General features: G+C 44.3%; 4 protein-coding genes across 9 annotated transcripts; all 4 read right to left on the reverse strand.

Annotated features, from left to right (window-relative positions):
- Nucleotides 1-5,909: 5,909 nt before the first annotated feature.
- On the reverse strand, nt 5,910-10,506 carry CCL16 (C-C motif chemokine ligand 16). Its single transcript, XM_033219940.1, has 3 exons — nt 9,866-10,506; nt 6,625-6,745; nt 5,910-6,214 (listed from the first exon to the last, which is right to left on the reverse strand). Exons 1-3 carry the CDS (start codon nt 9,939-9,941, stop codon nt 6,073-6,075), a joined length of 339 nt encoding a protein of 112 aa, XP_033075831.1. The 5' UTR covers nt 9,942-10,506; the 3' UTR covers nt 5,910-6,072.
- An 892-nt stretch (nt 10,507-11,398) lies between these two features.
- On the reverse strand, nt 11,399-14,401 carry CCL14 (C-C motif chemokine ligand 14). The gene is made up of 3 exons (XM_033220404.1): nt 14,319-14,401; nt 12,084-12,197; nt 11,399-11,632 (listed from the first exon to the last, which is right to left on the reverse strand). Exons 1-3 carry the CDS (start codon nt 14,399-14,401, stop codon nt 11,545-11,547), a joined length of 285 nt encoding a protein of 94 aa, XP_033076295.1. The 3' UTR covers nt 11,399-11,544.
- CCL15 (C-C motif chemokine ligand 15) lies at nt 11,399-30,528 on the reverse strand. 6 transcript variants are annotated; one of them, XR_004439503.1, is made up of 6 exons: nt 29,880-30,528; nt 27,355-27,411; nt 26,767-26,878; nt 26,208-26,347; nt 12,084-12,197; nt 11,399-11,632 (listed from the first exon to the last, which is right to left on the reverse strand). XR_004439503.1 is itself a non-coding variant. In XM_033220077.1 (4 exons), exons 1-4 carry the CDS (start codon nt 29,953-29,955, stop codon nt 26,263-26,265), a joined length of 330 nt encoding a protein of 109 aa, XP_033075968.1. In that variant the 5' UTR covers nt 29,956-30,528; the 3' UTR covers nt 26,114-26,262. The 6 variants fall into 6 exon arrangements, 1 of the variants encoding a protein (XP_033075968.1); XR_004439530.1 differs by lacking the exon at nt 12,084-12,197 and adding an exon at nt 14,323-14,456; XR_004439516.1 differs by lacking the exon at nt 12,084-12,197.
- A 9,697-nt stretch (nt 30,529-40,225) lies between these two features.
- LOC117089073 (C-C motif chemokine 23) lies at nt 40,226-45,217 on the reverse strand. The gene is made up of 4 exons (XM_033219945.1): nt 45,063-45,217; nt 41,501-41,560; nt 40,911-41,025; nt 40,226-40,478 (listed from the first exon to the last, which is right to left on the reverse strand). The coding sequence occupies exons 1-4, from the start codon at nt 45,136-45,138 to the stop codon at nt 40,367-40,369; spliced, it is 363 nt and encodes a 120-aa protein (XP_033075836.1). The 5' UTR covers nt 45,139-45,217; the 3' UTR covers nt 40,226-40,366.
- Between the last annotated feature and the right edge of the window lie 24,834 nt (nt 45,218-70,051).

Raw genomic sequence — 70,051 nt, forward strand, 5'->3', positions numbered from 1 at the left:
TAAGGTATTAATACTGTTTTCCATTTTATTATGATGTTTGTTCCAGAACCTGTACCAGAAGCTGGCAGTTGTCACAGCAGCGCTGTAAGGTATCAGCTCCATTTTGCAGAAGAGGAAACTGGGCTCAGAAAGGTTAAGGCTATTGCTCATAAATGCCAGGCCCTGGAGAGATTTGAGGTCCCTTTCTGCATTTGCCCATTCCTTCTTCAAAGTCTCCTTGGCGGGAATCAAAGACACCTGAATGGAGGCCAGGCTCTCCAGGGAGACCAGGTCATGCAAAATGAGGTCTCAGGCTTTGACCTATTGCTTTAGTCAGATGACCCCAATCTTTCACATATTCACAACAGCCTCAGGCTTGTGTCGATCAGAGGTTTCTTCTTTTTAAAGTATAGCCTCCAGTTCCAGTGCCAGATCTGCTGGTGATTTGTAGTGTGACCTTCGCTACATCGCTTTCCGTCTCTGGGCTTTAATTCCCTTATCTTCACAATGACAGAAAGCTCCTTACTACCTTATGTTCTGTGGTCCTAGAGAAAAGTCAGATACTGGAACAATAAGGCCTATTGAGCACGTATCTGCTAAGCACTCTCTCACACTGCCTTTTCATCCTTTCAACACTGGGGGGTAGGTGTTATAATTGGTCTATTTTACAGATGAGTAAACTAAGGCTTAGGAGGATTAGTAGTTACCCACGACCTCACGGTGAGTGAGAGAGTTGGGACTCAAACACAGATGGTCTGTCAGAGTTTGAGTTTGGAGATAATACTTTTTTTTTTTTTAAATACAAGATATGGGGTCGTGCTATGTCACCCAGGCTGGAGTGCAGTGGCTATTCACAGGCACAGTCATGGCACACGACAGCCTCGAACTCCTGGGCTCAAGTGATCCTCCTGCCTCAGCCTCCTGAGTTAAGGGGACTATAGGTATGAACCCCCGCACCTGGCTTGGAGACAGTGCTTTCAAACCATTGCATCAACTGTGTCCCCAAGTGCCAGCTCAGGCTGCTGCTGACTCTCAATAGTTGCTCTTACACGTGCAAGCGCATGTATGCTCTCATGGGAAGAAAATATGTGTTCCCATGGCCCATCCGATAAGGCCTAATAACATTTCAAACAGGCCTGCTGAAACCAGCCGCAGGACATCTGGTCATCTGCTTCAAGGCCTCATGGTGTCTAAGACGGCTGTGTAGAAAGAGGACACGTGAGCCATCCTCTGTGACTCCCAGTAAAATGCTCTTTGTACTACCCAGAGTTGTTCCCTCATTTTCTTCCCTTCCTGTTCCAGTTGATTCCCCCATGTACTGAGCCAACTGTATTCTACAAGGCAAATGGTCAGTCATATAAGTTGTTTGAGAATAGGTTTATTCGCTTTAGGATGACCACGGCTGGAAAACTCTGTATATCAGAATGACCGAAGTCCTTTCTGTGTGTGTGTAAGGTCAGCCATCTATCTGCCTACCTTGAAAAGACGAGAAACATCCTTCTTGAAAAGCAACTGAATGCACATGAGAAAAGCTCTTCCAGTTCTGAACCATCAGGAGTTTCTGGCAAGCTTTTTATTACGTGCTAGGGTGGGGATTTGACTTTGTGTATATAGATTCCCAGTTAGTCAGGTTTTCAGACTGACACCTCAATCCTCCTGAATTTAAAAACAAAACAAAACACAAAACAACGACATTCTGTTCCAGCTTGCCAGAACCCCAGCCCTGAGCTTCCTGTTTTCAACCTTGTCCTGTTTTTTAGGCCTTTGAACTCTGACTCCCTGGCTTTGACCCTGGTGCTGGCTAAGGACTTTGAAACTTCTTGCCTCATCTGATGCTGTTCTGACTTCTGTCAGCCTAGGCCCTGCCACCCCCACTCCCACCCCCATGTCTGCTTTGGCCTCTGCAAGCAAAGGTCTGGGCCTGACTACGTTGTATGTTAGTGATTCTGTCATCCCCAGGCTGGGAGCTCCTGGAGGAAGGAGTTTGATCATATTTAGCTGTAACCCCTGATAGCAAGGAGGGTGGAGAGAAATTCCTGGATTAAGGAGCAGGGACTCACAGTCCAGGGAGGGTCCAAAGCAAGCAGCACTGGCCCCTGCAGAGGAGCAAGAGCAGCAAGCACATGGGGCTTCTCTGAGTCACTGCCCGGGTGATTGATGAGTTGCTGTCCAAGTTCAGGTGCTTTTGGCGCAAGTAACAGAAACCAAGATCTGCAAACTCTGACTAGCAAGAAAAGGGAGATACCCACACGTCCATCAGCAGATAGCTGGATAAACAAAACGTGGCAGACACCTACAATGGAATGTTAGCCTAATGACTAACAGGAATGACGTTCTGAAGCATGCCGCAACTTGGATGAACCTTGATGACACTACGCTGGTGAAATAAGTCAGTCACAAAAGGACAAATACTACGTGATTCCACTCACATGTAATACCTAGAGCTGTCAAATTCATAGCGTCAGAAAGAATAGTGGTTACCAGAGGCTGGCGGGGGAGAGAATGGTGAGTTAGCATTTAATGGGTACAGAGACTCAGGTTGGGACCATGAAAAAAGTCTGGAGATGGATAGTGGTGATGTTCACCTAACAAAGTGAATGTACTGCATTGTACACTTAAAAATGTTTAAAATGGTAAATTTTATATGTGTGTGTGTGTGTGTATGTGTGTGTATTTCTGTTAGGCAGTCTTGCTCTGTCATCCAGCCTGGAGTGCAGTGGTGATATTATAGCCCACTGCAGTGCAGCCTCAACCTCCTGGGCTCAAGCAATCCTCCCACCTCAGGCTCCTGAACACCTGTGACCACAGGCACACACCACCATGCCCGGCTAATTGTTTAATTTTTTGTAGAGATAAAACATAAGCTCTCACCATACTGCCCAGGCTGATCTCAAACTCCTGGACTCAAATGATCCTCCTGCTTCAGCCTCCCAAAGTGCTGGGTTTACAAGCATGAGCCACTGTGCGTGGCCCTGTTATGTGTGTATACGTACGTGCATGCGTGCGCGCGCACACACACACAGACACACACATACACATGTTTTTTGAGACAGGGTCTCACTCTGTCACTCAGGCTGGAGTGCAGTGGCGCGATCTCAGCTGACTCCCCAGCTCAAGCGATCCTCCTGCCTCAGCCTCCTGAGCAGCTGGGACCATAGGTGCAGGCCACTATGCCCAGCTAATTTTTTTTTTTTTTTTTTTTTTGGTATTTTTGGTAGAAATGGGGTTTCGCCGTGTTTTCCAAGCTGGTCTGGAACTCCTGGCCTCAAGTGATCTGCCCACCTCAGACTCTGGAAGTGTTGGGATTACAGGCGTTAGCCACCTTGCCCAGCCTGTGTTATGTCTATTTTAACACACATACATCCCCCATCCCCCACCAAGAACTGACCTAAACCAATAAGTTATTCCTGAGGTGCTAAACTGCCAACATGGCCCTTTAGGATTTTTTTTTTTTTTAATTGAGATGGAGTCTCACTCTATTGCCTAGGCTGGAGTGTAGTGATGTGATCTCAGCTCACTGCAACCTCTGCCTTCTGGGTTCAAGCGATTCTCGTGCCTCAGCCATCTGAGTGGTTGGGATTACAGGCATGCATCACCATGCTAAGTTTTGTATTTTTAGTAGAGACGGGCCATGTTGTCCTGGCTGGTCTCAAACTCCTGGCCTCAAGTGATCCGCCTGCCTTGGCCTCCCAAAGGGCTGGGATTGCAAGCATGAGCCACTGCGCCTGGCCTAGACATTTTTTTTAAAGGAAGGATGCTGGGACATCTCATGGAACTGAAAGACCAGCTGAAGCCCCCAGCCTGGAGCTGGGGCAGAAAGTGAGGCAGTTCCAGGGACCTCGGGACAGAAGTTCGTAGACCTCTTTCCTTGGGACACTGCCAGAAACTCACTTCTGCTCTAGCAGCAACCAGACTGAGTTTCTCAGGTCCAAATTTCAAATCTCTCCAAGAGTCTGATTGGCCTGCTAGATGAGATGGCCAACCTGGGTAGATGAGCTTGGGCTGAAGAGGCGGCTGTTTTTTTTTTTTTTTTGAGATGGCATCTCCCTCTGTCACCCAGGCTGGAGTGCAGTGGCATGATCTCGGCTGACTGCAAGCTCTGCCTCCTGGGTTCATGCCATTCTCCTGCCTCAGCCTCCAGAGTAGCTGGGACTACAGGCGCCCGCCACCACGCCCAGCTAATTTTTTTGTATTTTTAGCAGAGACTGGGTTTCAACGTGTTAGCCAGGATGGTCTCGATCTCCTGACCTCGTGATCCGCCCGCCTCAGCCTCCCAAAGTGTTGGGATTACAGGCGTGAGCCACCGCGCCCGGCCAAGGGAGGCTGCTCGGGTTTTAACAACATGGCCACTTGGGGGCAGCCATGAGTCAGTTTACCAGAATCCAATTCGTTGGCCCGTTTTCAGCTTGATACTTACACTGTATTTATTTGTTTCGCTTAACCATCCGGTCTTCATTTCCTGGCTTTTGTTTTGTCTTCACAACAGCATTTTGGGAGAATGTTGAATGCAAAGGAGCTGAGTCAGCTGTCTGCTGTTGAGCTGGAGACAGAAGGGGAGATTGATTATAAATGGCCCCCAACCTTGACAAAAGTCTCAAGAAATGTGGAGAAGCCCCTGAAAAAAACTGAGATTAAGCTTCTTTCACCCTAGCAGAAAAAAAGCAGGAAGTTAGGAATCAAGCTGTCAAATAAGGAAGTTGTATTTATTGCATGCTTGGGTTTTGGACTAAGAGTTTACCCCTAGCCGTGTCTCATACCCTTTCTTTCCCTGTCCTGCAAAGCTTAACATGGGAGGTAGATATTTGTGTCTCTTCTTCTTCTCTCTCACTCTTTTTTTTTTTTTTTCTTCCCAATCAGGCACTCTCTGTACCCATGCCACCCTGAGGAAGACAAAATATGAGAGGATCTAGCAAAGCCTCTGCAAAAATGATTAATGTGAATATTCCCATCCTGACTTGCTATGAAAAGTTGTATTATAAAAGAAAAGAATAATTGAAGAAAATACAGATCCATAAAAATCCATAAAGATGGACAGGAAAAATTAAGAGTTTTTTTTTTTTTTTTTTTTTTGAGACGGAGTCTCGCCTGGTCGCCCAGGCTGGAGTACAGTGGCGCTATCTCGGCTCACTGCAAGCTCCGCCTCCCGGTTTACGCCATTCTCCTGCCTCAGCCTCCCGAGTAACTGGGACTACAGGCGCCCGCCACATTGCTGGGCTAGTTTTTTTGTATTTTTTTTAGTAGAGACGGAGTTTCACCGTGTTAGCCAGGATGGTCTCGATCTCCTGACCTCGTGATCCGCCCGTCTCGGCCTCCCAAAGTGCTGGGATTACAGGCTTGAGCCACCGTGCCCGGCCGAAAAATTAAGAGTTCTATGGGGCTCTTAATAGGTCAAGACCCAGAGGGCAGAGATCATCTGGCAGGCTGGAAACTGGCTAAGTATTTAGAATGGCTTGTGTACTGGTGTGGTGAGAAATTGAAGCAGAGCAGGAGAAGGATGTGAAAGATATTTTTCTATGTATTAAGAGTGCACCGGCCAGATGTGGTGGCTCAGGCCTGTAATCCCAACATTTTTGGGAGGCTGAGGCAGGTGGATTGCTTGGGTACAGGAGTTTGAGACCAGCCTGGGCAACATGGTAGAATCCCGTCTCTACCAAAAATACAAAAATTAGCCAGGTGTGATGGCGCAAGCCTGTAGTCCCAGCTACTCGGGAGGCTGGGGTGGGAGGATCACTTGAGCCTGGGAGGTGGAGGTTACAGTGAGCCAAAATCAAATGAGCCAAGATCACACCACTGCACTGCAGCCCAGGTGACAGAGTAAGACCCTATCTCAAAAAAAAAAAAGTAAAATAAAATAAAAATATAAAAATAAAAGAGTGTATCTCTGCCCACATCCCTTAACTCTGGTATTTCCTCCTGAGATTGAGAAAATATTCGAAATACTCCTTTATTTTGATCATTGTTCTGTTTCTCTCAATGTGACTGGCTAGTTTCAGCCTAATAAGGCTTCTCTTGTTTTCACAGGTTTACCCCTCTCTTCCGTAAACAAGGGCTTCCACTAAAGCCCGGTCATCACTGGGAGTTGAGGAGCTGGGCTTAGTCATTCTTTGCTGTAATAATTTTAACCGTGGCCAAGTTCCTGGAGGGCAGCAAAGGTAGGTTGGGATTCTTGATGTACTCTTGGACCCAGTTGTCACTGGGGTTGGTGCAGACTTCTCGGTTCCTTTTGGTGATGAAGCTGCAGAGGCAGAATTAGACCGTCATGGGCTGCAGACTCAGGCAGGGGTCCAGCGCACACCCCCACCTCTGGTTCACGTGGAGCTCACCTTATGTTCTTGAAAGCTTCCCTGGGCCTCTCCTGGCTGGGTTCCCTCAGACAGCCTCCCTCTCTGGCTTCAGAACCTTACCGTCCCTTCTCTCAGTCCCTTCTCCTCTCAGCCTAGACCCTCAGGCTTGGGTTTCACAATGGACCACGTAGCTAAAAGTGGCAAAATTAGGAATTAATCCCAGGCCCGTGAGAGCCAAAGGCCAAACCCGTAGCCACTACTCCACTGCTTCTAGCATAGAGACCTCTTGGTCCCATGTATCTCCTTCCTGCCCCTGGGCTCCCTGTCCCCTCCACAGAAATATCTACAAGGATGTGCTTACATGATTGCTGGCAGGTCACAGTTGAGGGCCTTCCTGTATCCCACCACCAGTCTCCTTGGCAACACTTTCTCATAAAACTTCAGGCAGCAGGTGGATGGGGTGTTCACCCACTCAGGAACTTCTGAAGGAATCACATTGCAAGCTGAGCCAGGGAAGCAGAGGGGAGACCACCACTGCCCACCTCTGTCTCCTATCATTTGTGTTTCACTGCTCTGATAGCAAAGCCGTCTGTTAGAGGAGACCAATGATAGCTTGACAGGTGATGGAGAAAGGGCAAAAGATGAATCCCTCTGGGGGACATACATTTAGAACCCTCAGCCTCTGAGCTGAGTGTCAACTAGAAATGACTTGGCTATTCACACTTGCCAAGGAACCGGGAGGAAGCTGGCTCACTCTTTTGTTTATTGGTGACTTGATCTGGCAAACATGGGTTGAGCTAGTATTATATGCCGGGCTCCATGGGGGTAAAAACATGAGGAGGATACAGTCACTACCCTTAAGTAACTTACAGAGTAGTCAGGGTTGAAAGGGAAATTGAAAAGTTAAACAAACACTACCATAGAACGTGGTCCAGGATAGAACAGACTTTGGCATAAGGTGCTAAGGGAACAGAATGAGGGGCCCCTAACCCATCCTCGGTGGTTGAGGAAGAAGTCTGAAAGCAAGTGAGGCCTGTATGGATTCGTAAAGGATGAGCAGGATTTAGATACACAGCTGGGTGCTGTGGCTCAGGCCTGTAATCCCAGCACTTTGGGAGGCCGAGGCGGGCGAATCATCTGAGGTCAGAAGTTTGAGACCAGCCTGGCCAACATAGTGAAACCCTGTCTCTACTAACAAAAATTAGCCAGGCGTGGTGGTGCATGCCTGTAATCCTAGCTACTCGGGAGGCTGAGGCAGGAGAATCACTTAAACCCAGGAGTGAGAGGTTGTGGTGAGCCAAGATGGCGCCACTGCACTCCATCCTGGAGGAAGGAGTGACTCCATCTCAAAAGGAAAGAAAAAGGATTTAGACACACAAAGGACTTGTAGAATCTGGAAGAAAGAAATACAGGAAAGCTTGAAGGTAGGGGAAGCTCAGTGTGTCTTGGGAGTGCTGGGCAGTTTGAGTGGCTGGCATGTAAGGTGGGAAGGAATGAATGGGCAGAGATGAAACTGGAGAGACAGGAGGGTCTGTTCACACACCTGCTGAACTACTGAGTAATTTGGCCTCTATCTTAGGGCATTGAAGAGGCGGAGGTTAGGGGGAAGGGTGAGAGAGTAGAGCCGTTAGAGACAGAAGTTAGAGCAGAAGGAAAAGGTATATGATTTAGGCTTTGGTGTCAGACAGCTTGGGCTGGAATTTTGACTTGACTTGAATTTTGACTTGAATCATGGGCAAATTTCCTAATCTCCTTAGGTTTCAGTTTCCTCATCCACTAAGTGGGGGTAAATGATACTTGCTTGTATCCTAGGATCATGGTTAGAATTCGGTGAGAAAATGATTGGAAAGCCCTTAACTCAGAGTCTGGCACACAGAAAGGCTCAATCAGTGCTTATTATAATTAATAGCCAATGGTAGTAATGACCGCTCTTCTCGCCTTGGAAATGGCTCTTTCCTCCCGTCTCTTTGATGCACACAGGCTACTGGACTTGATTGGTTATTGTCGCTGTGTTTTCTCTGAGCTGTCCTGACTACCCATCAATTGGGGATACTACACAAGAGGTCAGTCCAGAGATCTCTCCCAGCCCCCAAACCTTCAGAGTGCAAATCTTTTTGTAGCTTGACCCCTTTGCCTCTAGAGAGTGGCAAAGCTTGGGACATCTTGAGAGCACCATCTTGCTGATCCATGCTTTGGGTGGGCCATTCTGTCTTCCTTGAAGCCTGAACCCACTGTGCTGGCCTGATTGACTCTCCCAAAGAGCATCGTCTCCCCCTCCCACACACTCCCTCCGTAAGTGATGCTCATATCACTGGTTCTCAAAGCAGAGTTTACGAAGTCCAGGGTCATCCTGAGAGTATGTGGGCAGATTACATGGTGCACCTGACCCTTGCTCCTTTGTGTTTATACAGGCAGAGTCAGGCCGGACTACATGCCAGGGTGACCTTAAGAGAGAAAAGAGGCCAGGCGTGGTGGCTCACGCCTGTAATCCTAGCACTTTGGGAGGCCGAGGTGGGCGGATCACGAGGTCAGGAGTTCGAGACCAGCCTGACCAACATGGTGAAACCCCGTCTCTGCTAAAAATACAAAAGTTAGCTGGGTGTGGTGGTGCATGCCTGTAATCCCAGCTACTCAGGAGGCTGAGGCAGGAGAATCACTTGAACCCGGGAGGCGGAGATTGTGGTGAACCAAGATCACGCCACTGCATTCCAGCCTGGGCAACAAGAGTGAAACTCCATCACAAACAAAACAAAACAAAATAAAACAAGCAAGAAACAAAAACAAAACAAAACAACAACAACAGCAACAACAACAACAAAAAAACAAGAGAGAAAAGAATGGCTGGGGCAGCCTAGGGCAGGTGGTACACATCTTTGTCCCCCCCAACCCCCGTCACCACGTCCTCATAAGCGATGATAGAGGGAGGAGATATGGAGGGACAAAACAAACCCCATCCTCCATAGGCCGCAATTCTCCTTCTCCCCACAGCTCAAAAACCTTTCAACCCCTTTCCTCTTTTCTGCAGATGTTATTTAGTCATAGGCTGGGGGATGGAGAAGGGGACCATAGATTCCCAGACAGCCATTCCTCTGGGACTCATTTTGGTTGTCTGATAGTCCTAGCAACCTGTGCCAGCCACTTTGAGGAAGTGGGGTCTCGGTTCAGACTCCCAATTCCTGGGCTTAGACCCACATGATTGTTTGAACCTTCCTTCCTCTCGCAACTCGTTCTTCCAGGGCACCTACCGCTTTTCTTTCGCATCTGCGTGCTTCCCCCTCCCTTTCATTGCATGCAATTCTTGTTGCATTTTCTGCAGCTTTCTTGGCCTCTCCTCCTGAGTGATCATTCCTGCTCACCACGATTGGGACTCCTGAGGAAATGGTGACCCAGTTTCCTGGAACTACTTACCCCAGAAAGATCCGGACCAACCCCAGCTCTACTTACAAAGGGGAGAATTGGAGGTCAGGAGCTAGGCATGAAGGTGGAGAGAGCCCACAGGGGCTTATAAGGCCAGAGACCCAACAGCACCCTTGGCACCACCTCCCTGCCAGCTGCTCCATCCCCTTTTCTTGTTCCTGCCCTACAGAGACAAGTGGACTCACTTGGCTGGCTGCAAGAAGCAGAAGTAATGATAAGGATGAGGATGAGAAGAGACAGGGGAGCCTCAGAGACCTTCATCCTTTCAGTGGGGCCGTATGGCTTCGGGGAGAGCTGAGTGAAGATGTTGTCTGCTGCTAGTGGTCCGCTTGCCAACTGCTCAGCTCTCTGGACCTTGACCACATCAGAGCGGGTAGAGGAGGAGAAACAACAGGCCTCAGTCTTTGCTGAAACAGAGGGCAGTGGAGGATGGGACTTGGTGCAGAGGTGAATTCAGTAGAATTTGAATTCACATGGAGGAATGTGTGTCAGCTACCTTACATGCCCTATCTGATATAATCCTTAAAATAGTGAAGTAGCGATGATGACTTCCCTGGGACTACTGAGGCTTAGAGACTAAATAAATTGTCCAAGTCCACCTGGGTGGACAGGCAGGATGAAAAACCAGATCTATTTGATTTCACCATGTTACCTGCCGCCATCTGTATGTTGGGGAAGGGGCAGGCAGGGTTGAACCACCCCAGCTTCCCCCAGGTGATCAGTCTTGGGGAGAATGAGCACAAAGCAGGATTACAGAGCCCAGACTGAGGCAAGGGTAGGGCTTAGTTGCCTCTGAGAAGGATATGCCCCCTCTCAGTCCAAGGCCACATGATTGACCTCACACTCTTTCATGTCACAGCTTATGCTAATACTCCAAAAAAAAAAAACCCCAATGTGCCTGATCCTTGGGTCCCCATTTGTTGCTGGGCCGTTTGACTTATTTGTCAGTGTTTTTATTTATCTCTTTGGACCTTGGACTGTGGACCGAGTTTTAGGTGTAGCCAGCCTGCTGATCCCTCCTGGGTGCCCCCGTGGCCAACCATGACCAGCAGGGGATGCTCACCTCTGTGTACCTGACAACCTGCAACTGTGCTCTAGGGCTCCAGCTTCAGCCCCTCTGGCCTGGGCTCTGGCTGGACCTGCCCCACAGCCTCCTCTCTCTTCAGGTGCCTCCGGACCCTTTTCCACCTTGAAGGCTGTTAGTAAAACAATATAGTATAATCTGGTGTATGTAAGCGAAGGGGAGAGATTAGGTAAAATGTCTTCATGAATCATTTCTATTCCAGACAGCAGTGAAAAAAGACCTTGGAAACAGCACAGAAAAAAGGACTATGGAGTTTGACTGCTATAGAGAGCCCTTTATGAAGTGTTACCTATAAAATCAAATGATGATTCTTAGCTTTTACACTTGTCATGAAGCTTAAATAAGATAATGCATACAGACTGCCTAGCAGAGTGCTTGCAGTATAGAAAGCATTAAGAAAACGGGGTCTGGTATTGTTGTTGTTGAGGAGGAGACAGTCTTTACACTGCTTTTCTTTCTCACTTTCTGCTTCTCACTACCTGCATTGCAGGCTTGACCTATTTTTTTGTACCAGGCTCCAGCAAAACTTCTGCAGAGCGAGGCTTGATGCCGAGGGTGCCACACCCGGCTGGACTCCCTGGTATCCTCAGTGTGTGACCAATGAGTAAATCCAGTAGAAAGGAATGAGGCCAGGGAAGGGCATAAGTGGTCTTTAATTCAAGGCAGGGAAGCTCCCAGAGGGTGGCTGGGGCTGAGAGTTAGGAGTGGGTGGAGGAAGGGGGCTTTGGCATCTTCTGTTTAGGTCTCTGAGCTGTGCCTTCTCCACCCTCTCTGGGTCACTCAGTTCTCCTCCATGTGCTTGATATAGTCCTGGACCCACTTGTCCCTGGGGTTGGTGCAGATGGAATGGCCCCTTTTGGTGATGAAGCTGTGGAGCAAGAGGGAGAAGGATCACAAACCGAGGGGCCCAGTGGCCGGAAGAGAGAGCCCATCCTCCCTGCCTCCTAAATTCCCCACCTGACCTAGACTGCTTCTCCTTTCTTCGGTAGAGGCCGCTTAGAGCCTGTCTCCTCTCTAAGACATGCTCTTCGGTCCCTAGGACCCCTAGACCCATCTAGTCTCTGTGTCCCCCCGAGGAAGTGCCCTCTTGCCTTCTTCTCCCTTTTCCGTCACCTTCCCCCATCCATAGGGTCAGCTTCCCCATGGCTCCTGCAGGCTCCAGCCAGAAAGCACCCAGGTTGCCCCTCAGCTGTGTCTCCCCGTGCAGTCACACCTGGGAGGTACACTGGGGGTCCCCATTCCATGACCACTCCCTGCCTCCCTCGAGGAGGCCCTGCTGGCTTCCTCTCCTCACAGTGTGATGTGTGTGTGCCACCTACACAATTCCGGGCTTGGAACACTGGCTGTTGGTCTCATAATAATCCATAATCCGCTGACGTGGGATCTTGTGGGTAGTGTAGGTAAGGCAGCACTCTGACGGTGGTGAGGTCCCCCTGAGGAGACAGCATCGGATGCTGAGGAGGGGTCCTTTGTTAAAGGCCATACCATTGGCTGATCCTACAAGCCTAGGGCATGGAGGAGGGAAGGAAGGAGGAGACAGCCCGGCAGAACTTGGAGGGGGGAGTAGGCTTTCCTCATCTTCTCTTCTCCTTCTCCGTAGTACTCCCGGGCTCCTCTTTTCCTCCTCCCTCATCAGTAATCACCCTCCCTCCTTTTCTTCAATCCCTCTTGGAAAGACTGGCAGATGACTTTCAACTCCAGGATTGAAGAGCAGCACAGCACACTCAGATCTTCTCACACCATCTCTGGGGGCCGACTGGCAGAGAAGGCTAGGGACTTGGCCAATATCGTGCAGCCTTCATGCCTTGTTTGGGAAAGGTGCTCCAATAGGAGGAATATTTGGAAGAAATCCCAATATGGATTTGGAGACATGTCATTTGGGAATTCAGACCCACCCCTCCTAATGCTCCACCCTGCCCATGTCTCCACTCAACCAACAACCTGCAGAGAGAGCAGGATGCCCACAGCAAGCCCCAAGGACAATGGCCACAGAGTTAGGACACCCAAATCCTAACCTAACCTTGCCTGTGCTTCCTTTGTACTGTGGCCATTTTACTTTTCCCCGTTCCCTCCTCTGTAAATGAGGCCCTTGGAATGGATCAGTGGTTTTTACACTGAGCTCCCTGGAGCTCTGGAGGCCTCAGGGACTATTGTGGAGGTCCCGGTGCATTTAAGAGTGGTGTCTTGTGCCCTACTCAACCCATTTTTTTGTTTGTTTGTTTGTTTTACATATTGGGCCTCTGTGGAAGATTTTGCTTGAAGAAAAGGTTTTGTGGTCTAAAAAGTTTTAAAAATCACCGGATTAGGTGATTTTTCATCTATTTTCTGATTGAGAAGTTTCATGGCTCTTATAGTAGAAGCAAGGAGGTGACAGCAGTCACCCCAAGCTTGAATTATAGAGGTAGCAGGAAGGACATTGCAGGCCAAGAGCCCTGTACAAACAGGCGCATGTTGTGGTTATGGAGTGGAGAAATCAGGTGTGTGCATGTTATGTGACCCTGCTGAATGGAAACTTGGGTGTGCATCGCAATGGCCTCAGAGGTCACTGAGGGTGGCCAGATGCCTGGGTGGAAAGGGCTGGTCCTGTTTTCCAGCTCCATTCCAGGCAGCATCCTCACTATCCAAAGAACGGCCTAAGGGGCCCCTGTTTCCTGAGACCCACTCAGAGCTCCTATACTCTCCCACCTTGTTCCTCTGAGCTGAAAAATGACATCGGAGCGGGCAAGTCACACTGTGCACATACCCACCAACTTTAGCTGTATTTTAACAACCTTCTGTTTCCCCCCAGTTTCTGAAAAGAAGAGTAGGTAAAATGGAAGAGTGATAAATAGTTTTGGTTGTCTCTAAAGGCAGCTTATTCTAAGAAATCAGCTGAGAAAAGGGGGCCTAGGAGGGACCCCGCACTGTCGTGTTTCCCCCCAGCCCATACCCAAGCAATGCTGCACTCACTGGGCATAGGTGACGCTGGAAGCAGCTGGGCCCAAACCTCAGGAGGCCAATAGAAAAATGCCCTTGAGAGGCTCAAGACACTGCTCCTAATCTCCCTGAGGAAATATCCCCCACATGGGGTGGGCCACTCTTGCTTAGTGGCAAAGACAGAGAAATTGAGGGAGAGGCAGGCTGGCCTCATTCCATGTCCTTGAGGGCAAGGGGGGACTGGTCCTGGGGGGCAGTGATAAGAGATCAAGGCCACATGAGGCCTGGAGATTCAGGATCTGTTTATCTGGAGACTAGAGGGCATTTGGGGTAGTGGAATGAGGCCTGGAGTCTCCCAAGTCGGGTCTCATTGGTCAAGGCTGGGAGATCCTAACTTAAACTCTTAAGCAGAACCTACAGTCCTAAGTCTCATCTCCATCCTGCTCACCACACCATGGAGTGAAGTACTGTGGTACTCAGTAGATAATTCATTTATATAATGGTTGCTATACACACAATTTCAAGAAGATACCAGCCCTCCTTTTCGAGTCTCTTTTCCTGGTCTCCCCCTGAGCCCAACCTCACTCCTGCTTATTTCCTTGCAGGGACTAGGTTGGAAGGAAGACAAGGCATTGCACTCACGAGAGGAGGATTCAGTCTTGGTCCCTAGGGCGATGGTGATGAGCAGGAAGAAGGAAATGGCAACCAAGGAGACCTTCATGCTGTGGGAAGCTGTTGCAGGAGGAGAGCTGGCTTGGTGGGGGCTTCTGAGGCTCCTGCAGTGAGGAATTGTTGAGAAATGATCATTGAGGCCAAATAGTTTTTAAAGTAAGGGAGCTGAGATTTGGAAGGGAAGTAGGAAAGCAGTGATGCCTCAGAGGTGTCATATCCTGTATATTTGTTGACAGTGGTGTGAAGGAAGCAGGGAGAGCCCAGGTTTAAGGGAGGAAATGGTCTTCTATCCCCAGTGGGAAGAAGTTCAACTCTTTTGATGTAAGCCTTTCCCTAGGCATGAACATGAGCACAGGGCTGGGGGCACTGTCTCCAACTTAGCAAAAGATCTCTAGGCTGGATGTGTCCCATATCTAATTGCATCTCAGGCCTTAGAACAGGCCACGTGGGACCTGGAGACTCAGGATCTGTTCATCTAGAGACTAGAGGGTGTTTAGGGGTAGTGGAATGAGTCCTGGACTCCTCCGAGTCCGGTCTCATTGGTCAAGACTGGGAAATCCTAACTTAAACTCATAAGCAGAACCTGCAGTTCTTAGTCTCATCTCCACCCTGGTCACCACACCATGGGATGCGGAAGTGCTGTGGTGCTCGGTAGATAATTCATTTACGTAACAGTTGCTATACACACAAGCCACTGTCCCAGACGCTTTATGAATATTCGCCTATTTAACCTTTAGAATAGCAGTTGAGGAAACCGGTTCAGAATCAAAGCCCAAGCTTTTGACAATTGGTAAATGGAACTGGGGTTCAGACTCAGGTGGTTTGGCTTCCAAGTCTGTATTTTTATCCATTATGCCATAAAGAAACATGAGACTCCCAACGGAGCTCTGCAAAAGTTTATGGGTTCTCTATAAAGCCTTTAGTCTTAGTCCTTTCTGAGATCAGATAGTGGATCTCTTTGGGACCTTCTCCTGGTTTCTCTGACTTTCGCTACAGAGAAGCTTGGTGGGAACCTTAGGAAATGTCTAATTCAGGGATAGCTAGTAGATTTCGTTGATTAGTGGGGGAATGGCACTGGAGCTCTGTGCTGGAAATGATTCTGAGGCCATGTCCAGGCACATTGGGAAGATTGCTGTGACCGACGTGCAGTTTCTGTTGCAGTGCAGCTTGCATGCTCTATATTTGCCATTTGATTCGTCTAAACTGGACTTTTACTGAATGGAAGGTGGGAATCAAAAAGGGCCAGTGACTTGCTCATGTTCACACAGCGATTTGGATGCAGGACAAATCTCATCTCTGCAGGCTTTCAACTTAGTGCCCTCACCATGCTGTTCTTGGGGGCACATCCCCCATTCTGCTTGTTGATGTGGTTAGATGGCTATTTAATCTCCTCTCCTTATCTGAATCATCAGGGTGGAGAATATCTATTGTTTACCTTTGCCCATTCACACAGAATCTAGTGTATACCAGGTGCTTTATGAATATATATTTTAAAAGAAGGATGAATAAACAAATTAAGCCAGGTCTACGTATGTGCATCTTATAGGAAATGGCTGAAATCTCATGGTTAGTTGTGGAGACAGTCATTGATTAGATATTTTCTATATATATTTTTTTTTTTTTTTGAGACGGAGTCTCGCTCTGTCGCCCAGGCTGGAGTGCAGTGGCCGGATCTCAGCTCACTGCAAGCTCCGCCTCCCAGGTTTACGCCATTCTCCTGCCTCAGCCTCCCGAGTAGCTGGGACTACAGGCGCCCGCCACCTCGCCCGGCTAGATTTTTGATTTTTTTTAGTAGAGACGGGGTTTCACCGTCTTAGCCAGGATGGTCTCGATCTCCTGACCTCGTGATCCACCCGTCTCAGCCTCCCAAAGTGCGGGGATTACAGGCTTGAGCCACCGCACCTGGCCAGAAATTTTCTATATTTCTTATCATCAATAACAACATTATGTAAACCCTTCAAGTTAAATGATAACAGTTGTTATTAGGAACAATCTCAGGAAGCAAGTTGTTTATGGGAAGAGTGAGTCGGAAAGAAATAATGTTTACTTCTTGTTTTTGTGGAGACTAGCTAACCTGCCGTGTTATTTCTAGGAGCCTTACAGGAAGTTCCTGTACTCTTCCAGCAAGTATTGAGTTCCTACCTACATTAGTCTGTATATGCCAACTGCTATCATAAACAATCCATCAGACTAATTAAATAAAAGTTTATTTCTTGCTCATGTTACAGTCCAGTGTGGGTCAGTAGAGGGATGATGGTGTGTGTGTTGAGATCTTCCATGTACTCATTCAGGAACCAGGCCTGTTTCTATCTTGGATGCCACTGTTTTCAGCACAAGGCCTCCAAGCTTGATACAAAAAGGGAGAGGCAGAGGAGGATTGGGAGATTTTTGTGGATCAGTTCTGAAAATGGTACAAATTACTTTCACCCACATGCCATGGCCAGCATCAAGTAACCTGGCTCCAACATAATGACAAAGGGATGGAAAATATACATCAGCTGTATGCCCAGGAAGAAAAAGGAATAGGTTTTGTGATCACATCACTTCTTTGACACAGTGTCATATGCCAAGTCCTGGGCTAGGCTTGGAGGGAGGGAATGAAGATGACCGTGATCCCAGAAGTCTCAGAACTCAAAGAGGGACTAAAAAAAAGTAAAGGAGAATTGCAATACAACCAGATGAATGAAATTTGGTAGCAACATAATTAGAGACCTTAAATGTCCTCCCGTTGCCCCCTGTTGAATATGAAGAGCCTATTTTAAAAATATTTTTAAAATGTTTTTCAAAGCAACACATATATATATTGATTTAAAAAACTGAATAGTATAGGAAGGATCTGTAGGACATAAACCTTCTGAGTTCATGCTTGTCTGAAGAGGTCATTATTTAGCCCTCATACTTGATTGATATTTTTATTGTGTATAGAATTCTACAATGGTATATAAAAACATGTTTCTTTTTTTTTTTTTTGGAGACGGAATCTCGCTGTGTCGCCCAGGCTGGAGGGCAGTGGCGCAATCTTGGCTCACTGCAAGCTCCGCCTCCCAGGTTCACGCCATTCTCCTGCCTCAACCTCCTGAGTAGCTGGGACTACAGGCGCCTGCCACCACGCCTGGCTAATTTTTTTGTATTTTTAGTAGAGACGGGGTTTCACCATGTTAGCCAGGATGGTCTCGATCTCCTGACCTCGTGATCTGCCTACCTTGGACTCCCAAAGTGCTGGGATTACAGGCTTGAGCCACTGCGCCCGGCCAAAAATATGTTTCTTCTGAAACTTTCATTTGTGGTGAGCTGGTGTTTCCCCTTTCTAGAAAGTTCTAGGGTTTATTCTTTACTCTTGTTTTCTTACTTTTTGGCACAAATAGATGTTCCAGAATAATTTTGTACTTTCCTTGGCCCAGCTCTGGAATTAGCCATTTCTTCCATGAGTCTCAGTTTCTTTTACTAAAAAATGATTTTGAGAAACCAAAATCTGAGTGCTTGTTGTGTTCATTGCTATGAGAATGGCATCACTTTTAGGTCTGGGCTTTCAGTGGCTAGAACTTGGAAATATATGTAAGCATATATGTATAAGTATGTACTTAAATGTATGTCTATTTCAGGTATATCTATTTCATATATTATTAGCAATTTCTTTTTTTTTTTTTTTTTGAGATGGAGTCTCACTCTGTTTCCCAGGAGTGAAGTGGTGCAATCTCGGCTCACTGCAATCTCTGCCTCGGGGGTTCAAGTGATCCTCCTGCCTCACCTTCCCGAGTAGCCGGGACTACAGGTGCAGGTCACCATACCTGAGTAATATTTGTATTTTTAGAGACAGGGTTTCGCCATGTTAGTCAGGCTTGTCTTGAACTCCTGACCTTAGGTGATCTACCAGCCTTGGCCTCCCAAAGTGCTGGGATTACAGGTGTGAACCACCGCGCCCAGCCTATTATTAGTAATTTCTCTATCTTCTTTCTAGCTACATGAATAAACAAAAGTTTATACCACTATGTCCAATTCCAAGTCAACACCACAGAGTGATTTCAGTCTTTCCCGTTTCTGTGTTTCCCTCCCTTCTCTAACCATAGGGACTCCTGCTGCCATTAACTCCAATGTATGTACTTATTTGCTGAGTTCCCTGTATGTAACAAGTCTCCTGGCCACACTGGCTGTATTCTGGCCTCTGGTCCCACTGGCCTCAACCATGTGCATCATCTTCTCTGCCCTGGCCCTGGTTGAGCCCTCAGTTGAGGGGATGAGTTATATTACTTTTAAATCTTGTCTCTGGTTCTAAAAAGAATAAAAAGATGGATATTTCTATTTCCTATTTTATGTCTTGATGATTTCTGTGAAGCTCTATTTAGATTTTTTTTTTTCTTTGAGATGGAGTTTCGCTTTGTTGCCCAGACTGGAGTGCAGTGGTGTGATCTCGGCTCACCACAACCTCCGCCTTCCATGTTCAAGTGATTCTTCTGCCTCAGCCTCCCGAGTAGTTGGGATTATAGGCACCTGCCACCACACCTGGCTAGTTTTGTATTTTAGTAGAGACGGGGTTTCACCTTATTGGCCAGGCTGGTCTTGAACTCCTGGCTTCCCAAAGTGCTAGGATTACAGGCATGAGCCACCATGCCCAGCTCTCTATTTAGATTTTTAAAATGACTTTTATGCACTTTTTTTTCTAGCTATTTTGTACAATTTCCAATATTTTTCCTTTTTTTTTTTCTTTTTTTCTTTTTTTTTTTTTTTTCTGAGACATGGTCTCACTCTGTCACTCCAGGCTGGAGTACAATGGTGTGATCTCGGCTCACTGCAGCCTTGACCTCCTGGGCTCAAGTGATCCTTCCACCTCAGCCTTCCAAGTAACTGGGACTACAAGTGCACACCACCACACCTGGCTTATTTTTGCATTTTTGCTAGAGAGGAGGTTTTTGCCATGTTGGCCAGGCTAGTCTCAAACTCCTGGCCTCAGGGGACCTGCCCACTTAGGCCTCCAAAAGTACTAGGATTATAGGCATGAGCCATTGAGCCCAGCTCTAGATTTTTACCTTTAAAAATTCCAAATTGATGATCAGACTAGCCATGTTTAAAACTTTTTCCAATTTTCGATTTCTTTTATAATTAAACAGCTTTGATGAGCTTCATCATAAAAACAAATCAAATATTAACACAAGTGAAGAGCTGGCCCATTTTGTTACACATCCTTGAAAAGACAATGAAGATGCATTTTTCAACTCTTTTATTTTTTGATTACTAAAGAAATATGTGCTTTTTAGAATACTGCAAACACTGGTGAAGTTACAAAGTCCTCTTCAAATTTCCACTGCATTCTGTAGCATCAGTGTTACCTGGAAACTTGTTAAACATGCTGATTCTTTGGTCCTACCCCTGTCCTACTGAATCAGATTTCTGTGGGTGGGAGCCCACGGTCTGTGTTTTCACAAGCCTTCCTGGTGACTTTTATGCATACTAAAGTTTCAGAAGCCCTATCTATCACACAGCTTTCTAAATGCTGTGTTTCAATATTATGTTGGTCTCTTCAGTCCCTGGCCGGTCCAACTAGGGCCTGGGGAGACTTGAGTCCCAGGCTGGTTGCCTCTAGTATAAATATCCTCCTCTTTTTGCTCCAATGTTGCATAAAAGTTTGGAGACTTAGCAATGAATTAGATATGACTTTTGCACCCAAGCATCATGCTTATTCTTATTTTCAGTATTCTCTATAAACTTTTTTTTTTTTTGGGACAGAGTTTCACTCTGTCACCCAGATTGGAGTGCAGTGGCATGATCTCGGCTCACTGCAAACTCCGCCTTCCGGGTTCAAGCAAGTCTCCTGCCTCAGCCTCCCGAGTAGCGGGATTACAGTTGTGCACCACCATGCCTGGTTAATTTTTGTATTTTCAGTAGAGACGGGGTTTCACCATGTCGGCCAGGCTGATCTTGAACTCCTGACCTCAGGTGATCTGCCCACCATGGCCTCCCAAAGTGCTAGGATTACAGGCGTGAGCCACCATGCCCAGCCCTGGACTGACATCTTCTTGAAGGGCAGTAGTCTACTTTGTTTGGTTTTCATGGTTTTCCTAATGCCTAGCATAATGCATAACCTAAAGTAACCACTTAATAATAATCTTTTTGAGTGGCAATAAATATGCTTCAAGATTCCAGAGAAATGGAGGTGGGTCCTTCTGGCTGGGATGAAGGGGAAAGGTTTTATGGTAGCATCTAATCTAAGCCGTTGAGTTTGGGTTGAGTTTTGCCGGGCAGAGTTGAGAGGAGGGCATGCCTGGCAGAGGGTACCACACAAAGCAAGGAAGTAAAAAAGAACATGCTATTTCTGAGGAACTGTGAGAGCAGAGTGTGTATTATGCAATTAACCTGCACATAATATGTTTTTTTTGTCCCCTCCAAGACCTCAAAGACCTTCTGTGAGTGGCTAGATGCTTGGTTAGAATGGAAAATCTTGGGCTGGGTCTGGTGGGTGGCTCATGCCTATAATCCCAGAACTTTGGGAGGCTGAGGCAGGCAGATCATTTGAGGTCAGGAGTTTGAGACCAGCCCAGCCAGCATGGAAAAACCCTGTCTCTACTAAAAATACAAAAATCTGCTGGGCGTGGGGGTGGATCCCTGTAATCCCAGCTACTCAGGAGGCTGAGGCAGGAGAATCGTTTGAACCCAGGAGGTGGAGGTTGCAGTGAGCCGAGATTGCGCCCCTGCACTCCAGCCTGCGTGACAGAGGAGAAAAAAGGAAAGTCTTGGTTTTTATCCCTCATTTCTGTTGAGTTGCCATTGTCATGACCCAGCACCTTCATAAGTGACCCTTTGGCATCCACACTGCCCAGATGCTCTCCCTCCTCATTTCATCCTTCTAAGCTAAAAACTTGACCTGTCAGAGAGAAACCAGTGAAACCACATGAATCCTACTTAAGTCTAGGACCATTTAAATTTTCTAAGACTCTGAGACAAAATCTCCATGGAGAATCCAGAAGCTTCTGAATTGCCATCCCCTAGTCATATATTTAGGTACCAGTGAACTGCTTTCAACTCAAAGCTTCTGAATTCAACAGCATTCAGTGGAGCAGTGAGAGCAACATAAAAGATCATAACTGGATCAAAATGTATGCCAGAGGCCAGATGTGGTGGCTCACATCTGTAATCCCAACACTTTGGGAGGCCGAGGCAGGAGGATTACTTGAGCCCAGGAGTTCAAGACCAGCCTGGGCAACAAGTGAGACTGTGTCTCTACAAAAAATAAACAAAATTAGCTGGGTGTGGGGTAGCACACGCCTGTAGTCCCAGCTACTCAAGGGGCTGAGTTGGGAGAATCAATTGAACCCAGGAGGTTGAGTAAAGGTGAGTGAGCCAAGACTGTGCCACTGCACTCCGGACTGGGTGACAGAGTAAGACCCTGTCTCAATAAACAAAACGAACAAACGAAGTAAGCTAGAACTCTGAGCATCTGTGTTTGTCTTTTTCGTCTCTGTAAATCCTGTAGAAATGACAGAAGAAATATAAAAATAAATAGAATTCATAGTAGCAGTAAGGAGTCAGAAAAGATGACATTGGTCTACCATAAAGTGAGACATTTCTGCTCTATATAAAGAACATGGGGTCGGGCGTGTTGGCTCACACCTGTAATCCCAGCGCTTTGGGAGGCCGAGGCATGTAGATCACTTGAGGTCGGGAGTTTGAGACCAGCCTGGCCAACATGGTGAAACCCTGTCTCTATAAAAACTACAAAAATTAACTGGGTGTGGTGGCAGGCACCTGTAATCCCAGCTACTCAGGAGGCTGAGGTGGGAGAATTGCTTGAACTTGAGAGGTGGAGGTTACAGTGAACCGAGATCACACCACTACACTTCAGCCTGGGCAACAGAGCAAGACTCCATCTCAAAAAAAAAAAAAAAAGAGAGAGAAAAAAAAGAACATGAGTCAGCTTGATGGCAGATCACAAGGAGGCTGAAAAAAACACATATCCTCATATAGGTGAAGGAGAAGATCATAGACAAAAGAGGATTTTCCCAGCAGAATACTGGATAATGTGACGATCAGAGTCAGTGGGTACTGGGAGAAGACATTCGGGTTCAGTGAATACGCCATGACCTTGCTAGTTCCCATTCAGGATAGTCAGGTAGGGCATTTGCTCCAGGATAAAGCTACAAGCACAGTTCTCAAAATAAAAAGGGATATTTGCTGTGGGAACCTCTTGGAGAGGACAGTGGGCCAGAGAGAGAATTGGACAGTCCCCTGGATAACTTCTGGTCAAGGACAAGAAAACCTACCCCCATCCCTATCCCCTTACTCTGTCTGCCAGACATTAAGCTGACAACCTCACCAATGATAAGAAAATTCTAAAGCCTCTGCCAAAAGGCTCCTGGAACTGATAAACAACTTCAGTAAAGCTTCAGGATACAAAATCAATGTGCAAAAACCAGTAGCATTTTTATATACCAATAACATTCAAACTGAGTGCCAAATCAAGAATGCAATCTCATTTACAATAGCCATGCGTGCACACACACACACACACACACACACACGTAACCAAGGAGGTGAAAGATCTCTACAATGAAAATTACAAAACACTGCTGAAAGAAATCATATATGACATGAACAAATGGAAAAACATTCCATGCTCATGGACTGGAAGAATCAATATCATTATAATGACCATATTGTCCAGGCAATCTCCAGATTCAATGCTGTTTCTCTCAAACCACCAATGTCATTTTTCATAGAACTAGAAAAACTATTCTAAAATTCATATGGAACCAATAAAAAGAGCCCAAATAGCCAAATCAATCCTAAACAAAAAGAGCAAACCTAGAGGCATCATATTACCAGACTTCAAAGTATACTATGAGGCTACAGTAAACAAAACAGCATGGTATTGGTACAAAAACAGATTCATAGACCAGTAGAACAGAATAGAAAATCCAGAAATAAAGATGCACACCTACAGTCATCTGATCTTTGACAGAGTCAACAAAAATAAGCAAAGGGGTAAGGATTTCCCTGTTCAGTAAATGGTACTGGGATAGCTGGCTAGCCATGTGCATAAGAATGAAACTAGATCCCTATTTTTCATCTTATACACAAAATAACTCAAGATGGATTCAAAATTCAAATATAAGACCTCGAACTATAAGAATCTTAGAAGAAAACCTAGGAAACACCATTCTGGACATTGGCCTTGGCAAATAAATTATGACTAAATCCCCAAAAGCAATTGCAATAAAAACAAAAATTGACAAGTGCTCAATTAAACTCAAGAGCTTGTATACAGCAAAAGAAACTCATCAACAGAGTAAACAGAAAACTTACAGAATGGGAAAAAATATTTGCAAACTATGCGTCCAACAAAGGTCTAATATCCAGAATCTATAAGTGCCTTAAACAATTGAACAGCCAAAAACAAATAACTCCACTAAAAAATGGGCAAAAGACATGAACATACATTCCTCAAAAGAAGACATATACGCAGGCAACAAACACATGAAAAAATGCTCAACATCACTAATCATCAGAGAAATGCAAATCAAACCCAAAATGAGTTACTGTCTCATACCAGTCAGAATAGCTATTAGTAAAAAGTCAAAAAAATAACATGTCGATGAGGCTGCAGAGAAAAAGGGAACAGATATACACTGTTGGTGGGAATGTAAATTAGTTCAGCCACTGTGAAAAGCAGTTTGGTGATTTCTTAAATAACTTAAAACCAAACTACCATTCAACCCAGCAATCCCATTACTGGGTATATATTAATATAAATAATTGTACAAAAAAAGACACATGCCCTCGTATGTTCATCAGAGCACTATTCACAGTAGCAAAGACATGGAATCAACCTAAGTACCCATCAATGTGGATTGGATACAAAAATGTGGTACAGATACACCATGAGACACTTCCTAGGTAGCCATAAAAAGAATGAAATCATGTCCTTTGGAGCAACATGGATAAAGTTGGAGGCCATTATCTTAACTGAATTAATGCAGGAACAGAAAACCAAATGCTGCATGTTTTCACTTGCAAGTGGGAGCTAAACATTGGTTACACTTGGACATTAAGATGGCAACAATAGACACTGGGGACTACTAGAGGAGGGAGGGAGGGAAGGGGGCAAGGGTTGAAAAACTATTGGATACTGTGCTCAGTACCTGGGTGATGGGATTAATTGTACCCCAGACTTCATGCAATATACCCAGGCAACAAACCTGCACATATAGCCCCTGAATCCAAAATAAAAGTTGAAATTATAAAAATAAAGAAAATAGAAAAAGAAAAAAATTCTAAAAATTCCCAGAGGGTCTAAAATTTTTTTTTTCTTACTAAGGAATAAGAAATCAACTGGCTTTGGAATTTTGGCCCTGTCTGAGATGCTAGAAGACAATTGAAGAATGTCTACATTGTTCTGAGAGAAAATTATTTTCAACATCAACCTTCATATTCAGTTGAACCATTTTCAAACATTAAGAACAAAGTTTTTAGACCTTCAAAGTCCCAGAAAGTTTATTGTTCATATCAGTTGGAGTTTCTTGTTGGAAAGCAATAGAAACTGACTCTGGTTGATTAAGCAAAAAGGACTTTACTGAAAAGATTTTGGGTAGTGTCAGGAAGACTTGGAAACTAGGTTAAGGCTGAGCGCAGTGGTTCATGCCTGTAATCCCAGTACTTTGGGAGGCCAAGGTGGGTGGATCATCTGAGGTTAGGAGTTCAAGACCAGCCTGGCCAACATGGCGAAACCCTGTCTCTACTAAAAATACAGAAATTAGCCGGGTGTGGTGGCGGGCGCCTATAATCCCAGCTACTAGGGAGGCTGAGGTAGGAGAATTGCTTGAACTTGGGAGGCGGAGGTAGAATCCTAGAGAGACCAGCTCCAATGCCACATCCAAAATCATGCCACAAGAGTCAACTGGTGTGAATGCTGCCACTGCTGCTGGGCACTGCAGTTAACATTGCTGACCTCCAGCACTGGTCATGGGGTACGTGTGCTGGCACTGCTGCTTCCAGAATCTGAAAGCTGTTGCCACCACCAGTGTCACCTGGATGGAGTCCTCTCTTTTTCTGCTTCTCTGCAACACTTGTTCCAGGCTCAGATCTCTGGAAGGAAGCATAGATTGGCCAAACCTGAGTTGGGGATGCCTGCCCTGGCACCTATGGAGCAAAGGAGAGTGTTTGCCTTTGTCATCTTTTAAAGCAGAAGGCAGTTCAAGGATATTCTAGCAAAATGAAAAATAAACCATTTTAGGAAGGAAGGAAGAGGAAGAGGAAGTTGTGGGCTACCTGTCATGCTGGAATGAACTCAGGTGTGTAATGAGAAGAAATCCCAGTATGATATTATTATTATTATTATTTTGGCAGGTCTAGAAAGCATTTCTGCAAGTTGGAATAGGAAGTTAGAAGGTCCTTGGAGACTGTCTCGAAGAATGAAGTAGTTACCATGAAACAGATGGTGTAAATATGCAAGTGCAAATATGGGATGATAAGAAACAAAAAGTATTTCTCTTTTGGTTAATAGAAAAATATCAAAAGGAAATCATGGGAAAAAATAAGAATTGTTATGGGATTATAATGGATCAAATGTTAAGTACACTAGAAAATGGTGTGAACTGGGCAAATGATGGAGTAAAAGAAACTTTCTTGAAATTGTAACCAAGCCTTTGAAGATTAGTTATTTCAGTAGAAAGGAGAAGATGAGATATAAAGTGAATTTGTATTTAATCCTGTTGGGACTTAGCAGTTTCTTCAGTTTTATATTAGTTTATTTCCTCTTTAAACTCAAGCAAAGTTAAAAATTGAATACTCTTTATTAGATGCATGACTTTCATTACCAGACACAACAATATATATATTTTTAAAGTAATTCAGGCCAAGAAACTCACAGGAGGTGTTGGAGGTGGGTGGCTGGCCTCTTTTGTCTCTTTATTATTATATTGGTTAGGGCTTCAGCTGTTTCATGCAATTCTGAACTCCCGGACCACTGGGTTTGGCACAGACTTGTCGCCCCTTCTTGGTGAGGAAGCTGGGGAACAAGGGAGAGAAATATTACAAACTTTCTCCCAAGCAGAGGGAGACAGGGGGCCCCATCCTCCCTGCTCCTCAGATTTCCCAGTCAACACAGCTTGGTTTTTCCTTTCTCTGCTGATGGCAGCTCAGGGACAGTGTCCTCTTGAGACCCTCTCAGCCTGTGGGACTCCTTAATGACTCATGGAAGTGTCCTTGGGCAGCCTTGTGCCTGCTTTCTTCTTCCTTCCCTATCTCCTCTCCATTGGGAGTGTCTCATCCCTGATGCCCTGCAGGATCCTTGTAAGGACACAGCTGCCCCATACCTGGCAGGATCCAGAGGGTGGAACCCGATGGACGCCCATCCATTGGGTCCTCCCTGCAAGACGCTGTGGGCTGCTGCTTCCCCAACACATGGTTGATGAGCTTGGCACTTACATGACACCCGGCTTGGAGCACTCGCTGCTTGTTTCAAAATAACTTTTCATGAGTGAACACGGGATGCTTTGTGAGATGTAGGAGATGCAGCAGTCAGTAGCAAGGTGAAAGCCTGCAGCAAGAGAAAGGGTCATTTGAGGGCCAATCTTATTTTTCTCCTCGAAAGCACTGTGGAGGATGAGAAGGCATAAGCCTCGGAAGACATGTTTCCTCCTCCGTGGCCAGCACTTGCTGGCATCTCCCTGCTTCAGACCCTCCCCAGGGTTGTGCGGTGTGTCTGAGGCACAGGGTGGGCCACAGCAGGACCAGGAACATTTCCCCCAGAAGGGGAAGGCATTTGCAGACACTTGCAGGCGTCAGAGAGCACCTTCTTCTCCAAAGGAGCAGGCTCTTGGAGCAGCCAGAGGGGAACAGAGAAGGCATTTATGGAGGGGGTCCCCCTAGCCCATCTTGATCTTCCTTGGAGATGTTTACCACCCTCAGGCCCTCTCATTCTCCTCCTGTTCTGTAAACAGGGACAATGGATTCCATAGTGCAGACCTGCACCTGCCGGCTGCTTTTAAATATATGCTGTATCTGATCACTTACGGCTCAGAACTACTGGATTTTTCAGTGGAAGCTTTGACATGAACTCTGTCTCTGCATCTGGAAGAAACAGGACCGGGAAGGAAATCACTGGACGGCAGCAGTAGGTTTCAGCATCTCCACCCACCCCATTGCTCATCCCCCTCCTGAGGCAGAAAGGCTCTGAAGCTGGACCACCACCACCTGTCTGGGTTCTAGGCCTGCCTCCTGGCCCATTTATTCCTTTAGGGCCCTGAGACTTTTCAGGGACATTTTCAAAATGTAGACATGAAAACTTTGTATTGACTCTGAAATACTAAAAGCAACTGAACCTAACACGGTTCAGTTAATGGAATGTCTACATGATGTGACACAGTCTACAAGTCTTTCTACACATTTCTGGAATTTTTTTTATTATAGGGCTCTGAAAACTGAAAGGTTTTATCAGCACATATGGTGGCACAATATCCCCTTAAGTGAAGTGAGTCTATTATGGTCTTTATTCATCCCAGTTAGCAGAAATATTCATGTGTTTGCTGTAGAAAGATTGCTGTGTTTGATTGAAACAGTCTTCCTTGGCCCCACCAAGGATAAGTACCATCTAGGTATGTATTACTTTTTTTTTTTTTTTTTAATTGAAACAGGGTCTTGTTCTGTCACCCAGGCTGGGGCACAGTGGTATGATCATAACTCACTGCAGCCTCGAGGTCCTGGGCTCAAGGGATCCTCTTGCCTCAGCCTCCTGAGAAGGTGGGATTACAGGTGTGAGCCACAATTCCTAGCCAATAGTTTAACTTTTTGTAGTGATGAGGTCTTGCTATGATGCCCAGGCTGGTCTTGAACTCCTGGGGTCAAGCAATTTTCCTGGCTCAGCCTCCGGAAGTGCTGGGATTATAGGTGAGCCACCATGCCTAGCTTGTATTACCTTTTGAAAACCAGAGAAATTCTGTATTCCAAAATACATCTAGCCTGATAGGATTTTGATAAGGGATGGCATACCTGTATTATGCTAAATAGAAAAATGCGGCCAGGCACGGTGGCTCAAGCCTGTAATCCCAGAACTTTGGGAGGCCAAGGTGGGCGGATCACAAGGTCAGGAGATTGAGACCATCCTGGCTAACATGGTGAAACCCTGTCTCTACTAAAAATACAAAAAATTAGCTGGGCGAGGTGGCGGGCGCCTGTAGTCCCAGCTACTCGGGAGGCTGAGGAAGGAGAACGGCGTGAAAACGGGAGGCGGAGCTTGCAGTGAGCTGAGATGGCGCCACTGCACTTCAGCCTGGGCGACAGAGCGAGACTCTGTCTCAAAAAAAAAAAAGAAAAAAAAAAATCTTTACAGTGGTCAGGCACGATGGCTCACACCTGTAATCCCAACACTTTGGGAGGCCGAGCTGGGAAGATCACCTGAGGCCGGGAGTTCAAGACTAGTCTGGCCAACAAGGCAAAACCCCGTCTCTACTAAAAAAATACAAAAATCAGCCGGGCTTGGTGGCGCGTGCCTTAATCCCAACGACTCCATAGGCTAAGGAAGGATAATCAACCGAACCCGGGAGGCGGAGGTTGCAGTGATCCGAGATCTCACCACTGTACTCCATCCTGGGAGGCAGAGCGAAACCCTGTCTCAAAAAAAAAGAAAAAAAAATCTTGACAGCTCGGGAGAGACTGCCCATTGCAGGGCTAACCAATTCATAGAGATAGCAAAGGGTTTAGACCTTTCATATACAAATCAACAAATCCTGAGCCCATGTGCCCAGCCACCTCCTTTCCTAACTCTCACACACCAAGCCAGTATTTCCACTGTTCTAAGTCATAGTAAGGATGAGTACTAGACAACTAGAGACTATCCCTATATCCCAAAGCCTGAAAGGCTTATTCAGACTACCTAGCCCTAAACCGTATGCTCTGGGCTGCCTTGCTTTCCCCCTGGAAACCCCAATAAAGGTTCTGGCATAGGTCATCCCTTCTCTCCTGATTGTGACTCCTGCCCTGGATGCTTCCCTTGGGGCCCTGTGTGGCACTGTGTACCTCCTTCTCTTGGGAAATGTAAATAATACATTCTTTTTTCAATGTCATTGGCCTCTTTGTGTTGACATTCACTGCCACAAATTAAGATTCCACAGGAACAAATGAGACAGTGATCATGGGTGAGTCACTTACCTAGCTGGTTCCTTTTCCTCTCCCAAATCACAATTTTACACCAGATGGTAGATAGCAGTTCTAGCACTGTAAACTTCTATGATTCTTTTTACAAATTTACAATTTAATTACAGTTCTTTTGTTCTAGCTAAAATATCAGCTAAGAGAAAGAATCAGATAATTTTTGCTGTGAAAAGGGAAATAATTGGCCCCAAATGGGACCAGTCACGTGTATACATTTCCCCCTCCAAAGGTCCAAAGGCTGCAGACAGAGCCAGGTCTACACTCTGCTGGTGGTTTTTAAATAAGTTCCACAACCATGCCTGGGCTGGAGAGGAGTCACAATGTGTCTCTGTCCCAGAGCCTGAGTTACCACGGACCTGGTCGGCTGGGAGAAAGTTCACTGGACTCACCATTTGTAACCTGGGCCTGGGATCCAAGGGCAGCAACAAGCATGAGGCAGGAGAGGACAGCCACGGAGACCTTCATCCTCCTGGAGGGCAGGCAGGGCTGGCCGAGGACTCCTGGGCTCACGGCTTCCTGGCTCCCTGGGATGCCAGCTCTGCCCTTGTATTTACAAGAAGGGGAGGATCCAGGAAGTCCCAGGGCAGAGGTCAGAATGCTCTTCTTTAGCTATATAATAGTTACCAAGCAGTTTCTGAAAAGAGAACAAGGCTGAGAATGCAACAGAAAGTAGAGGACAAAGGTGACTTGAACTGTCCCTGTGGATTTCCCGAACTATCCCAATAGATAGAAATGTTTCAAGGAAGAGTCTTCCTTCCAGGAGATTCATCTAATCCTCTGAGCCTGGGATAGGAGTGGGGAACTATCTTAGACTCTTGGATTCAGGATTGAGATGTGGTGAATGCTATCCTTTTTCCATTTCTAGTTCTATTCCTGTAGTCCCAACCAGGAGGTGTTAGCAGTGGCGAATCCATATCAGTCTGCAGCAGCCTCAATTCTTGCCCCCTCAGAAGAAAGAATCCAACTGGGGGGCATAAGGCAGAGTGAGAGACCGAGACAAGATTTAGAGCAGGAATGAAAGTAAAGAACACTTGGAAAAGTGCCAAGCAGGTGATTTGAGAGATTCAAGTGCCTGGTTTGACCTTTGGATTGCGTTTTTTTTTGTTGTTGTTTTTGCTGGCATTCCGCATGTGCAGTGGTCTGCCAGCACGTGGGAGGGGCTGCATGCACAGTGTGTTTACTGGAGCTGTACACATGCTCACTTGAAGCATTCCTTCTTGACCAGTCAAGTGTTCCTAGATCACATACCAGTTGAACTCTGCCATTTTGCCTCTTAGTGCACATACTTGAGCCTACTTGCCCGACCCCTGAGATCTTATCGGGAAACTGTTGATCACCAGTTTCAGATATTTCTGTCTATAGGGAGACTGCCTTTGCTGGTGCTGGCTTTGACCAATTACTATTTTAGAGAGACAGTGTAACAACTGCCTGACCATCACCTGATGGTTGTTTGACATTCCTGGTGGGGCAGGGGGCTCTCCTGCCCTGCTCATGTCTGAATAACTACCTACTATAACAAAGGGAATTTTTTTTTTTGAGATGGAGTTTTGCTCTTGTTGCCCAGGCTGGAGTGCAGTGGTGCAATCTTGCTCACTGCAAACTCTGCCTTCCGGGTTCAAGCAATTCTCCTGCCTCAGCCTCCCAAGTAGCTGGAATTATAGGCATGTGCCACCACGCTTGGCTAATTTTGTATTTTTAGTAGAGACGAGGATTGTTCACCATGTTAGTCAGGCTGGTCTCGAACTCCTGACCTCAGGTGATCCACCTGCCTTGGCCTCCCAAACAAAGGGACTTCAAAGGTAAGAACCAGTCAAGCTGGCCACCAAAATGGAGAACTGGAAAGTCTCAATATTAGAGGCCAGAAGACCTTCCCAAGCACTGATGATGCCATGTCAAGCACTAACCACCCCATCTTGGACCTTCAAGTGCCTCCAAAGTCGATGATAAAGGGTGGCCTTTAATTCTCTAATCTGCGAACTTGGCTGTGATTTTTCAAACAGAATCTGCCAGTGGCTTCTCATGGACTTCAGTCAACTCCAAAGTTTGTGTGTGAGTGTAGAAAGTCCTTCAGAATAGGGTTCTCCTTATATGCACAACTCCTCTATTTTCTAATATAATGGCATTTAAATGCATATTAAGTTTAAATAGTGATGCACCTATTAATTTAGATTTTATACTTTTTTCTTTTGGAGTGAATTTTTTTTCAGGACCCCAATACTAAATGCCCAATGGATAAATTGACCCTGTGCAATATGAATTCCTAGCAACCCATTAACTCTACTTAGCAGTCACCTCTGCCAGAAAGACTTCTTGGCTCTGGCTCCCACTAGGCTGGGCCAGGTGTCCCTTTTCAGTGTTTCCACAGCATCTATCAGCATAAATCTATGATACCACCAGTCACATTCTATTTTAAATGCTTATTTATTTAATGGTTCTCATCATTCCTCTGCCCCCATACAACAAGGCGTGTGTGTGTGTGTGTGTGTGTGTATGTGACATTAAAAAACATGTCCAGGTGCAGTGGCTCATGCCTGTAATCCCAGCACTTAAGCTTGAGCTCAGGAGCTCCAGACCAGCCTCAGCAACATAGCGAGACCTCGTTTCTACTAAAAAAAAAAAAAAAAAAAAAAAAAAAAAGCCAGGCTTGGTGGCACATGCCTACAGTCTCAGTTACTTGAGAGTCTGAGGCAGGAGGATTTCTTGTGCCTAGGCATGCTTCAGGCTGCAGTGACCTATGATCACGCCACTGTACTCCATCCTGGAGGACAGAGTGAGACCCTGTGTCAAAACAAAACAAATCAGCCACATAACATGACATTTACCCCCTTAACACACTTCCAAGTGTACAGTTACAAGGTCCTTGAAGAATGTCTCCAAGGATGAGATAGTTACTGTACCTGCTGCACAAAAACCATCACATTGCAGTAAAGAGTTATTACTCAGATCAATCTCATCGAAGACTCACAGGTTAAAGGTTTTTGAAAGGTAGTTTGGGGGAGGGGATGAATGTGGCTAGGCAAAGGGTGCTTGGGGGGTGCAATCATAGAGGTGTGGGAAATTCATCTCCTGTAGGCTGAATGGCTTCTGGGTGGTGCCGCAGGAGTTGTTGTTGGGTCCAGGTGGAGCCATCATCAGTGTCTCAATGCAAAAAAAAATCCTGAAAAGATATCTCAGAAGGCCAATCTTAGGTTCTACAATAGTGATGTTATCTGCAGAGAAATTGGGGAAGTTGCATATCTTGTGACCTCCGCAATAATGGCTGGCAATCATTTATGTCTACACTTCCACCTTAGCAAAATTCAGGCTCCTCTATCCTCCTAGCCTGGTAGTCTTTCATTAGCTTTACAAAAGTGGTTGAGTTTTGGGGAAGGGCTAATCATTTAAACTGTAAACTAAATGTCTGGCAGCTTGAAAGCTAAAGGCAAGAAGGGAGTGGGCTAGATCAGATCTTCCCGTTGTCATGGTTTTCTCACTGTTATAATTTTTGCAAAGTTGGTTTCATTACCATAAAACAAATGGTGTGAGTCTGCAAGTACAAATGCAGAATGATGATAATGAAAGGAAGACAAGCATTTCTCTCTTGGTTAATAAGAGAAAAGGTTGTTAAAAACCTTAGCCAAATTAAATTTAACAGAGTTTAACTGAACAAAGAACAATTCGCAAATAGGCAGCCTCTTGAGCCAGAGTAGGTTCATAGAGACTCCAGTATAGCTGCGTGGTAGATTTATAGACAGAAAAAGAAAAGTGATCACAGAAAACGGAAGTGAGGTACAGAAACAGCTGAATATATTACAGCTGGGCGTTTACCTTATTCAAACATGGTTTGAATAGTTGGTCCCCTTTGATTGGCCAAAACTCAGTGATTGGCACACGAGTAGGTTACAGCCTGTTTACACCTCTATTCAGGTTACAGTTCACTATGTACAGAGAAACCTTTAGGCTGAACTTAAAATAAGTGAGAAAGCACCTTTAGGCTAAGGTTGATTTAACAAGGTCAATTAAAAATTGTAGGAAAATAAGAATCTACATGAGGTTATCATGGGTTAAAAACTAAGTAAATGACAAAGTTGTGTCATCTGGGCAAATGATAAAAGAGAGTTTTTATTTTTGTTTTAAAAATTTTTTCTTGAGCTAGGTCTTGCTTTGTCACCCAGACTGGGATGCAGTGGCTTAACCATAGCTCACTATAACCTCCAACTCCTGGGCTCAAGTGATCCTCCCACCTCAGCCTCCCAAAGTGCTGGGATTACAGGTGTGAGCCACCACACCCAGCCAAAACACTGTTTCCTAAACTGTAGTTAACACTTCAAGATTAGCTCTTTTAGTAGGGAGGAGATAAGATGTAATGTAGATGTGTGTTTACTTTCTTTAGGGTTATAATAATTCCAAGCTTTTATCATCCTCTGGGGGTGTTCTTCTAACACAGTTGTGATTTAGTGTTATAAAGGTTATTTGGTTATTGATCAGTTTTCTCCTACTGATTTCTTAGACAAGTCACACTAAAAGTAAGCATAGTGCTTAAACCTTTTTTTCAAATAAAAATATTTTGTTGTTGTTTAGAATTGTTTAGAATTCAGTGCTGTCTTTTGAATTTTAGGAGACAGTTTTCCAAGGCATACTAATTGTACATATAAATTTATATACTTTAATAGAGATGTATATGTAAGTAATATTAACTACATCTTTAAATGTTTTTCTTAATGTTCTTTAAGTTTAGAGGTGAAATCTCTTACAAATTGTTACTGTAGGTAGCTAGTCATACATAAACAGGGCAGGAGGGGCTCCTCCCAACCAGGAATGTCAGGTGACCATCAGGTGATGGTCAGGGGGCTGTTAACTGTCTTTCTAGAATAATAATTGGTTGCAGCTAGCACCAGGGAAAGGCTGTGCCTATAGATAGAAAAAACCTGAAACTCGTCATCAGCAGCTTCCTGATAAGATCCCAGGAGTTGGGCGATTGAGCTCATGCATGCGCACCAAGAGACAAAATGGTGGCGTTTAACTCGTATAGGACGTTCTGGGGGCATTCCATCAGTAAAGGGAAGAACACCTCAAGTGAGCATGCATACATCTCCAGTAAACACATTGCACATGCTCCCCTCCCAAGCAGGGCATTGCGCTAGTGCTTCCCACCCCAAGGGAAGAATCGGGGAGAAGGGACCCAAGACCCCGGAAGTATGCCAACATGTAAAACCCCAATTCAAAAGGTCAAACCCCACACTTGACCTCCAAAATGTCTCTGCTTGGCCCTCTTCCAAACGTACTTTACTTTCTTTTTATTCCTGCCCTAAACCTTCTTTTCTTCTTCTTCTTCTTTTTTTTTTTGAGATAGAGTCCCACTCTGTCACCCAGGCTGGAGTGCAGTGGCATGGTCTCGGTTCACTGCAATCTCTGCCTCCTGGGCTGAGGCAGTTCTCCTGTCTCAGCCTCCCAAGTAGGTTGGGTTACAGGTGCCTGCCACCACACCCAGCTAATTTTTATTAGAGATGGTGTTTCACTATGTTGAACAGGCTGGTCTCGAACTCCTGACTTCAAGTGATTCTCCCACTTCGGCCTCCCGAAGTGCTGGGATTACAGGTATGAGCCACCACACCCGGCCTGTAAAGCTTCTTAATAAACTTTCACTCCTGCTCTAACACTTCCTCAGTCTCTTCTCGCTTGGGCTCCTCATTTGAATTCTTTCTCCTGAGGAGGGAAGAATTGAGGTTGCTGCAGACCTGTACAGATTTGCCACCAGTAACTCGAATAACTTGCCCTGCAAACTAAATTTACACCTAATAAAAAACTTAGAAATAGGTAAAAGGGGCCAGGCGAGGTGCCTCACACCTGTAATCCTAGCCCTTTGGGAGGCCAAGGCAGGCAGATCACGAGGTCAGGAGTTTGAGACCAGCCTGGCCAACATGGTGAAACCTCATCTCTACTAAAAATACAAAAATTAGCCGGGCATAGTGGCCAGTGCCTGTAATCCCAGCTGCTAGGGAGGCTGAGGCAGGAGAATTGCTTGAACCCGTGAGGCGGAGGTTGCAGTGAGCCGAGATTGCACCACTGCACTCCAGCCTAGGTGACAGAGCAAGATTCTGTCTCAGAAAAAAAAGAAAGAATTAGGTAAAAGGATGACTGCACGGTTTTCAAGGTCATATTACAATGTTGACTAAAAGGCCCACCCTGGGATTCCTTAAATCCGTAGGGGAATGAACTTTTGATTGATTTTCTGTTTACCATTGATTAAGCCCCAGATTCTGAGAAAGTACATGTTAAATTATAAACGTGTGTGTAGCCAGATGCAAATGATTTCTGTCTATTAAAAAAGATAATCCCACCGTTGCAGGTTTTTCTATTGCCCTATCCACAGGGTAATAATGTGTGCTCTAATTTAACAAACTTATTTCAGAACACCATCCCCATAAACTATACAAATCGCTGTTATTCAAATGATTTTTGAATTATTTTAATAGTTCACTCACTAATGAGTTAAATACATCTTTGATGCATATTCAATCTAAATTGGATGAGGAATATTTTTAGCTTTCTAAATTGTATTATGATGCCTCTTGTTTTGAAGATAATGCTTATCCAAAGTTCAGTAATTCCTTTAGTTTCTTTTTCCTCTTAAAATTCAAGTAAAGGCTGGGCATGGTGGCTCACACTTGTAATACTAGCACTTTGGGAGGCTGAGGCAGGAGGATCACTTGAGCCTAAGAGATCAAGACCAGCCTGGGCAACATAATCTCAAATCCTGTCTCTTCAAACAAAAAGAATTAGCAAGTATGGTGGCATGCACCTGCAGTCCCAGCTGATATGGACAGGAGGCAGAGAAATACTGGGTAGAAGCGGGCAGTTCCCTGGCAAATGCCCCACCCTCAAGCCTGGGAACCCACAGCCCTAAATTGGAACAGGCATTTCTGTTTTTGCGTCCAAATGTTGCCTTTTCCAAGACTACTCTGGCCTGCCACACCCCTATCTTGTGTCCATCTGACAGCTAGACCTCCATAAAGGGAAAGAGAGCCAATATTACTTTTACCCAAAGGAAAGAGAGAGGTGTCAGGATCTTAGAAAAGAGGCAGATCCAACAGTTCTGCCTCTTTACCGATTAAACCCCAAACTCCATGAGCAGAGGAACAGAAGAACGGCAGTGGCAGAGAAGGAGAGATGAGAAGGAGCATCTGAATGTCAGGAGAAGTTCGGCTGGGGACAGTTGAAGAGGAGATCAGCCGCGGGATGGCTAAACTCCAAGGGAAGATCATCTTCCCACTTCATCCGTTCTCCAGCTTCGCATTCATCCCATAAGAGCCCCATCCATCATACAATAAAATCTCCACATTCACCATCGTTCAAGTCTTCTTGAACGATGACCAGATTCTTCCTGGATGCCAGACAAGGACCTGGGTACCAAGAGGGCAGGGTATATTCAATCTAGGGCTTCAGGTTGGGGCCCTAGAAAGGAAAACCAGATCTGAGGGATCCAAAGCTGGGCAACAAGCACAGTGTAAATGGGAAGGACCAATTCCTGCTGACTAAACCCTTGCTTCATGAAAGGAGGCGATGCTCCATGACATAGATGAGGCCCAGGGAACTCAAAGGTTGTTGGCAGCAAGGGAAATAGGGCATACTGTGTAAGAGTGGATATTCTCACCCCCTAGACCCCCCTGTTAACATGAGTAAAAGCCACTTTGGCACCCATGGGTGGCACCTGCCAAGGTCACTAGGACAAGGGGGACAGAAAGATAGAAGAGGCAAGGGGGATGCCTGCTTTCTCTCCATCACAACCTGAGTTATCACTAAAAGAAGGGAAGGAAATGAGGGTCACCTCTATTTCTTGCCTTTCAGAATGGGCAATCAGCTGTCCTCACCACTCCCCGCTTATACTCCTCTGGAGTGTATCCTGAACCACTGGGACTGCTTTGACCCTCAGACTCTGGAGGAAAATGGCTCATAGCCCTCTGCACAAAGGTTTGGGCAAATTATGAAAGACTGGCTTGGCCTCAGGAAGAAACCATTCATTTTGATACCATCCAGCAGTTGGAGCTTTTCTGTAAACGTGAGGGCAAACACTCTGAGGCCCCATATGTGCAGGCTTTCTATACCTTGCTGGGCAACCCAGACCTTTGCTGACAATGTAGAATTAATCCAGACCTATTTACCATCTCGGGAGAGGCTGCAAGGGACAATCCCAGGGAACTAAACAAACAAATCCCAGAGGTATCCCCAGCAGAGGAACAAGCTCTCTCCAGCCCTGCTCCTCCAGGTCCACCCCATCCTCCTTATCCAGCTTCAGTCTTTCACTTGCCCCCTTCTAGAAATTCTCACCCTAGACAAGCCCCAGTCTCATTCTTTCCCTTCCAACAGATGCCTGGTGAATTTGCCCCAGTAAGGTCCAGGTGCCCTTCTCTCTACAGAACTTGAAGGAAATTGAGGGAGATGTTGGCAAGCTTTCAGATGAGCCTGAAAGATATATAAAGGCTTTCCAGAATTTAACCCAAGTATTTGAACTCTCCTAGGAAGATGTGATGTTATTTTGAACCAAACCCTGACTAACACTGAGAAACAGGCCACTCTGCAAGTGACAGAGAGATCTAGGGATGAGGTTTGTGTCACATGTAGCACCCAGGAAAGGTGGTGAATATTATCCAACTGAAAGAGCAGTATCAATGAATGTCCCTAAATGGGATTCCAGTGACAAGATGGGAGAATGGAAGAGGAGACAGTTTCAGGTGTGCGTAATAGAGGGCTTACGTAGGGCTAGAACTAAGCCTCTTCACTATATCAAGATATCCATAGTAGACCAGGGTTTTAATGAAAATTCCACTGCCTTCTTGGGGAGGCTAAGAGGGTCCTTTGTAAAGCATAGGTCTCTATGTCCTAATTCTGTCAAGGGACAACTAATCCTAAATGATAAATTTATTACTCAGGCAGCCCCTGATATCAGGGGTAAGTTGCAGAAATGGGCCCTGGCATCAGGGAGTACCTTAGGAGACCTCCTGAAAGTGGCCACCTTGGTCTTTTACAGTAGAGATAGGGAACCACGAGAAAGAGGCAGAAGCTTTAAGGGCCACCATGCAAACCCACAAACCCCAGGATTCCCAAGGTTCATCTGTTAACTCCTACAAATGTGGCAAGAGCAGTTATCTCTCTTCTAAAATTTAACTACACCCCTACAAGTCTTAATTTCTTTCACCAAGGTGAAACATCTTAGGGTACAATGTTGTTAGTATATTACATTTCCTATTTCTGTAATCTTTGGCACTAGATTATTTCCTTGTATAATACACATGTTTAACCCATGCATACTTAACACCTTATAAAACTTGTTTTATTCTCTCAAGTTTGAGGTCATCAAACTCCAAATGGTCAGGCAACTGGAGCCTTGGATGATGACTCCCCTTCCCCAGGGACCCTTATATAGACCTCTGGGAGGAATCTGACTTCTGTTTTCCCCAAAACAATGTCCCCGTCAGCAGGAAGTAGTTAAGACTGATCAGCATCCATATTTAATGGCAATTAGATGGGCCTCTTAGAGGGGGGAAATGATACAGATACAGACAAGGAAATACCCGGGGTAGAAGAGGCAGTTCCCCAACGAAGGCCCACACTGAAGCCTAGAATTCCATGGTCCTAAGTGGGAGCAAGCATTCCTATTTTCACGCCCAAATGTTGACTTTTCCAAAACCACTGTGGCCTACCACACCCCTATCCTGTGCCCATATAAACCCCCAAGCTCTACAAGCAGGGAACAGAGGAGCAGCAGAGCAGCAAAATGGCATGGCAGAGAGGGAGAGAAGAGAAGGAGCATCTGAATGTCAGGAGGAGTTTGGCTGAGGACGATGGGAGAGAAGATAAGCCGTGGGATGGCTGAACTCCAGGGGAAGATCATCTTCCCACTCCATCCCCTTTCCAGCCCTGCATCCATTCCTCTGAGAGCGAACTCCATCACTCAGTAAAATCCCCACCTTCGCCATCCTTCAAGTTGATGTGACCTGATTCTTCCTGGATGCAAGACAAGGACATGGGTACCAAGAGAGTATAAAAGGCTGTCACCCTGACTCTCCACTGAATGGAATAGCTATCCATGAAAAGCAATTGCTAAAGGGCATTGCTTGTAATGCACCCCTAGATGCTACAATGGGGTTGGAGCCCAAAAGCACTCACCCTGGCTCCTGCACCTGCCTGTCTGCATGTTCCCCCTCCCGTAAGGGGTTTGAGTGTGCAGCAGCCTTTCAAACGAGCCACACCCCTGTCACAAGTCCTGTGAGGGGGTCAGGGAACTCTCCTGTGTTAGCCCAACTGGCACCATCAAGTAAACCCCTGCCGTTTTGTACACCCTGATCAGGGAGGAAACTTCCATGGGGGCTCAGACCATGAAAAACATTTTGCCAAGCAGATCCCAGGCCACACTGCCTGACTGCGGGAAGTGCCTCACTTATTACATCCTGCCAGGCAGCTAGCCACACTGCCCCACCTCCCCTGTCCAGACCTATAATTGTACCAGTCTGGAAGCAGGACAGGGGCTCCAGCACTTGTTGGTGCTCCCCCTCCACAGGTTTCTCTGTCCAATAAACCTATGTTGCTGTTGAGCTTCCCCACCTTGTATGTCTCTTTTCTCTGTCTTAACATCCTGTTTCACAGCTACTTGTAGGGCTGAGGTAGGTGGGTTACTTGAGCCCAGGAGGTTAGGCTGCAGTGAGGCAAGATGTTCCAGTGCACTCCAGCCTGGGTGACAGAGGTCCTATCACACACAAAAAGTGAGAAACTCTTTATTCGATGAATTGCTCTAAATCCAGAACACAAGAATAAATGTTTCTTAAAAAAATAATTCAGGAAGGTAGTTGAGGCAAGAAAGTTGGTGGCTGGCAACTTGTGTCCCTTTGCCTTGACAAGTTCAGTTCTTCCTGGCCTTGATCTGTGTGGCCAGCTTCAGCATTATCCTGCAAGCCAGAACTTGCTTATTACTGGGACTGACACATAAACGTCGCCCGTTCTTGGTGAGGAAGCTGGGGAACAAGGGGGAGAAAGGTTACAAACTGAGGTGTGTCCAGCACATGGGGACGGGGGCCCCATTCTCCCTGCCCCTCAGATTTCCCAGTCAACACAGCCAGTTTTGTTTCTTTTTTTTCATTCTCTGCTGATGGCAACTCAGGGCCAGTGTCCTCTTGAGACCCCCCTCAGCCTGTGGGACTCCCTAGTGACTCATGCGAGCATCCTTGGATAGACTTGTGCCTGCTTTCTTCTTCCTTCCCCACCCTTTTTCCCCTGGGAATGTCTCATCCCTGAGGCCCTGCAGGATCCTTATAAGGACACAGATGCCCTTTACCTGGCAGGATCCAGAGGATGGGCCCTGATGGACACCCATCTATCAGGTCCTCCCTGCAAGATGCTACAGAGTCCTTCTCCCTCAACACATGTTTGTTGAGCTTGGCACTTACATGACACCTGGCTTGGAGCACTTGCTGCTCGTTTCAAGGTAACTCTCCAAGAGTGAACATGGGATTCTTCCTGGGATGTAGGAGGTGCAGCAGTCAGCATTAATAGCATGAGAGCCTGCAACAAGAGAAGGGATCGTTTGAGGACCAATCTTTCTCCTCCAGAGCACTGTGGAGGGTGAGAAGGCACATGGCTCAGAAGAGATGTTTCCTCCTCTGCGGCCGGCACTTGCTGGCATCTCCCTGCTTCAGATCTTCACCAGAGTTGAGCCGTGTGTCTGAGGGCGCTCAGGGTGGGCTACAGCAGGACCAAGAGCATTTCTCCCAGAAAGGGAAGGCATCTGTAGACAGCTGCAGGCATCAGAGAGCACCTTCTGCCCCAAAGGACCAGACTCTTGGGGCAGCCAGAGGGGAACAGGGAAGGCGTCTATGGAGGGGGTTCCCCTAGCCCATCCTGATCTTCCTTGGAGATGTTCACCACCCTCAGGACCCTCTCGTTCTCCTCCCATACTGTAAACAGGGACAATGGATCCCATAGTGCAGACCTGCACCTGCTGGCTGCTTTTAAAGATAGGCCGTATCTGATCACTTACTGTCCGGAACTTCTTGATTTGCCAGTGAAAGCTTTGACATCATGAACCCTGTCTCTGCATCTGTAAGAAACAGACAGGACAGGGAAGGAAATCACTGGGTGACGGCATTGTTTCAGCATCTCCACCCACCCCGTTGCTCATCCCCCTCCTGAGGCAGAAAGGCTCTGAAGCTGGACCACCACCACCTGTCTGGGTTCTAGGCCTGCCTCTTGGCCCATTTATTCCTTTAGGGCCCTGAGACTTTTCAGGGACATTTTCAAAATGTAGACATGAAAACATTGTGTTGACTCTGAAATACTAAAAGCAACCTCAAAATCTAACATGGTTCAGTTAATGGAATATCTACATGATGTGACATAGTCTACAAGTCTCTCTACACATTTCTGGAATCCACAGTGCTCTGGCAACAGGTGTTCATCAGCGCATATGGTGGCACAATATCCTCTTAAGTGAAGTGAAGCTATTATGGTAATTATTCATCCCAGTTAGTAGAAATATTCATGTGTTTGTTACAGGAGATTGCTGTGTTTGATTAAAATATTGTTCCCAGGCCTCATCAGGGATAAGTACCATCAATATATGTTTAAGTTTTTACTAAATCATTTTTAAATTGTGGTTTTATATATATATATACACATGTATATAATATAAAATTTGCCATTTTGAACTATTTTAAGATTACAGTTCAATAACATCAAATAAATTCAAATAACTCTGCAATTTTCATGACCATTCATTCAGAGAACTTGTTCATTTTGTGAAACTGAAACTCTGTATTCATTAAATAACAACTCCCCATTCTTCCTCCCCTTAATCCCTGACAACCACTATCTATGTTGTGCCTCTGTGGATTTGATTGCTCTAAGTACCTCATGTGAGTGGAATCGTACACTATTTTTCCTTTTGCGACTGGTTTATTTCACTTAGCATAATGTCCTTGACAGTCATCCACATTGTAGCATGTGTCAGAATCTCCTTACTTAAATTTTTAAAAATTTTTATCTTTTCTTACTTCAACATTCAAGGGAATCTCCTTACTTTTTGAGGCCAAATAGATTCTGTTGTATGTATAAATCACACTTTGTTTATCTACTAACCTTTTGATGGGCACTTAGTTTGCTTCTACTTTTTGGCTATCGTCATCAATAACGCTGCTATAAATATGGGTGTACAAAAATCTCTTCATGTACCTGTTTTGAATTATTTTGGATATATACCCAGAAATAGAATTGCTGCATCATATCATATTAGCTTTTTAAAACCTGAGAAATTCTGCGTTCCAAAATTCATCTAGCGCCAAGTGCTTTGGAAATGGGATTGTGGAGCTGCCTTATGCTTGTTAGGCAAATGAAACTAAGCTTTACACTTTTTTCCTTTCTTTTTAATTTTAATCCTCAAAGTTAGTTTATTTCCACAATTGACTGTATCACAGAATAAAGCTAGCTTTAAAATTTGGCCGGGTGCGGTGGCTCATGCCTGTAATTCCAGCACTTTGGGAGGCCAAGGCGGGCAGATCACTTGAGGTCAGGAGTTTGAGACCAGCCTGGCCTACCTGGTGAAATCCCGTCTCTACTAAAAATACAAAAATTAGCCGGGTATGGTGGCATGTGCCTGTAATCCCAGCTACTAGGGAGGCTGAGGCAGGAGAATTGTCTGAACCCGGGAGGTGGAGGTTGCAGTGAGCCAAGATTGTGCCACTGTACTCCAGCCTGGGCCACAGAATGAGACTCCATCTCAAAATAAAATAAAATAAAATAAAATAAATATTTACTTTTAATATAATTTAATAACTATATTAAACATATTTTAAGTACAATGTAATAACTATTAAATATACTTTTTCTTTTTTAAACTTAATTAAATTTACTTTTATTTTACTTTAAGTTCTGGGATACCTGTGCTGAACGTGCAGGTTCATTACATAGGTATACATGTGCCATGGTGGTTTGCTGCACCTATCAACCCATCATCTAGGGTTTCCACATGCACCAGGTATTGTCCTAATCCTCTCCCTCCTTTTTCCCTCCACGCCCCAACAGACCCCAGTGTGTGATGTTCCCCTCCCTGTGTCCATGCGTTCTCAGTGTTCAACTCCCACTTATGAGTAAGAACATGTGGTGTTTGGCTTTCTGCTCCTGTGTTAGTTTGCTGAGAATGATGGTTTCCAGCTTTACCCATGTCCCTGCAAAGGACATGATTTCATTTCTTTTTATGGCTGCATAGTATTCCATAGTGTATATGTGCCACATTTTCTTTATCCAGTCTATCCTTGATGGGCATTTGGGTTGGCTTCAAGTCTTTGCTATTGTGAATAGTGCTGCAATAAACATAAATGTGCATGTATCTTTTAATATAATATATAAGTATGCTTTTAATATATTAAAAATAAATATACTTTTTATATAATTTAATAACTATATTAAATATCTTTTAATATAATTCAAGGACTGTATTAAATATCTTTTAATATAATTCAATAACAATATTAAATATACTTTAAATATAATTTAATAACTACATTAAATATGCATTTAATATAATTTAACAATTATATTACATATACTATTAATAATTTTAAAGCTAGCTTTAAAGTTGATATTTACTTAACATTTTGAAACATAAAGACTTAGCAATAACGATTCAGCTGCCAACTTAGTCCCCCAATTGCTTTCTAGTGTTTTCAACTTATTTCTTATATGGTTACATTAAATGAATTATATGTAATGAGGCGTGTGGGTGTATTTTAATATGTTCAACATGGTTTGGGTAAGGTAAAAAAACGATCTTAAATGGCCTTGTCTTTCCATAACTACTTCCTAATTAGCTCATATTTTAATTCCACCACTTACTAGTTGTGTGATCTACCAAGTTATCTAAAGTTCTGTGCCTCAGTTTTCTCATTTGTAAAATGTCAACAATAATATGAAAAACTATATAAAAATTGATGTTTTGTTTTCTCCCTACAAAAGTAACACATTTGCATTTTTATTTTTTTATCTAATACATATCCCACAGGGTTGTTAGATGGAATCGATGTGTTAATATCTGTAGCACACTTAGAACAGTGCCTGCCCTGTACATAGGAAGTACTAGAAGTGCATTTGTTAAACAAAAAAATACGATGGTTAGGTGACCTTGGTTGAGTCATTTGTGTGGCTGGTTCCATTTCTTCTCCAAAATGATATTATAGATGATGCTAGATGGTATGTAACAGTTTTAACATCATACAATTCTATGCTTCTTTCTACAAATTTGTAATTTTACTACACTTCTTTTAATCTAGCACTTAATAGTCCTATGTCAGCTAAGGGAAGGTATCAAGTAATTTTTGCTGTGAAAAGGGAAGTAATTGGCCCCACATTAGACCAGTCATATGTGTATATTCCCCTCCCAGGGTCCAAAGCATGCAGACAGAGCCAGGTCTATACTCTGGCGCTGCTTTTAAATGAGTACGATGACCATGTCTGGGAGGGAGAGTAGTTACAGGAGGGCAATGTGTCTCTGCCGCAGAGTTTGAGTTACCATGAACCTGGTCGCCTGGGAGAAAGCTCACTGGACTCACCATTTGTGACCTGGGCCTGGGATCCAAGGGCAGTAACAAGCATGAGGCAGGAGAGGACAGCCACGGAGACCTTCATCCTCCTGGTGGGCAGGCAGGACTGGCCGAGGACTCCTGGGCTCACTGCTTCCTGGCTCCCCGGGATGCCAGTTCTGCCCTTGTATTTATAAGAGGAGGAGGATCAGGAAGTTACGGGGCAGAGATCAGAATGCTGTTTTTTGACTTATGATAGTTACCAGGCTCTTTCTAAAATGAGAACAATGCTGGGAATGCAACAGGAAGTAGACGACAAGGATGACTTGGACTGTCTTGTGGACTTCCCAAATTGTCCCAATAAGTACAGGCAGAGACAGCAAATACTTTATGATGGATCCTTCCCCCTGAGAGATTCATTCATCCTCTAAACAGTGGAGTTTTTTTTTCCTCAGGAGCTAAACACCTTCAGATGCTCAAATAGCCTGTACACATGGGGACCACCAGAGAGAACACTTCAACTTGTAGAACTGTGATCTCTGCCGGTAAACATAGCTCATACGACATCCCATGATGGACAGCCCATAATGTGTATTTGCACAGCATGATTGTCTAGTATAAGCTGAGCTACTCTAGAAGATAATGGGTAGAGTGTAGGGCAAGGATGAGCACATGGGAGCTAAAGTATCCCCTTGTGGGGGTAACCCGCCTTCCTTCTCAATTCTGCACTTAGTCTCTGAAAAGGAATATTCTTTTTTTTTTTTTTTTTTTTTTTTTGAGGCGGAGTCTCGCTTTGTCGCCCGGACTGGAGTGCAGTGGCCGGATCTCAGCTCACTGCAAGCTCCACCTCCCGGGTTTACGCCATTCTCCCGCCTCAGCCTCCCAAGTAACTGGGACTACAGGCGCCCGCCACCTCGCCCGGATAGTTTTTGTATTTTTAGTAGAGACGGGGTTTCACCATGCTAGCCAGGATGGTCTCGATCTCCTGACCTCGTGATCCGCCCGTCTTGGCCTCCCAAAGTGCTGGGATTACAGGCTTGAGCCACCGCGCCCGGCCTGAAAAGGAATATTCTTTGCCCAGTGTCTGGAGATATCCTTGACTCCTCTCTTTGTCTCATACCCCATATCTAATTCATTAGTAAGTATTTTTGCCTTATTTCAAAAATATAGCCAGAATCTTATTATTCCTTCAAAAGAAAACTCCCATTAATATTCTCTGCTACTATTCTCAATGCTTCACTTCTGAGACTACCTGGCATTAGCGTAGACTACAGAGGTTAAGGGCTCAGTCCCATGAGACTGGCACCACTTCAGATGCCTATCTCAAATAGTGGGTCCCCAGGTTACCCACAAGTTCTCTTTGACTTGGCTACACATCAGAACTTCCCATGACCCCCTCCTCAGGTTCTGTAATTACTAAAATAGCTCTCAGAACTCAGAAGAACAGTTTACTTACAGGGTTATATTACAAAGCATACAACTTAGGAGCAGTCAGGTCAGTGAGATGCATAGGGCAAGACATGGGGAGTGGGTTTGGAGCTTCTGTGTCCTATCCAGGTGTGCCACTCTCTCAGCGCCTCTACTGAACAGTGTTCCAAGTTCACCAACCTGGAAACTCTCTAAAGCCTACTCTCTTAGGTTTTTATGGAGGCTTTATTACAGAAGCATGCTTGACTAAATCGTTAACCATTAGTGATCAGATCAATCTCCAGCCTCTCTCCCCTCCCTGGAGTTTGGGGGTAGAGGCTGAAAGTTCCAATCCTCTCACGGTTGGCTCCCATGGCAACCAGCTCTCATCCTTAAGACTTTCCAAAAGACACTTCATTAACATAAACTCAGGTGTGGTAGGAAGTACTTGTCCAGACTTCCGGGTTGTATGTGCCTGAGTATTGAGCAGATTCTTACGTGCTTCTTACACCTCAGCATCAGAGAATCCCCTGTGCAGGAAAAGAGGGGTGTGCATGATGGACAAGGTGAGGTGCTGTCAGATTATACTATCTTGAGGTGGGCAGAGCCTGTATGCAACTGGCTGCTGTAGTGGTGGCTAGAGTCAGAGATGAAGCTGATAGAATGGAAGTGGTGTACAGAGGTGTCTGACACAGTATTAAATGCATATTTATTTAGTGAAAGAAAATAAGGAATAGATTTCACAAGATTCACCAATCAATATGTTGATTACGCAACATATTGTCATTTCTTGACAGGGAATGCTTTCAGCTTTTGCCCATTCAGTATGATTTTGGCTGTGGGTTTGTCATAAATAACTCTTATTATTTTGAAGTACGTTCCATCAATACTAGTTTATTGAGTATTTTTAGCATGAAGTGTTGTTGAATTTTATCGAAGACCTTTTCTGCATCTATTGAGATAATCATGTAGTTTTTGTCATTGGTTCTGTTTGTGTGATGGATTACATTGACTGACTTGCATATGTTGAATCAGTCTTGCATCCCAGGGATGAAGCCGACTTGATCATCATGGATAAACTTTTTGATATGCTGCTGGATTCAGTTTGCCAGTATGTTATTGAGGATTTTCGCATTGATGTTCATCAGGGACATTGGCCTGAAATTTCTTTTTTTTTGTTGTGTCTCTGCCAGATTTTGGTATCAGAATGATGCTGGCCTCATAAAATAAGTTAGGGAGGAGCCCCTCTTTTTCTATTGATTGGAATAGTTTCAGAAGGAATGGTACCAGCTCCTCTTTGTGCCTTTGGTAGGATTCAGCTGTGAATCCATCTTGTCCTGCCCTTTTTTTGGTTGGTAGGCTATTAATTACTGCCTCCATTTCAGAACTTGTTATTGGTCTATTCAGGGATTCAACTTCTTCCCGGTTTAGTCTTGGGAGGGTATATATGTCTAGGAATTTATGCATTTCTTCTAGATTTTCTGGTTTATTTGCATAGAGGTGTTTATTGTATTCTCTGATGACAGTTTGTATTTCTGTGGGATCAGTGGTGATATCCCCTTTATCATTTTTTATTGTGTCTATTTGATTCTTCTCTCTTTTCTTCTTCATTAGTCTGGCTAGCGGTCTATTTTGTTAATCTTTTCAAAAAACCAGCACCTGGATTCATTGATTTTTCGAAGAGTTTTTCATGTCGCTATCTCCTTCAATTCTGCTCTGATCTTAGTTATTTCTTGACTTCTTTTAGCTTTTGAATGTGTTTGCTCTTGCTTCTCTAGTTCTTTTAATTGTGATGTTAGGGTGTCGATTTTAGATCTTTCCCACTTTCTGATGTGGACATTTAGTGCTATAAATTTCCCTCTAAACACTACTTTAGCTGTGTCCCAGAGATTTTGGTACATTGCGTCTTTGTTCCCATTGGTTTCAAATAACTTATTTATTTCTGCCTTCATTTTGTTATTTACTTAGTAGTCATTCAGGAGCAGGTTGTTCAGTTTCCATGTAGTTGTGCAGTTTTGAGTGAGTTTCTTAATCCGGACTTCTAATTTGATTGCACTGTGGTCTGAGAGACTGTTATGATTTCTGTTCTTTTGCACTTGCTGAGGACTGTTTTACTTCCAATTATGTGTTTTATTTTAGAATAAGTGCTATGTGGTGCTGAGAAGAATGTATATTCTGTTGGGGTAGAGAGTTCTGTAGATGTCTATTAGGTCCTCTTGGCCTAGAACTGAGTTCAAGTCCTGAATATCCTTGTTAATTTTCTGTCAAGTTGATCTGTCTGATATTGACAGTGAGGTGTTAAAGTCTCCCATTATTATTGTGTGGGAGTCTCTGTCTCTTTGTAGGTCTCTAAGAATTTGCTTTATAAATCTGTGTGCTCCTGTTTTGGGTGCATATATATTTAGGGTAGTTAGCTCTTCTTGTTGCATTGATCCCTTTACCATTATGTAATGCCTTTCTTTGTCATTTTTTATCTTTGTTGGTTTAAAGTCTGTTTTATCAGAGACTAGGATTGCAGCCTCTGCTTTTCTTTGCTTGCTGTTTGCTTAGTAAGTATTCCACCATCCCTTTATTTTGAGCCTATGTGCGTCTTCGCATGTGAGATGTGCTGAATACAGCACACTAATGGGTCTTGACCCTTTTGTCCAATTTGCCAGTCTGTGTCTTTTAATTGGGGCAGTTAGCCTGTTTACATTTAAGGTTAATATTGTTATGTGTGAATTTGATTCTGTCATTATTATGTTAGCTGGTTATTTTGCCAATTAGTTGATGCAGTTTCTTCATAGTGTCAATCATCTTTACATTTTGGTATGCTTTTGCAGTGACTGGTACAGGTTTTTCCTTTCCATATTTAGTGCTTCCTTCAGGACCTCTTGTAAGGCAGGATTGGTGGTGACAAAAATCACTCAGCATTTGCTTGTCTGTAAAGGATTTTATTTCTCCTTCACTTATGAAGCTTAGTCTGGCTGGATATGAAATTCTGGGTTGAAAATTCTTTTCTCTAAGGATGTTGAATTGTCCCCCACTCTCTTCTGGCTTGTAGGGTTTCTGCAGAGAGACCCACTGTTAGTCTGATGGGCTTCCCTTTGTGGGTAACCAGACCTTTTTCTCTGGCTGCCCTTAACATTTTTTCCTTCATTTCAACCTTGGAGAATCTGATGATTTTGAGTCTTGGGTCTGCCCTTCTCGAGGAGTATCTTTGTGGAATTCTCTGTATTTCCTGAATTTGAATGTTGGCCTGTCTTGCTAGATTGGGGAAGTTCTCCTGGATAATATCCTGAAGTGTGTTTTCCAACTTGATTCCATTCTCCCCATCACTTTCAGGTACACCAATCAATTGTAGGTTTGGTCTTTTCACATAGTCCAATATTTCTTGGAGGCTTTGTTCATTCCTTTTCATTCTTTTTTCTCTAATTTTGCCTTCATGCTTTATTTCATTAAGTTGATCTTCAGTCTCTGATATCCTTTATTCTGCTTGATCAATTCGGCTATTGATACTCGTGTATGCTTCACAAAGTTCTTGTGCTGTGTTTTTCAGCTCCATCAGGTCTTTTTTGCTCTTCTCTAAACTGATTATTCTAGTTAGCAGTTCCTGTAACCTTTTATCAAGGTTCTTAGCTTCCTTGCATTGGGTTAGAACATGCTCCTTTAGCTTGGAGGAGTTTGTTAGTACCCACCTTCTGAAGTCTACTTCTGTCAATTTATCAAACTCATTCTCTGTTAACTTTTGTTCCCTTGCTGGGGAGGAGTTGTGATCCTTTGGAGGAGAAGAGGCATTCTGGCTTTTGGAATTTTCAGCCTTTTTGCAAAGGTTTTTATTCATTTTTGTGGATTTATCTACCTTTGGTGTTTATGTTGGTGACCTTTGGATGGGGTTTTTGTGTGGGTGTCTTTTTTGTTGATGCTGATGCTATTGCTTCTCTTTGTTGGTTTTCCTTCTAACAGTCAGGCTGCTCTTCTGCAGGTCTGCTGGAGTTTGCTTTAGATCTCCTCCAGACCCTGTTTGCCTAGGTATCACCAGTGGAGGCTGCAGAACAGCAAAGATTGCTGCCTGCTCCCTCCTCTGAAAGCTTCATCCAAGAAGGGTACCTGCCAGATGCCAGCTGGAGCTCTCCTGTATGAGATGTCTGTTGACCCCTGCTGGGAGGTATCTTCCAGTCAGGAGGCGTGGGGGTCAGGGACCCACTTGAGGAGGCAGTCTGTCCCGTAGCAGAGCTTGAGTGCTGTACTGGGAGATCTGCTGCTCTCTTCAGAGCCGGCAGGCAGGAATGTTTGTTTGCTGAAGCCGCACCCACAGCTGCCCCTTCCCCCAAGTGCTCTGTCCCAGGGAGATGGGACTTCTATCTGTAAGTCCCTGACTGCGGCTGCTGCCTTTCTTTCAGAAATGCCCTGTCCAGAGAGGAGGAATCTAGAAAGGCAGTCTGACTACAGCAGCTCTGCCGTGCTGAGGTGGGTTCCATACCCAGTTCGAACTTCCCGGTGGCTTTGTTTACACTGTGAGGGGAAAACTGCCTACTCAAGCCTCAGTAATGGTGGACCTCCCTCCCCCGCACCAAGCTTGCATGTCCCAGGTAGACTTCAGACTGTTTTGCTGGCAGCAAGAATTTCAAGCCAGTGAATCTTAGCTTGTTGGGCTCCATGGGGGTGGGATTCGCTGAGCAAGACCACTCGGCTCCTTGGTTTCAGCCCCCATTTCTAGAGGAGTGAACAGTTCTGTCTTGCTAGTGTTCCAAGTGCCACTGGGGTATGAAAAAAACTCCTGCAGCTTGCCCAGTGTCTGCCCAAATGGCCACTCAGTTTTGTGCTTGAAACCCAGGGCCCTGGTGATGTAGGCACCTGTGGGAATCTCCTGGTCTGTGGGTTGTGAAGACCATGGGAAAAGCATAGTATCTGGGCCAGACAGCACTGTCCATCACAACACAGTCCCTCATGGCTTCCCTTGGCTAGGGGAGTGAGTTCCCCGACCCCTTGTGTAATTTATATGGACCTAGGGAGACTGAACAAAGGGGGTGAATGTGGGAATAAAAGACAAGAGACAAAAGAGTATATTTGGAAGAAGAGGTCAGGGGGCACTTTGCCTCTAGTGGACAAGGGCCCTGAGCTTTACATAGCCCTCAATATTTATTAGGCAAAAGAGATAGTGAGAAGGGAGTTTGAAGAAGAGGTCAGCTGCTTGGTCCAGAGTAGGCTTGTAAGACTATTGTGCTTCCAGGGTAAGGCAATGCCCCACACTGTTCCTGCTCACTCTCCATGGGCTACACCTGCTGTCTAACCAGTCCCAATGAGATGAACTGGGTACCTCAGTTGGAAATGCATAAATCACCTGACTTCTGGGTTGGTCTCACTGGGAGCCGCAGACCAGAGCTGTTCCTATTCAGCCATCTTGCCCAGGAATCCTTGTGCCCGATCTTAAATGGCCTATTACGTGAGGAAAACTTCCTTCTTAAGCGACAAGGGGAATAACAGAGCCTGCCAACTCATCTTCTTGTTTCTCCTGATGTGTAAGACTGGGCCCAGGTCCTTTTTAGAGAAACAAAACCAATCCAAACAAAATCTCTTTAAAGAGGTCTGTAGCTAAAGTCTGCGCTATGCCATGCAATTGAAACTGCTCTAAGGTTGCAGAGATGGAGTCTCTTAAATATCTTCTGATCATTCCTGTGTACCAGCCACTGTATGTGTATTTGGTGATACCAAGTCAGGTGAATTGGTTTCAGTTTTGCACCAAATGTTTCTCCTAACTCACACTGGTGATTTGAAATTAGATCTTGGTTTAATATTTAACTAACTCCTTCCTTTGATAGACTGTTTGCAAAAATGGGTTCAATAATTCCTACCACCCAGTGTGCATACCCTTGGGAAGTCCCTTCCTCTATTTAATCTGGTCTTGGCTATGTGACTGTCTTTGGACAATGGGACAATGGAAAATGTGATGAAAACAGAAGCCTGAAAAGTGCTGGTGCATTGATACTTGCATTATTAATATTTTGCTGCTGAGAACTTTTATGCCACCACGTGTGGCAGCCTATGCTAGCCTTCCAAAGGAGGAGAGACCACAAGGAGAGAAAGATCTCCAGATATCCCAGGAGTCCCAGCTGAGAGGTCGTCCTAGGTCTTCAAACCCTGGCTGAGCTGGCTCAGACCAGGAGAACAACCCATCCAACCCACAAAATTGTGAGAATAGCTGTTTGCTATTTTAAGTCACTACCTTTTGTGGTGATTTGTTTGTTATTTTAAGTCACTACCTTTTGTAGTGATTTATGATGCATCAAAAGCTAACTGATAACCCTCCCTTTGGGCAATAAGAATAGATTTATCTTTTTTATAAATTTGCTGAAGGCAAAAGTAATAGTTCATTATTCAAGAAGAGGCTTGTTGCCTTATTTTTTTTTTTTTTTTTGAGACGGAGTCTCGCTCTGTTGCCCAGGCTGGAGTGCAGTGGCCGGATCTCAGCTCACTGCAATCTCTGCCTCCCGGTTTCACGCCATTCTCCTGCCTCAGCCTCCCAAGCAGCTGGGACTACAGGTGCCCGCCACCTCGCCCAGCTAGTTTTTCGTATTTTTAGTAGAGACAGGGTTTCACCGTGTTCGCCAGGATGGTCTCGATCTCCTGACCTTGTGATCCACCCGTCTTGGCCTCCCAAAGTGCTGGGATTACAGGCTTGAGCCACCGCGCCCGGCCTTGTTGCCTTATTTTTAAAATTTTTTTGAAACAAGGTCTTCCTTCATTCACCCACGCTGGAGTGCAGTGGCAGAATCATGGCTCACTGCAGTCTCGACCTCCCAGGCTCAAGTGGTCCTCCCACTTTAGCCTCCCAAGTAGCTGGTACTACCCCATGCCTGGCTAACTTTTAATTTTTTTTTTTTTTTGTAGAAATGGGGTCCTGCTATGTTGTCCAGGCTGGTTTTGAACTCCTGGGCTCAAGTGATCCTCCCACCTCCACATCCCAAAGTGCTAGGATAACAGGTGTGAGCCACTGTGCCCGGCTGAGGCTTGTTGCTTTTAATTAAACTGGGTACTTGTTACAGAAGGACTACATAAATCTTAGTAAAGATGCTTTATTCTAGTTAGGGTAGAGATAGAGGATTGAGGAAATTCCTGCCATCCGGAGTTGTAGAGCCTTTGTGGCCATTGGGTATTTCAAGGGAGGTCCAGATACATCCCTTTGGATTGGGATGAAGAGAAACATTTCTGAAAGGGATAGCATTTGATGCAGGTCTCAAAAGTAGGACAGAGACTGTATACTGCTTCAAAAGGCAGAGAAGGGAGGAAGAAGATTCTAGTCAGCTGTAACTGCAACTAAGAATAGTAAATAGTTGCAATGAGACATGGGCTACTTACTCTTTTATGTTTTACAAGTAGTATATAATTAAATCTTAATTACAACCTGATGAAATAGGTACAGTCATGATCTCTTTTTCCAGGTAAGGTTATGGAGACATAGAGCAATAAAGTAATTTGCTAGTATTTGCTATATACCCACATGGGTAGTAAAGGGCAAAGCTGGCATTTAAACCAAGGTCTCTCTGATACTAGATCTTACTATTTTAGACAAAGGCATGGAAATGATCAAATTGAGGCATATTTTGGATGTGTCCATAGTATACAAATAATGTACACATAAGCATGATCATTAATGTTTTTAAATTGGACTTTTTATTTTGAGGTAATTGTAGATTCACATGCAATTGTAAGAAGTAATACAGAGAGATCCTGGGTAGTGTACTCGTTACCAAGTGTAAAAGTTGACCATACAGTTGGGTCATTCTTGTCATACCCAATTAAAACAGAGTTGAGATGCCAGGGGCAGAAAGCGCTGAGGGCATTCTGCATTGGTCTAGGCTGGATGTGGTGGCTCACGCCTGTAATCCCAGCACTTTGGGAGGCTGAGACAGGTGGATCACGAGGTCAGGAATTTGAGATGAGCCTGACCAACATGGTGAAACCTTGTTTCTACTAAAAATACAAAAATTAGCCAGGCATGGTGGTGCGCACCTGTAATCCCAGCTATCAGGAGGCTGAGGCAGGAAAATTGCTTGAATCCGGGACGTGGAGGTTGCAGTGAGCCAAGACTGTGCCACTGCACTCCAGCCTGAGCAACAGAGCGAAACTCTGTCTCAAAAACAAACAAACAAACAAACAAAAAATTGGTCTAATAATGTAATTCTCTGCATGCAAGCCTGTCTGGGGCATATAACATTGCTCCAAGAATATTATCCTCTGCAAGCCTGACTGCTGAAACCCATTTTATCTAACAGCTACTGAAACAACCTGCTGTGGCTCTAAGACTATTCTTACCCACTGCTATCACTCACCAATCACAACTTGCCAGTTTCCTAAAACTTTACTAGTACCAACGAACTTTCTTGCAAAACAATATGTAACTTTTCTCTTTTAAATAAAACCTCTAGCTTACTCTTTGGTCTTTGGACATACTAAAGACTACCCAGACAGTGTGTGTGTCTTGAGTTGCAATTCTTGCATCTCAAATAAGACATTTTAAATTTAGAGATTCATCTCTATAGTTTGTTCGACTTTGACACCAGTTTCTCCCAATAGCAACATGTTGCACAACAATAGTACAATATAGTAGAGGATATTGACATTGATATCGTCAATATACAGAACAGTTCCTTCACCACAAGGATCCCTCATGTAATCCTTGTATAGCTACACTTAACACCCTCCCACCCACCCCACACCTTCCTCAATTCTTGGCAACCATGAATCTGTTCTCCATGTTTATAATCTTGTCATTTTAAGAATGTTATGTAAATGGAATCTCATGGTATGTCACCTTTTGGGATTAGCTTTTTTCACTCAGCCGAATTCTGTGGAGATTCATTCAGGTTGCTGCATGTGCCAATAGTTCATTCTTTTTATTGCTGAGTAGTATTCCATGACATGGTCGAACCACAGTTTGTTTAATCATTTATTCACTGAAGGACATCTGGGTGTTTCCAGTTTTGGGCTATTACAAATAATGCTGCAATAAATATTCATGTATGTTTTGTTGGTGTGAATGTAAGTCTTCATTCTCTAGGAAAAATGCTCAGGGGTATGATTAACATTTAGCATGGCTGTCAATACTTTAAGACAAGTCCTGTGAACAAGTTTTTTTTTTTTAAAAAGTAAAACAGGGGGCATGTGTTTATTTTTTTCAGCACCCTCCTTTCTTCTGGAAAGATGCCCTCTTCTTTGAGGAACTGTCCATGTACCTATTAGGTTCTATGAGGTTGTTGCCAATCACAGTACCTCCTCCTTTGCAATAGATGTGCACCTACCTCCCCAGTCAGACAATTGGGGTCCTTCCTGGGGATTTTTCAGATTCTAATGACAGAAGAGCAGCAGCTCCTTCAGGAGGTGAAGGTTCTGTGGTCTGCCTTCAGAAGAGCAATGCCATTTATGCCAGCATCCTTGGAACTGAATGCCTTCAGACTGGTTTTCCCTGAGCTGTACGCCTGCCATCCACTCTGAATTTATGAGCTAATAAACTATTTCTGTTTTTTCTCGAGGAAATTTTGAGAGAGCTTTCTGTCACATGGGACTCAAAGTATAAAGAATGTTTCATTCCCCACTCCTGGGCTCTTTCTGACTTCGTGCTCATGGTTCTAACTCTCCTCTCCTTCAGTTCTGAGATCCTGACTGTCAGGGCCCAAAGAAACCACTCAAGTTCTTGCTATGTCCAGCACAATTTTCATGGAACAGCCCTTGGTGTTTTCTCCAAGGCTCTGATACCAAATCTACTCTGAGGCCTAAAACCCATGGCTTCCTTGGGCTCCCAGAGGGCTGGAAGTCATAATTTGGCACAATGAGTGAGAACCTAGAGAAAGTGGGCCTGTGGTTAAATTCTGGGCAGAGAAACTCCCAAGGGCTGGCAGAGGTGAGGGCATGGGGTAGGAGCCTTGGGCTCTGCACCCACTGCATTCTGAACTGGGATACCTCAACTGCAGTGTGGTTACTGTGCTGTGAGCTCTAGATCAGGGCTGGCATTATGGGCATGTGACTTGTGCAATTACACAGGGCCTTGCTACTGGTTTCAGGCTCTGCTGCCGTCATTGTTTAGGAGTTAGTAGTTTTTGAACAAGGGGCCCCACACTTTCATTTTGCACCGGGTCCTGTGTAGTCATGGCTTCAGGCACTGTGGAGCTGTCACTAATGTACTGCATCCTTTGGATGATGAAGGTGTGGCGCAAGAGGCTGAGGAGTTGAGGAGTTGAGACTCTGTACAAGTTCCTACCTTCCCTATGGAATCCTAGAGACTTCTGGTTTTGGGCAAGTCTCCTTTCCAAGGGGTTGCTCCCTATTCCCCAGGACCCCATACACACCTGAGCCAGTGTCCTCCACTGTGATTCATGCGATCCTTTCAGGAAATTCCCTCTTTCTTCTTCTTTGTCCCAGACTTCCCCCTTCTCTACCCAATGGGACCACCCCTCCCCAATCTGTTTGAAGGCTCAGTCCAGGTCAAAAGGTGCTCAGCTTCTCTCTGTGTCTGCACACCTGATAGGTGTCCAGAAGTCTTCCCCTCCCTTGGGAAGTACCCAGCCTTCCTTCCTCCCCTTGTCAGGCCCTGCTGGTTTTTTTCACCCCCGAGGTCAGCAGTTGAAACCCAAGTTCCCCAAGGTCAGTGGTTGGAGCCCAAGTTTGCCTGACTTTAAAGCCTGTGATTGTCTTACTATATCTTGCTATTCTTGATACAACAGTGATTATTTTAACAATCATTACCATTCATTAAGTGCTTACTATGGGCAGATCAGGGCCAGATTGTGGTAAGTGAGGCACTAGTCTTGTGTCCAAAACCCAAGGGGACACCAAAAAGTTCAGTAATAAAAATAAGTAATATTTTAGTGAAGTATTTAAAAAATCAAAATTACTGCTGAAAAAATCACAATGAACAAAACACGAAAACATATAAATAAAGACAGGATCTGTAACAGTGCTGTGTCGAACCATATTGGAACTTGAGGCAAAAGGTAAAATCAATGGGAGCTTCCTGTTAGAATATCCATCCATCCATCCATCTGTCCATTCATCAATATGTCCATCCATTTATCCACACATCTGTCCATCCATCTATCCATCTCCCATGCATCCGTCCATCCACCCACCCATCCACCTCTCATCCATCCATCCGTCCATCCATCCATCCATCCATCCATCCATCCATCCATTAATATAAATTTACTGAGCATCTACCATGGGCTGGGCACTCTGCTCAGCGACGAGAGTATCACACAAAGAGCCAAAATGATTATGTTCCTTTCCTCCTGGAGACCAACATGAAATAATCACACAAATAAACATATACACTGTGATAAGCAACACGATGGAAAACAATATATGGGGGGTCTAGAGAATGCCTCTCTGAGAAAGTAGCATTTCAGTTAAGAGTTATAAAATGAGCAATGTTTACTAAGTTGAAAAGTGAAGAAAAGGGAGACAAAGGTAAGGGAAGTAGTTTGTGCAAAGGTCCAGAGGCAGGAGGTACTAGCACATTACAGGGACTGGTTGGTATTAGTTGAGAGCAACTAGAAAAATCATGGGTCCTGCCTTGAGTTTTATACAGGAGCAGAGGAAGAACCAGCCCTCAGAATTAGTTTAAAGACACAACGGGAGACCGAAAGGAAAGCTGCTATATAATTTCCTCCCAAAGTTGTGCTTGCTCAAGTTATCAGTGACACACACAGGGGCTGTGATTTATGCCTATCATGAGGCATCTGTCTCTCTTCCCGGGAGTGCGAGACTCATGCCAAAAGCTTAGCGGTGGTCTGCAGTGTGGCCTCATCTAGGGCTGCTCCTGGGCATGCACTGGACAGAGAAGCCCCCTTTGAGCCTTCTCTGGGTTCATTTCCTTTAAATCCAAAGCCTTTTTTGAGTTCATTTCCTTTAAAGCCTGGCCAGGTCAGCTTCAGCCTATAAGATATGATGAAGTTTCTCTTCAAATAGCCTAATCAATCCTTTATTCTTTAATTCATAGTACCTCCCCACTCCTTTTTCCTTTTTGCCTTTTTCTTGCTTCCTTTCTGCCTTTGTTACATGCCCAGACATACCACAATACCAGGTGTTAGACAGTACCAGCTCACATTCCTTTCCTCATTAAAAAAAAAAGACTAACTCTCTAGCTCATTATAGACACCCCTTCCACTTTCCCCTCTCTCCCTTACATGCCCATCTTATCTAAAACAAAAAAGTTCAAATATTTAGCCAACCAGAATTAGTTTAAAGTGTACAACCCGACCCCGGCCAATGTAAAAAAAAGTACAAAAGCAATACATGCGTCAGAAATAAAGGCTCTCGTGCCCCTTTATTCAAGTGTGCTCTCATGGTGACTGGCCAAGGAGGAACAACCCTCTGCGCAAAAGTAAAATTGCTTTGCTAAAAATCCTTTAAGTGTTCAATTTCCTTAGAATTTTAAACATTATTCCCAACATGGCCTTAGCATCATGTTAAGCAGTGACAAGCAGACCTGTCAAATTCCTACCAAACTTTCCTTTCCGTTCTTTTCTTTGCCCTGACATTTCCTGTATTTGGGCCTCTGAAGATTCAAAGAATAGAGTCCCTAACTTACCCAGCCCATCCCTGCCTTGAATTGGTCTTTGACCATTTAATAATCGTGCCCTTCCATTTAAAAGTAAAATACTTCCTTATTAAGAAGACATGTGGTTGGATTATTGCTTCTGCTTTTCACAAAACCATACAGTAAAAGCCAAGCCCCAGGATCTGGAGGGGAGGGATGAGGCTGAATTTTATGATCTGTACTTCTCCCTTGGCAGCCAGGCAGGATTTGAGGGAGCAGGTAGAGAAGAGGCAACCCAGGGAGCTGGAAAGAATATGGTGACTGCCTGGACACATGGAGAGGAATACTGCACAGGCTCTGCCCCTAGGTTAACCGCAGTTGGCATTGAAATTTACAAAATAGCCTTGAGAATCTGCCATACCAGGCAATGAGGGACAGAGAACAAGTGAGCAGCACTCCTCTGCCCTCTGCACTCATGCGTCCATCAATAAGTTGGTTCTTTCTAAAGACTATCTGCAATCTATTGCCTCCTCTCCATTCTCAATGCCCCGTCTTAGTTCAGTCTTTCACCTGGACTATTGCAGTGGTCTCCTAATTGGTCGTCCTGCTTCCATTCTTGCTCCCCTCAAACCCGTTCTCTGTCCTGAAGCCAGAGTGCTCTTTCTAAAACCCAAATGAGGCCATGCCCATCTACTGACAACCTTTGGCTTATAAGGCTCTGACAGGTCTACTGTTCTCTCTGACCTTCCAGTCACACTGACTTTCTTTTCATTTGAAGAACACACCAACCCCAGGGCTTTTGCCTTTTCTGGTTTCTCTGCTTAGATGCTTTCCTTCCTCTGGTTTGTTTTATGGCGGAATCTTCCTCATCTTGTAGGGCTCAGATTAATTACCCCCTTCTTAGAGAGGCCTCCTCTGACCTTTCCTAAAGAACCCACACACTGTAGCCTGTTTAAGGTCTTTCAAAGCATTAGTTACCATTGGAAATTACTTTGTTTACTTATTCGCTTGAGGATCATTTCCCCGTTTCCCATTCCACCCCCTAGAATGTAAGCTCCTGAGGGCTGGGATGGTATATGTCTAGGTTACCCCAGTATCTGGCACTGGGAGCAGTGCCCAATAAATGTGGAAGGAGGGTGTCACAGGCTGTGGGGTATCAGAGGAGGTAGAGATGGGCCACTTTGGTCTGGGAGGATAGTGGGGTTTCGGAGAAGATGTAGCATTTTACAGAAATCTTGAAAAGCAGACAGAGAAAGCAGGAGAGAGAAAGCAGAAGAGAAAGTGGATATTGCAAACTCCATGGATAGAAAGAACCATGAGAGACAAATGCCTAGAAGTGAGAAATCCGTATTTGGGTTTGTGGTTTGGCCATACAATCTAACTTTCAAGGAGCAGAATGATCAATATCTAATATGCTGCATATTATTTCAAGGCCACCCAAAGTCCATATGTAGCGGCCCTAGTCCCCACCTTGTGCATCCTTCTAAGCTTTTTGCTTCAGGTGCCAACTCCCTCCTCTCCAGCCTGACTTGCTGGTGTCCAGTGATCCAGCTGGGTCCAACACAGCTTTCTTCCAATATCCTTCTTTACTTTCTCCAAAGCTCAAGTAACATGTTCACAAGTCAATGTCTAATATTGCTACTAACAGCTCACTGGGTCCCTGAGCCTCCACATACCCCAAAGACAGGGTGTCAGAGCAAAGCTTCAGAATAGAATGGAATTCAGCACAGTGGAGGAGATCAGGAAAAAACTATCACTGGGGATTAATCTCAGGTCAGGACAGCCACCATGCAGTGGTTGGGACTGTGGGATTAGCAGCTGGCCATGACTAGATCCTTTCTCTCCATGCCTGAATGTTTCAGCTCATCCAATTAACCCTGAACTAACGTTTACCTCAAACCCAAGCAGGTGAGACATTTACTGGTGTCTAAATTACGAGTCAAGAGGTAGAAGGATTAAAAATGGAGGAATGCAAAAGCTGAGGAGGGTTCATTCCATCTTTCTTCCAGTCTCTGGTCAATTTGGGGGCTTTTGTATCCTTCCCCAGGAATGAGCTCCAATCAGGGTCAGAGCAAGACCTGAGCGGTCCTATGCTCTAAAAAGTTTATTCTGTATTTTAGCATGTAATTTCAAATACCCAATACTAACTGAAAAATAATGATAAGAATGTATAAGCGATTTTAAATTTTTTTAAATAATAGCCACTTTGATCCTTGTGTATGTGTATGAAGTTGCAAATATTGTATTCTTTCAAAAGCATTATTGATTCCCTGAGCACCTGCCAGTTGCCTATTGGGCAATGCAGCACTGATTCCATTCACTTGGACTCCCAAGTCCACCCCACCCCACTTCTAGCAGCCTCCTTTCAGCCTTCTCCTTCCCCTCCCCACCGTGCCGCTCCATTTACTGAGAACTGCTTCCACCTGGAAGACTCCAGCCCAGGCCAGAAAGCCCCCAGACTGGCCCTCCACCGCCTCTCCCTGTGTCTGCAACACCTGGCTGCTGCTCTGACGGTTAATGCTTCTCTCGACAGTCTCCATCCCATTGAATCTGATTAATGAAGTGAAACTCACAGGGTGGTGGGCTTGGAACACACTTCACGAGTTAGACAGATAATAATGTATCACATACTTGCATGGGATCCTCCAGGAAATATAGCAGCACTTATTGATGCTGTCGTTTGTATCTGGAAAGAAGAAGGTGGAAGTAGGGCTAAGCCATGCTCTAGGAGACTCAGACATGCTATTCTGTGCACCAAGAATGGGAGGCAATGCCTTTCACTCAGATAAGAAACACACCTAAAGCCAAAACACTAAATTACCTACAGCCACTGGAATCTGCCATTTCTGTTGTGTAAGTTCTTCATCACCACTGAATAATAAACCCACTCACACTTTATCCCTACCAGGAACCTCACTCTTGCTTGACCGAATTCACTATCCTCTTTTTTTCTTTTTTTGTAGGAGAAAAAATAAGGATCTTTATTTGTGAAGGAATTAAGAATATGCCACCCAAAATTCGCCGTTCTGGCATATTTTAAATTAAAGGCATGTAAAGAAAAACCTACCAGGTGCAAGAAGATCATTCTTTATTTTGACCTTTATTCTGTTTCTCAAAGGCAGGAAATAAAATGCCCATGTGAAAGATGTCCTCCCTATACTGAAAGAAAAGTAGTATTCTTATTAAGGATGGGAAGCTAAAACCGAGGGAAGTCCATGCAAACAAACTTTATCACCTTAGTCATTTCTGTGCCCAATTAATCACCCAGCCCAGCCCCTTTGCCTTATCACATTTAACAACTTCCTATTTTTTGTCCAATTCAGTGTAAAAGTAACTGACCCTAACTGCTTCTTTGGGTTTCTGTTCCTTATGAGGGATCTCATGTCACGTAAAACTTGTATTAACTAGCCGGGCGCGGTGGCTCAAGCCTGTAATCCCAGCACTTTGGGAGGCCGAGACGGGCAGATCACGAGGTCAGGAGATCGAGACCATCCTGGCTAACACGGTGAAACCCCGTCTCTACTAAAAAATACAAAAAACTAGCCGGGCGAGGTGGCGGGCGCCTGTAGTCCCAGCTACTCGGGAGGCTGAGGCAGGAGAATGGCGTAAACCCGGGAGGCAGAGCTTGCACTGAGCTGAGTTCCGGCCACTGCACTCCAGCCAGGGCACAGAGCGAGACTCCGTCTCAAAAAAAAAAAAAAACAAAAAACTTGCATTAACTAAATTTGTGTACTTTTCTCCTATTAATCTATCATATGTCAATTGAATTCTTGAGTCCAGATGGAATCTTAAGCAAATGGAGGTGGATTTTTGCCTCTCCTAAGTTTGGTAGGTGCTTTCTATATAATATGTTTTTAATTCTCCCCTAAACTCTAAGAGGTTGATGTTCTTGTTCCCTTAGGAACATAAACTTGGCAAGGTTTGGTAAGGTTAAGGAACTTGTTGGCATTAACCCATTGTTAAGTGGCTGAGACCTGAAACCAGGATGTCAATTCCAAGTCCCAAGATTGAACTTCTTCACCAACATTACTAACTCATTTGCCTGCAAGTGTCATTTACCCTCTGAATGAGTTTCCACACCTGGGAAGAGATTGATGCTTTCTCTCTGGCAGGGTAGTTGTGAGATTAGAAATAATGTATGTAAAGCACAAACCTGGCATGACTACCATTTTTATGAAGTATTTATTCTGTGCCAGGTGGTGTACTGTGAGCTTAAATGTATGTATTAATTAATTAAATCATCACAACAGACTTGAAAAGTAGATGTTATTATCATCTCCATTTTATAGAGAAGCAAACCAAGGCATAGAGAAATTAGGTAACCTGTCAAAGCCACATGGGAGAATAAATGGTAGTTATTATTTTTAAGATTGTGATTTCCCATGTATCAAGCCCCTTCTTTGTCCTTCCTTGAGAGACTCTCTCCTTAATTTAAGCTTCCAGGGAAGGAGCAGCCCAAGAACTAGTCCATTCTGGCTCTTGCTTTTTTTCACAGGTGGTTTTACTTTTTGTTTTTTTTTGTTTTTTTTGTTTTTTTAGGCAGGGCCTTGTTCTGTCATCCAGGCTGGAGTACAGTCGCACAATTATGGCTCACTGCAGCCTAGACCTCCTGGGCTCAAGCGATCCTCCCACCTCAGCCTCCTGAGTAGCTGAGACTACAGGAGTGCACCAGTATGTCTGGCTAATTTTAAAAATTTTTTAGTAGACATGAGATGTTACTATATTTTCCCAGGCTGGTTGTGAACGCCTGGGATCAAGTGATCCTCCTGCCTCGGCCTCCCAAAGTGCTGGGATTACAGGCATAAGCCACCACACCCAGCCCTGTTCCACCTTGATTATTCTGCTTCTAGCCCAGTCTCAGGGCACCCTCATGAAGCTCACATAGAGTTAATGTTTAGAAATTACCTGATATTGAATTACAAGTTTATGACTCCAAATACTGATTTTGAAGATCGTAAAACTGTTCAAGTTACAATAATGATGAGGAAATAATTTTTTCAGGTCATAAAGAATCTTTTGTTTTTATGGTAACTTTTTATTTTAAAATAACTTTACACTGACATAGAAATTGCAAAAATAGTACAAAAAGTTTCTGTATAATCTTGACTCAGCTTCCCTAATGGGAAGCTTATAAAACTTCATATATAACCGTATAAAAAAACTTCATTATGATCATCAAAACTAGAAAATCGACAGTTCTACAATATTATTATTATATTATTATTATTATTATTATTATTTTTGAGACAGAATCTTGCTCTGTCACCCAGGCTGGAGTGCAGTGGCACTATCTTGGCTCACTGCAACCTCTGTCTCCCGGGTCCAAGTGATTCTGCTGCCTCGGCCTCCTGAATAGCTGGGATTACAGGTGCTCATCACCATGCCTGGCTAATTTTTGTATTTTTAGTAGAGAAGGGGTTTCTCCACGTTGACTAGGCTGGTCTTGAACCTCTGACTGCAAGTGATTCACCTGCCTCAGCCTCCCAAAGTACTGGGATTACAGGCATGAGCCACTGCGCCCAGCCAGTCATCACTCCCAGCCTCTACAATATTATCAACAAAACAGATCTTATTACAATTTTACCAGTTTGTACATGCAGTCATTTTTCGTTGGTATATAGCTGAATCATATAATCCCTTGGGTGTCTATGCTAACTTCTGGCCTCCCACATCTAAGTTAGTGAATAATCTGCCTCCTACGTTTTGGTAAACAACATTCACCCTCCTCCCAGAGCTGCGGTCTTGCTTAACTGGCCCCACTTCCCCTATTCAAAGGAGAAAGGCTGGAATTGTAGAAGGAGGCATGAAGAGAATTATGGCTTTATTTTTTATTAGACTATTCTTATTTTAGTAAAGTTGTTTTTGCACACTGGCACATGCAACAGTGTATATAGTTATGTGCCACATAATGATGTTTCTATCGATGACAGACTGCATATATGACACTTAACAACAGGCATATGTTCTGAGAAATGCTTTGTTAGGCAATTTTCTCATGGTATATAGACATCATGTACTTACACAAACCTAGATGGTGTAGCCTACTACACATCTTATTATAAGATTATAATATCATAATTTGTTCAGCAGCAATACATTAAACAAAAATTATACTACCTTATTTTTACTGTACCTTTTCTGTGTTTAGATATGTTTAGGTACACAAATGCTTACCATTGTGTTACAACTGCCTCCAGTACTCTGTACAGTAGCATGCTGTACAGGTTTGCAGCCTAGGAGTAATAGCTGTACCACATAGGTGTGTGGCAGGCTCCACCATCTAGGTTTGTATAAGTACATGATGTCTGTACAATGAAATTGTCTAATGAAGCATTTCTTAAAACCTATGCCCGTCATTAAGTGACATATGACTGTATCTGTTTCCAGAATTTTATTGTTTCCATGGCTGATTCCAGAGTGTTTTCTACTGACCATTGACTATGAGGCCGTCTGTGTACACCCTTCCCCAGATGTCCATTGCTTCCAGAGAAGGAAGTGGGGTTGGTCCAGCTTGATTCGGCCTAACTGCACCATGCTGACTTGCAGTGACTACTTCCTTTTTGAAGTGCCAGCAAGAGGTTTTTAAAATAAGAATTGCATAGGTATGTGTAGAATCTTGACGAGACTAGAGGCAGCTGACCACTCTGAAGTTGATGGAGTCTATCGTCTATTTTCTTTCCCTCTCCTTTTTTGGAAAGCTGGTTGCTATTTTCTCATCTTCAATATTCCACAACCTGTCTGCCTCCCAAGAATCTGCAAAGATCATCAGTCTCTCCCGTGTGTTTTCTCAACTGATAGAGAGGACTTCATCCAAGTCGAGGGACCAAGAAGCCACCCATTCTGGGCTTCGATTTCTTCGTATCTTTGGGAATTATCCCCATTCTAGCCTATAATGGACAGAGAATGAACAAAGAAAAATTGGAGACCACATGTTCTGCTTTATCCCTTCCATCTGTTCAGTTAACACTCTATTCATTTCTTAAATTCACTCATTTACTCATTCATTTATTCGTAAATATGTATTGAATACATACCATGAGCAGAGCACTGGAGGTTCAGCTGCAAACAAGAAGCATAGGGCCTTCTTCTGTGAGCTTAAGCAAACAGTAAGCCTCTGGCACTTTCTTCCTAAAGCAAAACAAAGCAAACACTTTTACTATCATTCACAATTAAAAAAGCAACACTATGGAGAAACTTTGAAAATATTTAAGCAAAAAGAAGTTAGCAAAAATTCCTGTGATCCCACAATAACATTCTTCGATGTATCTTCATCTTTTTTCCCTGTTTGCTTTTTCCCTACATGGGATCATACCAAAAAAAGTCATATCCCATGTTTTCACAAGTTGTGTACAATTTCAATTTCATTGTAAAAATCTTATATGCAATTTAAAACAATTTTTAACAAAAAAGGTGCCTGCTTTTTAATAGAATTTTTAAGAAAATCGAAGAAATGAAAAAATTCTCCTTACTACTATCAATATTTTGATGTGTGAGTTTCAAGTCATGTTTTTATATGTAGTCATTATGTATAATATAGATATACAGTTAAACAAAAATGAGGTCATAATAAATGTTCTTTTCCACAACCTGATTTTTACAGTTTTTTTTTTTTTTTGATACGGAATTTTGCTCTTGTTGCCCAGGCTGGAGTGCAATAGCACGATCTTGGCTCACTGCAACCTCTGCCTCTCGGGTTCAAGTAATTCTCCTGCCTCAGCTTCCCTGGAGTTGGGATTACAGGCACGCATCACCACACCCTGCTAATTTTGTATTTCTAGTAGGGACAGGGTTTCTCCATGCTGGTCAGTCTGGTCTTGAACTCTCGACCTGAGGTCGTCCGCCCACCTCGGCCTCCCAAAGTGCTGGGATTGCAGGCATGAGCCACCGCACCTGGCCCCAAGACCTAGATTTTTTTAAAAAAATTGCTCATGAGTTTCTTCTCAGCTTGACTTCCCTCTGCTATCCTTTCCTTTCCTCTTCTCTGCAGGAAGGTGGCTCTTCCTTGGCTCCCTACGGGCTGTGGGTCTATGCAGAAAACACCCCAGGGACCTATCCCTATGTCCTGCATGTCTAATGGGTGCCTAGAGGTCTGGGTCTCCCAGGTTCCCCCTCCATCTCTTGAGTCTTGGGGGCTGTGCATCCCTCCATGTCTCTCTCTCCCCCAGGAGTGGCAAGAGGGCTATACCTACTTGCTGAGAGCATCAGCTGCTGGTCTCTAACGCAAATTTGTGAATAACCTACTGGAAAATGTTTGAGAAGCAGCAAACATTTTATCAGTCTTTCGAATGACTCATTTTGACTTTGATGATTTTCTTTTTTCTTAGTCTGTTTTCTGTTTCAGTGCATACCGATCTTATTATTTTCTTTCTTCTGTTTCCTTTGGGTTCAGTTTCCTCAACTCTTCCTACCTTCTTAAGGTGGAAGCTTCATTCTTTCATTTTACACTTTTCTTCTTTTTGAATAGAAGCATTGAACGCTACAGGTTCTCTTCTAAGTGCTGCTTTAGCTTCATAATGCCGTAGTTTTTTATATGACCGGTTTTCATCATTCAGTTATTTTCTAATTTCCCTTGTGATTTCATCTTTGTCCCACAGGTTATTTAGAATTACATTTTTTATTTGCAAATATTTGGTGGGGGGGGATTTAAATATCTTCTCGTTATTGATTTCTAATCAAATTCCATTATAGTCAGAGAATATACTCTGTATTATTTTGATTCTTGAATATTTATTGAGACTTGTTTCTTGGGCCAGCATACAGTGTATCTTGGTGAATGTTCTGTGTGTGTGTGTGAAAAAGAATGTGTATTTTTCACTTGTTGGGTGTAATAACCTATAAATGTCAGTTAGGTCCATTTAGTTCATTGTGTTAAGATTTACATATCCTTATTGATTTCTGTTTATTTAGCAGTTACTAAAGTTGGGCATTAAAATCTCCAGATATAAGGCCGGGCGCGGTGGCTCAAGCCTGTAATCCCAGCACTTTGGGAGGCCGAGACGGGCGGATCATGAGGTCAGGAGATCGAGACCATCCTGGCTAACACAGTGAAACCCCGTCTCTACTAAAAATACAAAAACTAGCCGGGCGAGGTGGCGGGCGCCTGTAGTCCCAGCTACTCGGGAGGCTGAGGCAGGAGAATGGCGTGAACCCGGGAGGCAGAGCTTGCAGTGAGCTGAGATCCGGCCACTGCACTCCAGTCCGGGCGACAGAGCGAGACTCCGCCTCAAAAAAAAAAAAAAAAAAAAACTCCAGATATAATTGGGAAGTTTTTGTTTCTCCCTTTAGTTCTTTCAGTATTTGCTTCATGTATTTTGAAGTTATACTCATTTAAGACTATGATATCTTCTCGATGAGTTGATCCTTTTATTAGAAAATCTCTCTCTTTTTCCTTTTCTTTTTTTTTTTTCTTTTTTTTTTGAGACGGAGTCTCACTCTGTTGCCCAGGCTGGAGTGCAGTGGCACGATCTCGTCTCACTGCAAGCTCTGCCTCCTGGATTCACGCCATTCTCCTGCCTCAGCCTCTGGAGTACTGCGACTACAGGAGCCTGCCACCACCCCTGGCTAATTAGTAATATTCTTTTTCTTGAAATATACTTTGTCTGATATTAATACAATTTTCTGATGCTTACTATTTGCATGGTGTACCTTATTTACTTATTTTTTTTTTGTAACGGAGTCTCGCTCTGTCCCCCAGGCTGGAGTGCAGTGGCGTGATCTCAGTTCACTGCAACCACTGCCTCTCGGGTTCACACCATTCTCCTGCCTCAGCCTCCCGAGTAGCTGGGACTACAGGTGCCCGCCACCATGCCAGGCTAAGTTTTTATATTTTTAGTAGAGACGGGACTTCACCGTGTTAGCCAGGATGGTCTCAATCTCCTGACCTCATGATCCGCCCACCTCGGCCTCCCAGAGCGCTGGGATTACAGGTGTGAGCCACCGCACCCGGCCTGGTGTACCTTTTTCAATCCTTTTATTTTCAACCTGTGTGTGTCTTTAGATTTAAAATACATTTTTTAATAAACAAAATACAGTTGGGTGTTGCTTTTTTTGAAAACTAGTCTGGCGAGATTAATCCAGTCATGTTTAATGTAATTATTGATATGGTTGGGTTTAACTCTAACATTTTGGCATATAAGATGTATGTGTATGTGTGTATATATCTTTATCGAGGCATATAATTGACACAAAATAAATCGCCTAAATTTAAAGAGTATGATTTGATAAGCTTTACCGTATGTGTATACCTGTGAGACAATCAAAATAATGAATATGGCCACCACCCTAGAGAGTTTCCTCATATCCGTTTATAATTCCTGTCTTCTACTGATCCTCCTGAGTAAACAAATGATCTGCTTTCTGTCCCTGTAGATTATTTTGCATTCCCCAGAAATTTATATAAATGGGATCATGCAGTACATATTTTTTTGATCTGGCTTGTTGTACTTAGCGTGATTATTTTGAGATTTTTCTAACACTAATGTTATTTTTGCTTAAATGGTTGATATTATGATATAATATTATTATTTTGTATAAAGATGTAAAATAGAATCTTTACTATTTACCTAGATATTTCCTTTTTCTGGTTCTCTTTATTGCTTTTGCAGGTCTTACATTCTATCTGATACTATTTCCCTTCAGATTTAAAACCTTCTTTTAATAATGTTTGTGGTCTAAACATGTCTTTATTCTGTCTTCATTTTTTTTTTGAGATAGGGTCTCCTTCTGTCACCCAGGCTAAAATGCAGTGGCATATTCAAGACTTATTGCAGTTTTGAACTCCTGGGCTTCTAGTCATTTCCCCACCTCAGCCTCCCAAATAGCTGGGACCACAGGCATGCACCACCATGTCCAGCTAATTTTAATTTTTTTTGTAGAGAGGTAGTCTCCCTAGGTTGCCCAGGCTGGTCTTAAACTCTTGGGCTCAAGCAATCCACTCACCTCGAACTCCCAAAGTATTGGGATTACAGACGTGAGCCACTGTGCCCAGCCCCTGCCTTCATTTTTGAAGGCTATTTTTGTTGGACATAGAAATTCTAACTTGACTTTAAAGTTAGATGTCTCTGCTCCCATCATTTGTGGTGAAATGTAAGACATCATT

Source organism: Trachypithecus francoisi, unplaced genomic scaffold, assembly GCF_009764315.1.
Source record: "Trachypithecus francoisi isolate TF-2019V2 unplaced genomic scaffold, Tfra_2.0 Contig00057_ERROPOS647011+, whole genome shotgun sequence".
NCBI classification, from domain to species: Eukaryota; Metazoa; Chordata; class Mammalia; order Primates; family Cercopithecidae; genus Trachypithecus; species Trachypithecus francoisi.

Coding starts and splice junctions, on each gene's coding strand:
- LOC117089073 (XM_033219945.1), bottom strand. CDS start 45,138: ATGAAGGTCTCCGTGGCTGTCCTCTCCTGCCTCATGCTTGTTACTGCC. Junction 41,561..45,062: donor CCAGGCCCAGGTCACAAATG/GTGAGTCCAGTG, acceptor TGTTTCTTACAG/ATGCAGAGACAGGGTTCATG. Junction 41,026..41,500: donor AAATCAAGAAGTTCCGGACA/GTAAGTGATCAG, acceptor CTCTTGTTGCAG/GCTCTCATGCTATTAATGCT.
- CCL15 (XM_033220077.1), bottom strand. CDS start 29,955: ATGAAGGTCTCCGTGGCTGTCCTCTCCTGCCTCATGCTTGTTGCTGCC. Junction 27,412..29,879: donor CCAGGCCCAGGTTACAAATG/GTGAGTCCAGTG, acceptor TGTTTCTTCCAG/ATGCAGAGACAGAGTTCATG. Junction 26,348..26,766: donor TGCTCCAAGCCGGGTGTCAT/GTAAGTGCCAAG, acceptor CTTGTTCCCCAG/CTTCCTCACCAAGAAGGGGC.
- CCL16 (XM_033219940.1), bottom strand. CDS start 9,941: ATGAAGGTCTCTGAGGCTCCCCTGTCTCTTCTCATCCTCATCCTTATC. Junction 6,746..9,865: donor TGCTTCTTGCAGCCAGCCAA/GTGAGTCCACTT, acceptor TGATTCCTTCAG/AAGTTCCTGAGTGGGTGAAC. Junction 6,215..6,624: donor TGTGACCTGCCAGCAATCAT/GTAAGCACATCC, acceptor CTGCCTCTGCAG/CTTCATCACCAAAAGGAACC.
- CCL14 (XM_033220404.1), bottom strand. CDS start 14,401: ATGAAGGTCTCCTTGGTTGCCATTTCCTTCTTCCTGCTCATCACCATC. Junction 12,198..14,318: donor ACTGAATCCTCCTCTCGTGA/GTGCAATGCCTT, acceptor CTGTCTCCTCAG/GGGGACCTCACCACCGTCAG. Junction 11,633..12,083: donor TGTTCCAAGCCCGGAATTGT/GTAGGTGGCACA, acceptor CTTGCTCCACAG/CTTCATCACCAAAAGGGGCC.